Genomic DNA, 71392 nt, shown 5'->3' on the forward strand with positions numbered 1-71392 from the left:
AACTCCTCATCCCACACACCACTGTTACACCATGGGTAGTACTCCTCCTCTGTGATCAAGATTTTCTTAGTGGTCAGAAAAAAACCATCTATTTGAGCAACATCTGTGAAGTCATGCAAACGGATCTACAAAAACACCTACACCACTAGATCCTTTCTTTGATATTTTAATCCAATTCGTGTGCCAGTGTCAGATGAAATCAGCGCATCTCTTCCTCGGCGGGGTTACGGCCCAGCTGACAGATTGCTGTTTGTGCAGCAGTGCCTGAGCCAGCCAACAAGAGCTGCAGCTGAGCGAGGAAGTGGGTAGTGCCATGGAGGTAAACACAAGGTCAAGAAAATGGCTAGAGACAGAGTGCAAAGTGCTAAGCAGAGCAGTGACAGGCATCCAGAAGGGATTTTTCACAAGCATGCTGGCATGCTGCACTGCACAGCTTGCTCTGCTCTGTAGGTTTCAAGCAAAAGCAGACTGTGACAAATATTTTGAGAGTGCTTTGCGGGAATCGAAGCTGCAAGATGTTGAATCTGCACTGGCAGAGCCAAGCAAAAAGTGGCGAGTGAACTTTTTCCTACACAGATTGCACCACAGAATAAGTTCCCTGATTTGCAGAGACTTTTTTACACTTCTTGTCACAGGCAGCCTTGCTGTGAGAAAGTTTCTGGAAACCTCTTCTGAAACACCATGGTGGCATATCTTGTTTGCATCAACTGGGGTGAAAAATAGGTCAAAAATTTTGAATGTGATTTCATATTATCAACCCACAAGAGCTGTTGAGTGCTCACGTTGGGCATCGTCTTGCAGCAGACGAGGAGAGCAGCCTGGCAGCTGCTATGCTCAGCACGGTAGCGGTGCCGTGTTGTTCCCTGGTGGATGATTCACAAGGGCTTGGTAGGGGAAGTAGGCAATTCGTGACAGGAATTTCTTCTAATGCAGTGTGTTTAGCTAGAAACCAAAAGAGCAACCCAGGCCATTGGAAACAATTCAGATGTATGATTTTCCTTTTGAGAAGACAACAGCTTTTGTTAGCCGTATCACTGCAGGCACAGCAAGAACGTGGGAGAAAAGCCCTGTTTCTCAGTATAGTGCATGTGGCTTACACAAAACCTTTGCTCAGCTAAGTTGGGGGGAAAATGGAGGTAACTAACCTTTTATGGCATTAAAATGGGCCTCTGCTGCATTCTAACAATATCTCCAGGCAAAGGGGAAAGTACCTGCAATCTTCCCAGTCATAAGGTGGAAGAGCAGCTTCAAGTCCTCTTTCTGCCGTACAAGGCTTCTGGGGAGATGGGCGTTTAAGAAGCTGCGTGTGGCTTTATTTAGCAGTGGGTAAGACTCATCTGCCAGGACTCAAGCATCTAAAACTTATGGGTTTAGTCCTTGCCAATCACCTTTAACTGAGGAAGGTTAGCTGAGGAAGAAAGACAGGCAGGGAAAATTCACTTATCCAAAGCCTGGCCTGAGAGACATGAGAGCTAAGTGGTCTTCAGTTTTGACTTCACAGAATCATGGCATGGTCTGGGTTGGTCAGAACATTAGGTGTCTTCTAGTTCCAACCACCCTGCCGTGTGCAGGGGCACCTTCCACTAGACCAGATCACCCTAAACCCCATCCAACCTGGCCTTGAACACCTCCAGGGATGGGGCATTCACAGCTTCTCTGGACAACCTGTGCCAGTGCCTCATCACCTTCACAGCAAAAAATTTCTTCCTAAAATCCAATCCAAATCTACCCCCTTTCATTTTAAAGCCATTACCTCTTCTCCTACCACTCCATGCCCTTGTTCAGTGTCCCTCACCAGCTCTCCTGTAGTCCCCTTCAGGTACTGGAAGGTGCTCTAAGGTCTCCTTGAAGCCTTCTCTTCTCCAGGCTGAACAGCCCCCACTCTCAGCCTTCATGGGAGAGGTGTTCCTGCTCTAATCACCTTCACAGCCCCGCTCTAGACTCACTCCAAGAGATCCACACCCTACTTGTGCTGAGAACCCCAGAGCTGGATGCAGCACTCCAGGTAGGGCCTCCTGAGAGTCAAGAGGAGGGGCAGAATCACCTCCCTCGACCTACAATAAAAGACTAATAATAGTATTTTATTAATACCATCGTTACTATTATTACACAGTACTATCAAACACACAAGTTTACATTTAGCTATGAGTTTACAGAATCTTTAAGGTCCCATCCAATCCAAACCATTTTATCATTCTATGATTTAAGACAATCTTTGTGCTTCACTTTGATAAAAGATACAGAAATTAGTAATCTGTTAGTGTTCAAGCTCTGCTACTAAATTTACTTTAAAATGCCATGCCAGTATTGTAGTCCTAATAGCCACTTAAAAATCAGTATGTAGACCTGAAAATGAGCTGGGAAAGGGTGAGGAGATTGACAATGACTTTGAAGTCTGCATGGATTAAAGTCAGAATTACCAATGGCCTTTAGAACACCAGAATATTCTTGTTTGGAGGAGCAGCAGATGGAGTCAGCTCGTACTGGTACTACAAGGAGTAGGTTTCCCCCCTCTCAGATTCCTCCCTTCACCTGCTAACCTGTTACTTTAACAAAGACTTGTTTTCAACAGCCACTCTTCTACAGGGCTCACCTCACCTACCAGCAGAGACTACTTCTGATTTCATATCAGAAATGGAGGCAAGGCAAAGAGCAATGGTGAGGCAGGGCAAGGGGTAGAGAGGGAACCTTGTGGCAGGGACCAGGGATTCCTGGGTGTTGAAGAACCTTGGGAATGTTAGAGGACTTTTTGTCTTTTCGTGAAGGTAGGCAGAACTAATTTAAGGCAATGTGAGCAGAAAGGGGATACAAACTGAGAGCCCAGGGACACACCAGCAAGAAGCACCAAGGATGAACTTACAGAAACAGCATGGAAGTCTGTCAAAGGCTTAGAAAGATGCACACACTATCAGTGTCTGGGTCTCCAAAGATCTGTTCCACTTAGAAGAAACAAAACCTTTTCACGAGAGTCATCAGACCAAGGCTTCTAGTACTTACTGAGAAGCAGAGCATGTACAGCCTGCACAGTAAGAAAGAGAAATAGTACACAGGAGCAGGAGAGACTTTTCAGAAGACAGCTATGTCCAGTGCCACAAACATCACCTTGACTAGGAATGGGACTCTTCACCATTAGAAGTGAGACACTTATTTGGAAAGGGATGCTTCACTGAGAGGCAGCATGAAAGAACTTGAGGAACAGACCTGTGTTTGCTGAACACAGCATCTCATGGTCAGCTGAAAGTTAGGGGATCATTCCAGCAGTGAGTTATTTGGTAGAAAAGCAAAACACAGCCTTGAACATGCAAACCGTGGAAATGGTCACAGGAACAGAGGAGCAGTGCTAGGGTCACATGCCAGGTTCCTCCCATGGAAGGGATATGCTGGGACAACGGCTGATGAAAGTAAGAACAAACCTGAAGCCTCTCTGGCAGCCATCTGGATAACCTGGGATGAAAGCCTGGGATGAGCATCCTCTGCAACTTAATAAGTGCCAGCTGAGGGTAAAAATGGGGGAATACCTACAAAACATATGAAAAACAAAATGAAACAGAAGAGGCTCTGTGATAACCCATGAGCTGCAACTCTGGCACATGCAAAACCTTGTGCACGCTTGTAGGGATGGACTGTAGGCTCCAGAAACATTAAGCACTTTAGGTGCTTGTGGAGGCAGTCCCAAGTGCTTCCAGGGAGCATTAAACCCAAGCAGACCTCCTAGGGAGACATCCCAAAGACTTACAATAGGAGGAAGATGAACAGTCTCCATGGCCAGCTGACCCTTTTGCCCTGTTAAAATCTTCTGGCTCAAATCAGCTGTGGCTCGTATTGGCCTGTCCGTCCAAGTATCCTGATATCATGAGAAATCACCATAAAAAAAGAGGACAGAAATAAAGGAGTTTTTTCTCCCCTCGCTACTTTCTTCCTTCTCAAATGTTTTGCTTAGCTATTGTTCTACAGAAGGCACAAGGATCAGTCCAGACCACCATTGCCTCCTTCACCAGCAAAGAGCGATTTCAGGTGACATTTGGCCACAGCCAGAGCGGTGGTCTTGTAATGCCTGGAGCCACTGGCTGTGTGGAGGAGCAGGGTCAACCCACCCACAGTGCTGGCCCACAGCAGAGCAATCCTCCCACACAGGGACTCAGGATGAAGCTAAAGCCACTCTTCATTAAAGCACACCTCCCTAATTCCTGTCACGAAGGAGCAATTGCATCAAGAAGTGCCTCTTTGCTTTGCAGCAACACCCTTTGGGGAGATACGGTGCACCAGATCTGGGTCACCTCCCCTAGCCTGTGAGGTACGTCCCTGCTCTGCTGGGATGCAGAAACATCCTAAAGCAACTTTTGGCACCTCTTCAGAGTCTCTTTCAGAGGCTACAAACCCCACCCCAGCCGATGGTGCTCTCAGCAGAGCAGAAACCAAGTGGATGCCCTTTACTGTAGCACAGGAGCTGGAGAAGATGACTGCAAAAGGGCATTTAACAGCAGAGCAGCCCAGGGGGAGCAGCTGCTGTGGTGCACAGCTTTCCTTGCAATGGGCATCATCCTCACCATCACCTCTGCCACATGGGGAGAGTCGCACAAAGCCGTGGTGCTACTGGGGTGTTCCAGGGCGAGATAATCTCCCCTCCAAATAGGAAAGAGGGACATGGAGTGGGTGTAGGAGGGGGAAGATTCCAGAACACGACAAACAGGTATTCACCACTCAGCAATTACACCACTGCTCTCCCAGGTGCCGGCGCCGATGTCTGTGGGCACACCTTCTGCCTCCCACCCAGAGCAGGTGGGAGACATTCACATCTGTCTCCCAGGGGGCATGGACAGGTGGGTGATGGCTCATCTGGGACTTCACTGTCTCTCTTTTGGTGGGTTGTGATGAGGGTAAAGCATAGGGACATTACAAAAGGCTTCTCTTGTGCAGGCGAAGTTCACACCAGTGCAGTGAAGGAAGACGTCCTGATCTGGCTTTGAAGTGTTCAATTTCTCTTATACCCCACCAGCCCATCAGCCTTTCTGGGCTACTGAGGAGACAGATTAAGGATTACATTTTAGGGACCTTCCTCAGTGCTGTCAGCATCATTTGTCAGCAACATATCTGGGGACATCCATCACCCTCTGCTCCCAGACAGTGCTGGTGACAGTGGGCTTCTGCCACAGCCACATCTTGTCAGCCCCTCTGCAGTCACAGGAGAGCCATCTCCACCCTCTAGCCAGGAAACATCCTCTGGAGAATGATTCCTTGTTTTCTCCCAACAAAGAGAGCAAATGACCTCTGGAAATGATGCATTTGAGTTATGGCCCTTATAATCAGCATGAGGCAAACATTTGAGTTTGCATTTGAGGAATAAGGAAAATATTGTGGACTGGAAAAAAGAATTACCTTTTGTGAGTATTTTCAGAGGAGGTTATTGACACACTGAACAAACATAGTCCAAGAGACTTCTTAAACTTCAAAATATTTCTGTAATGTATGTAAAAAACCATTAAGCTGGAACTCCCTGTTCACATTTGGGGTGGGAAAGTGTAGCTCCTTGACGTCTGTAGCAACCATAGCCCCAGCAGTTAAGCACAGGAAATGAAGAAGAATACCACAGACATTTTTCTTGTGATAAGTTAACTAGTCTGTATTTTACCTGAGTAAGGGTGTGACTAATCTGTAGGGGCTAAAATCTTTTTAGGGTGTAACACTCTACAGTGTTCCTTCTTTCTCTGGGATAAAGGTCTTCAGTCCTCCCGTGAAAATAACATCCAGGATGGAAAAGTCATTTATCAGGACATTGGTTCAAGGGAAAACCTTGCAATACCATGGGTGAGAGAGGGGGTGAGAGGCACTACTACTGGGAACAGCAGTGCCATTTGCATGCAATTTCACATCCATTAACCCAACTTCGGGAGAGATTCCAGAGCTTTAATCACTCCGATTGATTGTGATTAGCAATGATTCGTTGCGGTGATTTGCAGTGTATTTCCTTATAATCCAGTTTAAGTATAAATCTGCCTTCCCACTTTCTGGATAATTCAGATAGCCTGTAAGAATCGTTCCTGTGGGAGTGAGAGCCTGGATATTGTAACACCAATTTCCATCATAAGATGCTTTTTAAATAAATCAAAACAATTGTTTTCACTCATGTCTCTGCACTGAACTGGCAAATATATCTTGCCCAGATGCTGCAAACTCTGAACCCATTTTTTAGAAAGCCTACTGTGACAATAAAATTGATACATAAGCTTTAAAGGAATGAGTGTCGACCAGCTTGTCATACCACAACATTCATAACACCTTCAGGGAGCAGAAGAAACAGTTAAAAGGAAAGTTAGCTGACTCATTTCGTGAGTAGCTGGTGTTACTCGTAGCAGCTTGGAAGTTAACAGATAAAAATGTTATCACAGCCAGCAGCAATATAGCCCTAACGACAACAGACAGCCTGATGTATGAAATAAGTCCAATTAACTGTCTTAAATATGGATGCAACTTGGATTTGGTATTAATATTCCAGTAGTATGCTGGAGTATGCGATTGACTGCTGTAGTATGCTTTAGAAGAAAAGTCTTGCATTTCCACGTCTTCTGCTGGAGAATAATTTTATTTAAAGACATACAGAGACTTTCAAGTGCTGCTCCTTTCAGGTAACTAGGCCAAATTTTTTATTCAGTCACACGAGTATAACTTCAGTTTACTGAAGTAACTCCATTGACTTCATCAGCACAATTAAGCACTGTAACAATTTACTTAGTCATGCTGTGGACTCTCCATCACTGGAAACCATTAAGTCACAAATTTTTGGCTTGTTTCCTTGGTTTTTTTTCTGAAAGAATGAAAAAGGAAAAAAAAATGCTCTAGTTGAAATTAATAAACCACCCAGCTTGCACTGCACATGTATCAGATTAGAGAGTTACGTTGCCTCCCTTTGACTTCACGATGCATGAATCACTGGTGTTGCTCACCTGGGAGATTCAGGAACTCTGGGGTGGCATGGGATGGCACAGATAGCCTTACTCCCCTGCAAGCACCTTGGTGCAACACAGCTATCTCTGTGCTGACCATTTGATGGGGAGGGACACACATTCATCCCAGAGACAAACCCTTGTCAGGGACCTTTGAACTGACCTAGCCCTGGATGTCCCGGATTCAAATCTTTATCTCCATTCCTGTGAAAAGCCAGAGTATGCACCCTGATAGTCACAGCTCATTTGTCACAACCAAAAACTCAGTATGGCAGTGTCTTCCTGTAAATGTCTCAGCAATTAATCACCTACGTCACCTGGACTATCAGAGACCACGAGTTATTTGTTGATTGGTTGTTTTTGGCTTCTGTGCAGCAAAATCATGTGCCACTGTCTGTGGAGGTGAGCAAGTCTAGCAAATGGTTCAGAAAAGGGTAATGTCTTTCCAAAGCCCAATAAAAAATCAGGGACTGCTGCTAAAAAGGCTGTCTGAGGGAAGCCACAGAAACTACTCAAATTAGTAGCTGCTCTATCTGACCTAGTTATAAGAGTCAAAGCAAGGAGAGGTGCGTTAACAGCTACATTTAATTTTTTATTGCGTTTACTTGACAGCCACCACAGTCATTTACTCCTGGGCAGGGTCATGGTGCCAGGGCAGAGGAGTGTGTTCATCCCACACCACAGTTATACCAGACCACAGCAAAGTAAGGAGATTACACTCTAAATAGGGCAGGGCTTGAGCCCACAGCCCAAGGTGAACACTTGTGGAAGACCCCAAGCCCCTCAACTTCTTGTTTTTAACTATAGAGAGAGCAAAATAAGTAGGGGAAGCTTGCCACAGGATTATAATTTCTTCCCATTTTATGCCTGATTCTGCACCGTTTCACAGCAGTAACAACTCCTCCCAGCTTGAGTACATGATGGTGACAACCTCAAACCACAGACAGGACATAGGTGTGGTGCTCTTTCAGTGCCCCTGACCATTCCCACACACTGCAGAGGAAAGCCATGGCCATAACCCTGGAGACGCTGTCACAAGTGACCCTTTCCAGGACCAGCATGTCCTGTTTGGTGCCCAGACCCATCCCATCTGGAAGGAAGGGCTGATTTTCCTTCTCCAAAAGACTCTCACCCCCCATCACACAAAAACAGGCAGGGGCTGCATTCTCTCTACCAATCTCACCCTTGCTGAGCTGGCTGCCCACTCTGCCCACTACCCTAGCACATGCCCCTGGTGCTTTTCACTAAGAAATTGTTTTAACATTTGGGTTGTTGTTTGCCAAGTATTAACACAGGCTCTCCGCCATATTTCTGTGCTGCTCCACCCTTTCTAGTCTTTTTAAATGCCATGCTCAACTCTTGTTTGTGTGAGGTATGTAGGAGTGCTCACCAAAGTGAGAATGGCAAAATCATGAAAAAAATAAAACAAACAAAAAATAAACCCACAAGATTTTAGCTCTTTTTTAACCAGTTTAACACCATCTTCTTTCCTGAGCAATGGCTGGAGTGACCTTCTCTGCCTGGGAAGAACTGGGACAAGTAAAAAAAAAGTAATAATTAAATGTTATAAATAACATCCAGCAACACCCCTGACACAGCCACAGGTGGGACAGATTTTTCTCTGGGTCGCCTTCCCAGTTTGCCCTGTACTGTTACTGTATGACTCAGGAAAAGCTTTCTCTACGAGCAGGGGTGCCACCACACTGCAGACTGCCCACCCAGTGTGCCCATTTCAGGTTTCAGCAGACTCCAGTGTGGTCACTGAGGGTGATATCCGTGCCCTAAGCCTCTCCTTTCTCCCTTTCCACAATCTCTTTTCTCCTCCTCCTTTCAGCTACAAGGCAGTGGAAGGTAAAGACAGCTTCTCTTTCCCATCATGTCCAGAAGAGGAGGGATTAAGGTTTTTCCTTCCCCATTTCCACCTGGGGAGAGGAGGGAGAAGACCTGATTTACTGGTTTCAGTACTTTTTTCATGGCTGGGTGAGAGGGAAAACTGCAGCACTCACCCCTCAGCTCTGGATGATGGCCAGAGATGATGCTGCTGGGTCTCAAGGCACTGTGTATCCTAGAGAAGAGCAGGGACTTGCCCCTTGGCCTCCTGACCTGATAATGGCTCTGGCTTTGGCCTCCTTGGCCTCACCCTAGTCTGCTCCTGTTAGCAACACGGTGCTTTGGCAACTGAAGGAGATGTGGGGATGGCTCCAGGAGGGATAAAGAATCCCCCCTGTACTGCAGTTTGGTGGTGATTAAATAGTGAAACCTGTCTGCTTCCTACCTTGGATTCTGATTAAACACCCATTTGGAGGATGTGCTGCAAAATAAGAGACAAAGAACAGGCTATTGCCAGTGTCCATGGAGAATTGGGAATGAGCCTTGCATGGCTTCATTCAAACTCCAAATAATACTACTGCCAAGACAGAAACCCAAGTTTCTTTTAAAATTGCAGGAAATTTGGGGCACAAGGAGCTGCAGGAACTTTAGCCCTGAGCCTGTGGGAGTGCAGCAGGACACACCATGGCTCAGGGATGAGGGGGCTGTGGGCCAAGCATCAGCCAACCAAGCCCCCCTCCATGGCTAGCTGATGCCAAACTGTAAGGAGCCCCATCAAAAGCACAGGGCCTGCTCCCTCCCCTCTTATCCATCACTTTTCTGTGATGAAAATGACCCACTGTGCACCATAGAACAGGCCAAGGCTTTGGAAAGCCAGCCATCCCCTTGGCTCACAGAGGCAAAACCTCGGAGGTGGGTGTTTGAGCTACAGTTTTGGTCAGTCTATTATCATCACATTGCAGAAAAACTGCCTGGGGTGTCGGTTAGGTTCACACCAAACCCACAGACTTCACGGTACACACGTACCCAGGGACTCAGTGCAGCCTGGGAGAAGGCACATCCCCTCCAACATCTCTCCTTGTCAGATGCACAGCCACAGAATCTCCTCCAGTGGGGATCTGCCTGCAGGGGGGCCCCAGCCTGGCTTTCCAAACAGGGGAACTGGCCTTGTCTTACATGGGAATTGGTTCTGGAATCAGTAACATCAACAGCAAAGCTCCTGTGGCAGCCAGCACACAGGGTCAGGCCTCTGTGGCTCCTGTGAGGGAGGTATAGCCAGCAGCACTGCGCTCTGGGCAAGCAGGAGAGGCACAGCAGGGATCTAGGGGAACAGCCAAGCTTGTTTCACCAAACTTTAAAAATTATTAGGCAGGGAAGGAGCCTCAGCTTCATTTTTCATGTTTGCAATCACCCATCAGATTAGGATCCTTTTTCCATGGAGGGGGAGAATAGAAGCCGGGAAACTTAACAGTGGCTTTTAAAGCACCTGCAGAAAGCACTTACCAAGGAGCACGAGATGTTCCGGCCTGGAAGAGAGGGAAGAGGACAGCTGGCCACTGCAGAGCAGCGGGAAGTCCCTCTCTTCCCTGCTGGATCCCGGCAGGACCCGTGGCAGCCCCAACAGCCACAGGGGTGCCTTGAGTGGCTTTAGGCAGCCTCCATCCCTCTCTGCCACTCCTTGAGTCCCACAGCTTGCAGTGACAAGGGAGCCAGTTTGACTGCAGCCCCGAGTTCAGGCAAGCAACCTTTCATGCGCCTGGCAGCTGCTCCTGATTTTGAAGCCATCGGAAACTCGGATTTACACCCTCATGACACCGGCACAATCCGTGTGTGGATATTGCAGCTCAGTATCGCTGCCAATCTTTTATAGCTCTGCCACACTGAGGCCTGGATATCTTGTGACTGTCCTAAAACAACCTTTCTCAAAAAAAAAAAAAAAAAAAAAAAAAAAAAAAAAAAAAAAAAAAAAAAAAGCAATATTAAGTTGCTTTCAGGAGAGAGAGGGGGAAAAAGTAACTCCTAATAATTTCATTAGAACAATGTTTCCCAGGGTATTAAGCTTTATGATAACAGTGCCTTTTGAGTGGATCACACTGATAGCAACACTAGAGAAATGTTCATTTTCAACTTAAAAGTAAGCTAAATTTGAAAAATGCCTTATAATTTTCCACCTTTTCCTTTTATTTTCTCACTTTTATTCTTATAATTTATGGGGTTTTAAATCCAGCTTTATAAAACAATTTTGCACCTGCTGCTACCATATGTAATATATGTCATGGAATAAGCCCTGGCCTAAGAGACTGAGAGGTTTTTTAGGAGCAGCTGTTGGGCTGTGTTTCCAGTTCCATCCTTCTCACTGGAAAGCATGAAGCAAATATCTCCTCACCAGATAGGCTTAGGGTGAGTTCAGAGTAAAGCCTTGAGAGGTTTAAAATGGCAGCTAGCTTGAGCAATCCCCTTGATTTCAGGGGGTAATCACCGACCTGAGGAACAAGATCACAGCTTAGCCCTTAAATCTCAGTAGCTGTTTTGTTCACACCTTTTCCATTATCCAGGGTGGCTGCTGTGGTGCTGAGCAACAGGATCCATTCTATTTTAAAAATTCTCTCAAAAGATAAGATTATCCCATCTTTGAAAACTGCCCAGCTTTGCAGAACATCCTGGGCAGCCCAGGAGCCCATCCCAGCCAGGAGCAAGCACTGGGCAGAGTCCAGCACTTGACCAGGCAAAATTCCTTAGCCATCAAGAAAATAAGAATAACGCTCCAGTGAGGCCAAGGGTCAAGTGGAGCCCCACAGGTGCTGTGGCATAGAGGGCAAGAAATCACAAGTGCCTCCTCGGGAATCCCCTGAGCCCAGAAAGTCATCTCAGCTGTCCCCAGGATGAGCTGAGAGGACACACCAAGGAAAGAGAGAGTTTGCATCCCCATCCCTACCTGATCTGCACAGTGCAAATGCTAGCAGGGGCTGGCATCCCCTCAAATTTAGGTGGGCGAATGCTTGCCCACGTGGAAGATGAGGCGCTGCTTTCCCCATCACCTGGCTCCCAGGCAGCCTGGGAACGGGGCTGAGGGCCGCACCGGCCTCCCTCTCTGCCTCCCCCCTTCCCCAATGAAATCTGAACCGTGGCTGTTTGTGCCAGCGCTGACAAACGCCGTCACCTTTCGCTCCCTCCCTGCGGTGACGGTGCAGCGCCGGCCCGCAGTGAATCAGCGCCGGCCACGCCCGCCCCGCGCTCCGGGCCGGGGACCGCAGCCCGGCTGCACGGAGAGGCGGGGGGATGCACTGCTTTGGCTTGTATTGGGAAAATGGGAATAAAATACCAGGCACTGCAAGGGAGAAGGGAGGAGAGGAGAGCTGGCTGGCTCTCAGACACCCCTGTGCCTGGGACCGCTATGTAGAAGAGGTAAAAGGTCAAGGGGAACTCCCTTCGGCAGGACGCTGTGTCCCAGTCTCTGCAGCATCGCAGGTCATTGCAAGTCCACTTTTCATATGGAAAGAAACCAAGTAAGCTCTGGATACCACATAGCCAGCAGTTACACTTCTCCATTACACGACTTGATCAACCATCCTCACATGCCTCCTCCCACCCAGCATGGCCCTTCTAGTTTTCCTTCAGGCTTCCAGCTCTTCGAGTAAAATATAGAGCACCTTATTGCACGAGTGCATCTGCAGTTTGTCCCCAAGGGAATAAGAGCACTCTGATACAAGCAAAGCGTTGCCAGTTTCAGCCAAGAGCTCTGCTCCCATTTCAGGGTGACACTCAGCCTCCTTCCTCAACGCCAGTGTTTGCCACTTCCACAGGCAACACGTTCCAGAGCACAATCAAACCTATTGTACAGCTTTAGAACAGTTTTTGCTTTAATCTACTGGAGGGAACAGCACAAGGATTTTTATATCTAATCCAATAAATCTACACTGACATCTTGTGGAGATCCTGAGACCAAAATGCCACAGCCACTGGGCAGGGTGGGATTTATACCCTCACCACGTCCTGATGGACACTAGCACAGAGGCAGCTGGACTTTCCAAAAAAACTGCAGCTGTGCCTGCGGTGAAAACCAGATCCTGCAGCCTCAGAAGTCATTGTTCTCAGTCCACAAGCGTCATTTTAAATGATCCCCACAAGCCCAACTAAACCAAGACTATTTACCCTTAAATCCTCACTGAAAGCAATACTGTGGCCATTCTTACATAACTGTCGCTTCAGGTTTCTCAAAGCACAAGATTCTGATGAGGACTTACTTTCATGCTGAAATTCTATTATCTCTGTAAGTGCTGAAAAAAAAGTGGACCTAAATAGCACTCAAGGACTCCTTCGATACTCGTCTTCATCTAAAAATACACGGGTTAAGCAAAAACTGCCTGCAGTTTGGGAACCTGTGCAAGATTTTCCTCCATATTCACCCCATTCATTTTAGCCCCTCTTGCTAAGTCCAAAGGGTTAAATTAAGCCACTGCCTACTTTCTTCCAGTGCTCAGGTAAGTGTTCAAGGAGTACAAGCCTCCTGTTAGGCACAGCCCACAGTAACGCTGCAGTGAAATTACTTAGCAGGGGTTTACACCCAGCACAGATAATCTCACAATCCAACCATACAATTGTTCCTCCAGCTTTTTCTTACTACTGTATAGGGAGCAAATGCTCCATCTCCTCCAAGATGGCCAGAGACCCTCTGGAACTGCTGGGATAGCACCAAACAGGTGGAAGATGGAGACTACTTGGACATAACAGAAAGTGGGAAAAAAACCTCTTCACAGTGTAGCATCCAGGCTAGGGAACCCATGACCATCATTCGCAGCACTAACAACAGCCACTGTCTCCAGCAATGAACCTCTTCAGCCTCTGCCTTCCCAGTAACTCAGCCATCTCCACTCAACACAAAATCCTCCTTCTGCTATGCACTCACTGTAGTCACCTCAGAGGAAGAACTGTCACCCCAAAATTGCACATGGATAATGTTCTCCACAATTACGGCTCCGGGCCAGACTGCTCCATCTTCTTGCTCTTCTCAGGGCAATGCCAACCCCAGCCCCCAGGGAGGCACAGCATTAGTAGCACATTACAAGACCTCAGCTTCATGCATAAAGATGGAAATGGAAGAGCGCAGAATGTAACAAATGCTATTTCACCTGGGACAGATGCTAATGCTGAGCACAATAAGTTACCACATAGCACCACCTGACCAGTTACAAGAGGGGGGAAAACCAACCATCCTAAGAAAAGCCCAAACAACTCCAGAGTGGGAATCACTAGCTGCAGCACTGGATCCTCTCTGAACAGCAGACAGCTTTTACCCTTTGGGATTCAAAAGAAATGGGGGAATTTCCATGCTTGAAAGTGACTAATCTGTAAGCAATGCTTGAAAACGTAGCAAAGCCCACTACCAAGCAGTGTACACCCCAAAAATCCCCACACATAAAAGTCCTGCCACTTGGGCTCTTGTGATTTGCCTTGAGCAGTCCCAGAAGCATCCATATATATGTACAGCTACGTCTGATTATTCAAATCCTGTTGCCTAGTATTAACTCCCAAATCTATATTTAAGCACCTAAGTAGGAATTACTACAGCTTTCCAAAGATCCTAAGCATCAAGAGCTCCTGTTAAGAGCTTACCCAAGTGCTGACCTTCTAATGAATCTGTTTAAACAATAACATTCACCTCGTTCCCACTGCGGTGACATTCAGTATTTTAATGCACTCCTGAACCTCTTCTAGCAAGAGCCAAGCTTGTGAGCGTCCTGTCTTTCATATCAAAACACAGACTACAGGCAAATACACAAGAGGAGCTATTTCTAAAATCTTGCACTGACTTCAAAGTCGCTGTAACTTGTTTTAGAAAAGGCTTGAAAACAGCAGGACACAGGCTGTATGCTACAGTTTGGTAGAAATTTGGGAAGAACAGTACTTTTTAAGCAAAACATATCTGGGCATTGAACCAAAAATTAAAACTATCACAGTACCAAATGGAGATATTTTGATATAATTCTCACTCTCTCCATTCCAAAGCCAGGAAGCCTCTAAAAGTTTCTGCAAAACTTGAATCCTGCTGTTCTTACAGTCAGAAAGTCAAAAAGTTGCTGTTCCTTTGCACAGCCCAAGCCTTTCCCTTTGCCAGAAGGGCAAAATCACACTCTGGAGATGAGCAGAACACAGCAACAATACTCCAAGTCATGGAAAAAGGCCAACTCTTCATTTTTCATTCTCTTTCGTGTAACTCTCATTTTAAAAATCAATTTGCATACAAAGCTGGTGTTTTACCCTCAATCTATAACAAATTCTATATTCATCCTCCTTCCTGCTTGAGTTACAAGGAAATGTGAGAAACAGACAGGAATGTATTTATAGGACCAATAGTTGCTAATGTGGCTGGGGAGAACAAGGAAGAACACAATATGCAGGGCTGAAATGCTCTGTGAATTTAGGCAGCAAGATGGTAATTCAGAATTCTGAATTCTGAGTGAGCAGTTCTGGATGAAAATTTAGCAAAAGATAACCAAAGTAAAATACATTGCAATAGTTCAGTAGATACGAAGGACCATACACATTTCATTGGAATAAAGGATTGTCTAGAAAATAGGAAGCTGCTTCAGCAGCATCACAGGACTAGACAGAAAATAGCAGTGGCATCATGTCATCTGTAGGGAACAACTCTCCTTGTCAGGAATGCCAAGTCCTCTTTCTAGCCCTGCAGATGCAAGAGATAAGGTCTCAGCTCCAAGCCAAGTCATCAAAAAACTGTGTGCTCTAGTGAAACAGCACTGCACGGATTACTTAACATTCAAACCCTTTTCTAAACAATACTGATGGGAAGTTAGTCAAAAGCTTCAGAACAGATGTATGGAGGGCAGGAGAGACTTCAGAATCACAGAATGGGTTGGGTTGGAGGGGGCCTTAGAAACTATCTAGTTCCAAGCCCTCTTCCATGGGCAGGGACAACTTTCACCAGACTAGGCTGCTCCAAATCCCTTCCAATGTAGGTCTTGAACATTTCCAGGGATAGGGCATCCACAGCTTCCCTGGGAAACCTGTGCCAGTGCCTCATCATTCTCAAGGCAAAGAATTTCTCCTCAACATCTAATGTCAACCGTTCCCCTTACAGTTCAAACACACTGTTGGTGGCACCAATCCTAAGGAACATCACCCCCTTGTTATTTTCTGTAACTCACCAGTGCTATGCTGTGCATTTATCTCAGGAATATAACAGCCTTTCACTGAGCACATGAACCAAAAAGCATACTATTCAAATCACTTTGTCACTACCAAAAACTTTAAAATGAACCAATAAATATAGTTAGTGAAAGGGGGGAGAAAGGATTAATACTGTTCAAACACCTGTGTGGTTCATGAATTAGCAAAATGAAAGCATTGCAAGTTTTCCAGAATGGGAAAGATGATCCAAACTGTCAAGATACAGTCCAACTGTGAAGGGTGTAGGAAGCGGAATTAGACCTAGGATTTTGTATTGTTGAAAGACTAGTCTCAAATTTAAAAGACAACAGTTCAAATAAACTAAACTTTAAATGCACATTCTACAAAAGCCACACTCTTCAGTTCCTTCTTCTGCTGTCAAAAGTATCTACACGCACACAGACACACATGTAAGAAAAGATGACCTTTCAGTTTATTGTTTCAAATACAACTTTCAGGCCACATGATCACTATGCACTGACAGTATTTCCATCCATAAGAAATCATCCCCCTCGACATAACAATTCTTCATTCAAGGCTATAAGCACTTTCCCAAATTTCAAATCTCTTGAAGAAGTTCCTTCTTTTCCTCAAAATACTTCTGAAACCACTCAATATGTTCAACCTTCTGCTTAACACTGAGGTATGGGTTTTTCGAAAGCCCACAGATGACTAGTTCCATGAAGTGGCGGACAGGTCCTTCCTTGGGAAAGCCTTCGAGGTGTTTCTCCAGAAAGATATGTTCATGAAATTCAGCATCATCCTCCATCCCTAACAGAAAGACAAAGCAAAAAAGAAAAAGTTGCTATTATAATATCATGGCAAGTTTAACAAAATAAAAAATAATATAGTATGAAAATAATCTTAAATTAGTAAAATTAATGGTTCTGCTCACTTTTCTAAGAATATGTAATATTTAAATCTACTTTCTGGCTTGAAATCTTGATAAAAGCCTGACGCTGGGGTGGAAGTAGGAGGAATAATTATAACCATAAGTCAATCTTCTTGCTGAAATCCGGTTTGTTCAATACTTGAAAGTTTTGATTCATCATTGGTACCAACTTTTAGATTGCAGGCACTTTCTTCATAAATTTTTAAAGAGAACACTGATTGCCTAAATTCTGCAGAGTATTAAAGAACACAAACTAGTCTTGAACAAATAAGGCAACCTCATAAAGTATCAAATACTGAATAGCTAACAAACACATGTCCATTCCAAGTCATGCTTTTAACACCCTACTGCTATCAAATGGGCACAGAAACTGGTTTTTCTGACATTTTCTGAATCTGTGAGTGTATGATGATGTAAAAGTATTGTGTATCTCACCAGCTGCTTTTAAGTCATAGCCATCACCAAAGATGATGCATTCAGAAGCCTCCATAGGACATGGGAAAAGGGATTACTGGAGATATGATAAACCTTTGTTTCTCGTCCTATGGGGCTTTTTTGCTGGTGTTCATACTATGATGGTAGAGATAAAGACTCAGAACACAAATTCCTACAAACAGAAAAAAGGCTGCTTTTGCCATTCCTAGTTCTAAGGGAAAAAAAAGACAATTTCGGATTTCTAATGAAAGATTTTTCTTCAGTTAGATATACATGAAAATTTTTATTTAATCCAAATTTGCTTGCACCCTTACATAAAATCTGTTATTAGAGAAAAATATTGCACCACTTCAAGAAGACAAAACTGAGAAGCCTATACCACACTCGTGAGTATGGTGTACATGTTCTTCTAAGCTAGCTAGTTATGTTTTTCTATATTATTTGATAAATTTAAATCAGAAGTATTAAAATTGAGGTAATTAAGCCACATAAGTTCTAGGCTTCCCTCTTAGGTAGAGCTTTTACAGTTTCAGAAGAAATGATGCACATCTCTGGGATGGAGAAAATCATGTTTGTTAAGTTTGCATTTCTTTTTTCCCCCTTTAAACTTAAGGTACTGCAATTTTAAAGGAGCTGAGAAATACCTCTATTTTTCCTAGAAATGTGTGAGTGCAGCAATACCACAGCTGCACACCACATTTATCTCCACTGCTCTTGAAAAAAGAAAGCACATTTCCTTTTTCAGAAGCTCTTTCCTTGTTCCTTTATGTTGAAAGTTTAAAAAAATCTCAGGTAATGTCAGCTTCACAAAGCATGTATGTTTGGAAAACTATGTCCACAGACAGAAGCAGTGATGATCCTTTCACTATGTCACCCATGCTAGCTTTCCCCCACCAAGAGGAGGTAGAATCTTACTGTACCTGCACGCTACTGGTTGCTTTTTCAAATTAACAACCTTTCCAGATTTCCATACTTTTGCTGGTCTCAAAAATCCAAGAGAACTAAACCAAACAAACTCACTACTGAAAGAATCCTGATAATGCTGATAGTAAAATCTGGCCTTCTGGATGCTCTTCTTCTGGGGAAAGATACAGGGTACCTGGAGAGATTGTGTCTAATAAATAAATTCACCAATTTTCATCTTTAACCCAAAATAAGCAATTTAGAGTCTCACAAAAATGCAGGTCAGAAATAAATATTACATTATGTATTCTGCTCTCCCATTTGTCAAAGACTGTACATGGTTTGGGGATGAAGTGTTAAGTCCAAATATTTCAATTAGACCACATATTTCAATCCTCAGAAAAGTAAAGTGTGCATCACAGAAAAGGAGACTGCAACTGTCCAAAGCATCAGAGGCTGAAGCCTCTGGTGGGAACAGATGAGATAATGACTCCCCTCACCCCTAGCAAGCCCTTACTCCTGCTGCAAGCTTGTCCCTCAGCCTCTTTTGCATTGTCCTCAGAAATGTAATTTGAACGCATATGCATGGCAGAAGTCTAAAGTAGAAAATTTTCTTTTTCAACATCAAAACAAGAAGACACCTACTCTCATATCCTATTTCCAACCCCCCCACATGCTACAAAACAGAAAGTCTGGGAAATTTCTCCAGCTAAAACACTAATCCTTCCATGACATGACCAATCTTGTCTTAAAGATGTCAATCCAAACACAGACGTTCATCCTTGATAGTGAGTGTTGCTGACATGCTATTAAGATGGCTGAGTATTCAGATGTAGTGAAAAAATGTTCCTGTCCACGGCAGAGGGTTTGGATTAAATGATCTTTAAAGGTCCCTTTCAACACAAAGTATTCTATCCTTTTAGGATTTTTAGAATTGCATCAATCATGCTCTTCAGTAGGTCTCTAGAACAGACTCAGAGTTAGTAATGAAACCCTAATGCAATGGTTGTGTAACTCTGCAGCTCTCTTGGCAAGATGATCCAATACTTCTCTGCTGGGAACAGCAGCTCAGCTAACCAGCAACTAGAACAGGACTTGGTGAACTTTTGCCTGCAGAAGCAATCAGAGGCAACTGAGGAATCAATTTTCTGAGACCTTCCTATCACTTGTGCAGTAACAATCTCTGTCCCACCAAAAGCATTTTGCTCCTCGTTATGAGGTGCTAAGGCAAATTCACACCTAAAATCTGCTCTGTCCTTTATAGCTTTTTGAGTCATTATGGCATAAATGCACAGAAATAATAAATAAGGCACAAATAAATGTCTTTCCCAGCTTTTTGCCATGGCAATCATGGAGCAGCATTAAAGCTACTTAGAAGAAGGAGAATCAAGCAGAAAGAAGGATGAGTGAAAACAATGTTATGCAAGCTATATTAATGGTTTGCTAAACTGGTAAAAATTAATCAGAGGATGGAGAGATGGAGAGGGAAAAAAAAGGTGATTTTCTGCCTAACAGTGACTTCAACAGCATTGGACAAGGGAAAGGACATGCAGGTAAGAGCAAACAACAGGGCAGTAGGGTGTGGGGGGGGGAAGATTGCTGCTGGTCACTGTAGCAAGCCAGTATGTCTAGCCACATCTTCAGTGTTCTCACCAAAATAATTTCAAAACCCATGACCTCGCTGTGTACCACAAAGCACAGCACATTGCCTTGTTCGTGAAGCACTCTTAACGAGAACACCAGAGATGCTCTGGAGCCAAGAAAAAGAGTTATAAGAGGTTGTCTCTCTTTTTTTGTATTTGGTTTAATACTTTAGAGGCTTTCATAACGCTAGAAGTTGAGTATACATGCTTCCTCAACAGAAAATTTAATTCCACTTACACACATTTCTGGATACAGAACAAGCTGAAGTAATCTCCTCTTATTGAGGGAAATTGCTGTTAGTAAACTGCAAAATTAACAGCAGAAAGAGGCATCTTTCTTTTGCAGAGAAACTGAACTCACAGCATGTTGATACACTCGGAGCGAGGTTCTCGAGCTTTTAACTGTGCTTTGACACACCTGGGGTGACTAACAGCCTGTGGCTGGCAGTCTGATAGGATGGAACTTACTGACTTGGTATTTCAACCTGAGAGGTGACAGGTTTTGGGAGGCTCCACTGGAATTTTCCACATGACTCGTCTTTGTGGACAAATCAATAAAGATTCTTGTTGTAACTATATGTAAAGCCTCTTTGTCCGTTGCCCGTCCCATCCCAGACAGCGCGGTTCCAGCAGCACGGCTGCAACAGGGAAACCATTGCCCGCCAAAGACACTTTGTCAACCGACAGCCCCAGACAGCAGGGTTCCAGCCACATTACAACAACAAAAAAACCATTGGCCACCATGGTTTTAAGCTTGCAAAAACATGACTAGAGTATACTTGGATTTCTGCATGATGGAACAGATCAATTCTGGGAGCAGTGATTAAATTCTGTGAAGAAACTGCCAAATAAGATGAGAATAAACATTAAGAAACAATGAAGCACATTATTCAATTTGCAACTCAGTACAGGACAGATTTTCAAAGACTCCCAGCTTCAGATACTAACCTGTTTTGCTCCCAGTGACTGAATCATTACAAAGCAGTTCTGTTTGATGTCTTTAAAAACTTTAAAAAAACCCCAAAACCCACAGCCAAGCTCTCCCTGAAGTTATGAAGTCCCCTTTCCTATACTACACACTTTGTGTAGTTGTTCTTCACTTCCTTGACATTCACTCTCTTTCTGCTGGCATAACTTCATACGGAGCTTTTCTTTTTTTTTTATGGCAATAAAAGAAAATACTGTGCAACAAAGATGCCTAATTAACATAGATGCCCAGGGTGAGTGAATATTGTGACTGTTTATTCTTATGAAACAGACAGAACAAAGGCAGCAAACAACTGTTGAACATTTGGCCTGCCCAGATACAGAACTGGCAGATAGCTGGTTGGGATCGGAGGAGCCACTTGCTCCAAGAGCCACACCAAAGAACAGAATCAGCATTATAAAACATGCACGGCAGTTTTAAGATGCCCCGGCTTCTGCTAGGAGCTTGATTTAAAGAAGTTGCAGAGTAAAAGGTGTTATATAAGAGATTTGAACAGCCTTTTGGTGTTAAACACATCAAGGGGGGGGAGAGAGGGAGTTGTCCCCTTTTGGCAGCAGCAAGTCCTCAGATCAGCCAAACCACCTGCAAGGCTTTACCTGAAGAGTGCCAGAATGAGCTCATCTCAAGCATCTCTGATCTGGGACAGTCGAGAAGTTATGTTTGTTTACTATCAAAAGCATGACTCACAGCTGAAATACTATGTTAAAACAGTCAAAGGTCAAACATGCTCTAATTTTCAGAAAAGATAAACTGAGACAGATAATAAAAGCTCCCTGTGCACATACCAACTTCATTGTCGATTGGGTACTCCCACAGTATTCCTTCTTTTGTCCACTGGATCATCTCCTCAAAACCGTTTCGGGGAGGCTGTGCAGTTACTGCTGCAACCTCCTTTGCAAACTCCAGATCCCAAATTGTTGGTGAAGATACTAAAAAAGAAATTTTGTAAAGATCTGTCAGCAACCAAAGTCTTCTCACTAGCTAAGACAAAGTCCTTTACCATCAATCTTTACAGAGACTAATTCTTTCAGCTGCGCACATTTTTCTGCCTTATATACCAGCACCACTGCACCCAAATGAGAATTCTCTGTTGACATGAAAGTTCATTAAGTTCTCAAATGTCTGATGAAAAGCTATTCTGAACTCCTAAGGGAATATTTATTTTTATGTCTTTCACACAAAGCAATAATCTAATTTTTCCACAATCGTTCTTCGGTTTTGTCTTTCAAAAAAGGTGGATTCAACAAATTCTGAACTTGACTGGTGCACTGTGCTAAAGGAACCTTACTTCTACAGGAGTTTTCAGGTTCTTCACAACTACATTCTCCTTCAGGAAAGCAAGTCAAATCTACAAGGGATGGCAATTCTTCCCCAATGCTCCTAAAGTGTCCCAGTTTTTGTCTCTCGGGCTGAGAAACTATGATTTCTTACTCTTTTCACAAAGCTAAACAGTTCCTTTAGGGATGTATCTTTCCTGATGCTTTTCTTTTTCTTTTTTAAAATCAAAGTGCACTCATATTGCAGCAGTTTCTCTTCTTAAGGAGTTCCTGTCCCTCCACCCAGGAGAACTGGTCACGAGCCCAGACCGAGCCGCTTCGCTGAACTGAAGGGAACAAGCTGTTACCACAGGACAGGGAGGGACCTCTGGGAGTGCCCTGGGCTGCTGTCGAGTGAGCTGGCCTAAGCTGCATTCCCCTTTGTTTTCCTGCCTCCCTCTGTTATCAATTCAACCTAAGCTCTTCAGAACACAGATAGATCTTCATGTGAATTTAAATATTACAGTCCACTTGGAGTGGATCATAGCCAACAACCCATTATTTTACTACCCCTGAGTGTAAGTACTTGAGGCCAAGATATAATTCTCATCTTTGGCTCAATGGCTTACAACTGAACTGAATTTAAAAAAAGAAAAATCTCCCTCGCCTCCTTTAAGAGAAAAGGCAAGGAAAGGGCAAACACACAGAACAGTGTTTTCAGGGGTTTTTTTCGTGTTAAATCAGAATATAATTATTCAAATTATTTCTTTAGAGGAAATTTCCAGAACTACATTACCAGGCTGACTACTTTGATTTGAGGGCTAGAGGCAGGAATAAAATAGAGCTACAGGACAACATGAGAAACCAAATCATACCAGAATGAAATTATTGCCCACATCATAAAGAAACTAATAAATCCTCTAACAGAGGAAAGCAGAACCTCATTTGTCAAGCTTGCAGTAGAGGTGATGAAGATTATAATTTCACCTCATGAAACAGAAAATAATACTGACATTTTACATTAACAGTTATGAAGAGTATTTTCAGGATGGCAATTACCTTTCCAGTTAACATTGAAGTTTTCAAAGTCAATACTCAATACTTAAAACAAAACTTGCTTTTCTATTATATACTAACATATTTTAACCCATTATCTCCTTTAATATGAACCAAGACAGTGAAAACAAATGAATCAAAGTATCAAAGTATCACTGGTATTGTCTGAGATTAACACCCAAAAAAATGTTTGTCATCAGGCTTAGTCAGTATGCCAAGTAATCAGCTTCCTGGTCTAGAATATACTGTAGATTTCCTCAAGGCTACCTGGAATCAAACAAGGAAACACCACACAAAAAGCCAAAAGAAGCTTACTTCTTAGCATCTGATTACAAATAGAATGAAGTCCACTTGCTCTCTCAAACAATTTGTACACATTTCAATTTTGTGTTTAAAAAAAACAAAGCGCATCTCAGCTTTTACCTGGGGTGACTACTATGAGCCATTGTGTCTTCGTTCTGTTACTGCAAAAAAGAAATCTTATATTCTTACTGTTTTACCTGAGTAAATTTGATTCAACTCTAAATCCATTTTCTTGAACACTGCTTCAGTTAAGACAGCTAAAAACAAACACTACATCATTCATTATGGTTTTTACATGTAAAATGGACCAATTTTAAGGATATTAGCAGTCTTAAAAAACAGCAACCTGAATCCCATTCTAATAAACAACTTTCATAGAGGTGGCTGCATTCAGAAAGTTCACAGCTGCTTGAAAATCTGCAAATGCCAGTATTTGACATTTTACTAAAAAAATTAGGTAATCAAATTAATATCTCCCTGCAGTTTCAAGCGTAAAAAAAAGATTAAAAACTACTCAGCTACTATCTGGCAAAAACTTACAGTTCTACTCTTGAAACAGAAACAAATACTCATTTTATAAGATTTTAGAGAGGAGTACTATTTCTTCTGCTGCTGCTAGCTTTACATAAAGTTCTAAGTCAATATACTGGAATAAAGTCTGTTCTTAAAAAGGGCCTCAAAATAGCTGACGGAAAACAGCATAATAGAGATCAATGCTAACAATGCAGCCTCACTGTTCACAAAGGAAAGTGAGGGACAGAGTTCTTCACATGACTTGCCCATATTCGCACTCTCTTGGCCAAACCCAGCCTGTACTAAGGCCAAGTCCTCATGAGTGAAAGCAATCCCTGTTAGGCAGCACTAGGACTGTTCCTGCAGAGCTGTGCCATCCAATGAATATGAAGGTGGGTCATACCTGGTTTGACTTCAGTTTAGGTATCTTTTATCTCACATGAATTTTGGCATGTATATTTAGTGGATAAGGAATTGGTTGGCTGGTCATATCCACATGGTCCAGGGCTCACAGACCACTACAGGGCTCTATCCAGACCATGCATTCAATGGTCAAGAGCTCAGTGCCTGGATGGAGATCAGTGACAAAGAGGTGTTGCTCAGGAATCCGTTTCAGACCAGTATTGCTCAGTGTCTTCAGCAACACCACAGACAGTGGGGTTGAGTGCACCCTCAGTACATTTGCAGGTGACACCAAGCTGAGTGGTGCAGCTGACACACGTGAAGGACAGGATGCCATCCAGAGGGATCTGGATAAACTCCAGGAAGTGGCCTCATGGGAACCTCATGAGGTTCAACAAGGCCAAGTGCAAGGGGATGCACCTGGCTTGGGGCAACCTCCAGCATCGACACAGGCTGGGGGATGAACGGACAGAGACCAGTCCCGCCAAGAAGGATTTAGGGATACTGGTGGATAAAAAAAACGGACACAAGCCAGCAATGTGCATTCACAGCCCAGAAAGCCAACTAGAATCATAACATGAAGTGTGGCCAACAGGTTGAGAGAGGAGATTCTTCCCCTCTGCTCTCGTGAGACCCCACCTGAAATGCTGCAAGCAGCCCTGGGGTCCTAAGCACAGGAGGGACATGGGCCTCTTGGAGCAGGCCCAGAGGAAGGCCATGAAGATTAGAGGATGGAACAGTCTCCCTAAGAGAGAGTTGGGGTTGTTCTTGTGGAGAACAGAAGGCTCCAGGCTGACTTTATTCAATCTTTACAATACTTAAGGAGAGCTTGTAAGAAAGATGAAGACCGAATTTTTTGTAGGGCCCACTGCAAGGGGACAAGTGGTTTCAAACCAGGAGAGGGCAGATTCGGACTAGACAAAAGAAATAATTTTTTTCAAATGAGGGTGGCAACATACTGGCACAGGTTGTCCAGAGGAGTGGTAGATGCCCCCATCTCAGGAAACATTCAAGGTCAAGTTGGATGGGGCTCTGAGCAACCTGATCTAGTGGAAGAGGTATCTGTTCATCGCAGGGGGGTTGGAACCAGATAACCTCTAAAGATCCCTTACAACCCAAATTTTCCACAATTCTAAACATATATAAAGAACTTCACAATAGGTGAAGCAAGGTGTCATTTGTCAGCTGCCAGTGGGATCTTTCCAGCTCCATCTGGAACACCAAAAAGGCCCCACAGCAATCCAGTGTGTAGTCTTGGGTTCCTACTACCCTGCTTATGCTTAGCCACCAGCAGGGTAGGATTGTTTCCTTGGAATCACAGCCTCACATTTCCTTGCAATTTGACCAAGTAAGCTGGAGCCAACACACCCATCCTCCAGGCTGGCTTTACACTCACAGAAATAAAACTGACCTTTGTGACAAAAAGCCAATTACAGCCTTCAAGTTCACTAACAGTGCCCTGATTAGCACAGAAAACATTTCAATACACTGTGTCTCACTTGGTAAAAATCAGAGCTACATCAAAGTAGTCATTTTTTTTACCAGGCTGAATGCAGAAAGTGAGCAGGTCATGTCTCCTCACAAAGACAAATCTCTTGATATTCTAAAAATGTGGAACTTAGCCTTACTATGTTTTTCATTACTGAATTGCCACTAACCTGTTTTCAGTGCGTGCTCTGGTTCTGTAGAAGCCTTAGTGAATATATTAAGCCTGTTTCCCACTTTGAGACTTCTATAAACAAGAAAAGAAAACTGATATTTAGTATTTCACAACACCTTACAAGACTGCCAGATAAAAAAATCAAAAAGCACAAAATATTTTCATGAACTAACAGATCTCTGGAGACAAAAAAAAAAAAAAAAAGATAGTGACTCTCACTAAATCTTCAGGCTTCTAATCAGAGAGCGTTTATGGCTTTACTATTTGTCAGTAACAGATATTCTCAAAACATTTCCATGTGAAAGAATGAGCATAAATCAAGCACTATATTTGCAGTCAATTTTAACTGGAATATGAGGGACTCTGAACAAAGGTAAACAGTATCAAACCACAGTACTTAAGTGATTTTACAAAGTTTGAGACTATGTGAAGACTTGGGGTTTTTCCCTGTAAAAAATATTGCACAATTCAGGAACAGAAAAGGCAACAGCTAAATCAAATAATTCCTGCTGTATGACATAAATAGCCCTTTTGGAGGATTACACAGCCATCTTCTCTGCCATACAGCAAATAGTCAGAGTATATCCATATGATATATTTTCAATAGCATCACCCTGATGCTCGCTTTTCTGAACATAAAAATATTTCACTCTGACCATGTATTTTCAATCACATTTGTCATCACTGTATGCTTATATTAAAAAAATACAAGAGCTCAATGAGTAATCAAATTCTTATAAATGAAAACAAAAAAAACCCAATGTCTTTAGAATCAATTATGCTTTTAATCGTATAATCTTCCAGGTTTCCACTGAAATTCTAACAGTTCCTTTATTTTATTATTACATATCCACGGTTACCCTGTCAAGATTTACCCGTTCTGACCTTAAAATTCTGCCCTTCTGGGGAGATTTCTAATGGACTCTACTACTTCTGCAAACCTGCTCTTATCATATTACTTTTCAGTGATGAAACTACCCTGGATCTATTTCAGCACAGAACAATCTAGTTACAGAGCCTTAAAAGAATGTTGACTTAGGATTATATTTTCCTATCTCTGTGTAACTCCCAACGACATTGGCCAGATACATGCATGTCTTGGAAGAACGTTTGTTTTAAAACTACAAGTTTAAACTACTATAAAGCAACATCATTCATTTCATTGCAATGTCCTAACTCGACTTAAATTTACATATTCTTCCTAACCCATTCTTTTCCTACTATCAATTGATAAGCAAATAATTAGATTTTCAGGTATGCAGGAGGGACTAGGCCTGAGACTGGAGACAGTTTACTCACTACAGGGATTTTAAAAACTATTTTAACGTGCTGTTTCTGAAGTTATATACTAAGCACAGTTTCACCACACACAGAATACTGTACATGTACTCACCCATGAACTCATGCTTTTCCTTTCCTTTGTTACCCAAATTCTGTCTTCACCATGATCTATCTAAACACAAATGATTCCCTCAATTTTCAGGCCCTAACCCCCAAAAACGGGGATTAATTTGCAAAGTAAATTAATTACAAGAGAAGTTAATCTTACTAAAAACTGCTAGGGAAAGAATTTATTGAGCGAGAATGCAATCAGGAGGTGCCATGGGAAAATCCAAAGACTACAGGCAAGAAAAGCACAGCTTACAGGAGTAAACCAAAAATGTAAGAGGACTCCTTAATCCACTAAAAATAGAGTGGCTCCAAAATACAGCAGCAAAATAAACTTAAGGAATACTCTGAAATCCCATGTAAATTATAAAGTTATTTTCACAGGCAATTATAACATCACAGATAATAAAGAAATCAATTTGAGAATGAGGTGATAATAAATAACTAAATAAATAAACCAACTTTAATATCTCTTTAAAATCCCAACAGAATGGATGAAACTTTTCTAAATATAGAATGTTATCAAGTTTTATAGAGAAGGAAAGCAAGCTTTCAAAACCTCCATTTCCCAAGAAGTTAAGAAAGTCACATAAAATTGTAATATGCACAAGTGAAAATAATTTAAACTAGTTAAAACAAGCACAATTACATTTCAGCGCCAAGTATGTTTAATTATCTAAAATGTAATATTAAAAAATGCACATTATTTGATTAGCTGGTTGCCATGAACGACCTTGTTCACACAATTTATTTCAATGCTAACAGTATTTTTCTTGAAAAATATTGAAGTAATTTCGTTAAGCTCTGAAGTACTGCAACATTAATACGTACAAGTAAATTTAAAATATTTTCCATTACTAACTGCATACTCCTTGGGTTGGAAGTGAACACAGCAAGAATACCTTCTGGAGTCCATAGACTGAGCCGATGATCTCTCACGCCTTGTCCTTTGACCATCCTCATCCAACTGTAAGGAAATGCGACCGGACAGCCTCGACCCCAGACCCCTCTGGGCTGGGGACTGCCTTTTAATTGTCATTTCTGAAATAACATTGCTGAAATGAAAAACATGAAATGTAAAAACTCAACACACTGACAAAGCAAGGAAGTTTGTCATATGTATTAACTAGAAACTCTACTCTCAGCTGGTTTCCTAAGCTTCCATAGGACAGAATTATGCATTCCTCAGAAAAGAACACCCATCTTTAATCCATTCAAGGCTGTTGTTTTAAACCATTTGTTACATTCTATGTATGAAAAGTGCCACTTTAGCCTATTAAATCTACAATTAATGCTTTCTTTTAAATTACTTAGTTTTCAACTAAAAAAAAGAAAATCATATCTCTGTATACCAATATTCACAGATTGTACCAGGCACGTTTTGCTTAAGCAAATGGGCAATTTCTCTGGATACAAGAAATAGGTTGAAATAGGGAGGTAAAAATCACCATTTTTTTGGACAGTGCCCAGGGACAGAGCTGTGCTGCTGCAGACCAAAAGGAAGCTTGCCTTCACACATCAGCTGACACGGGCCAATCATGCCACCCTAATAAGTAGGTCACCTTTCCTGATCCACTGCAATCTGTTGCATTGCATAATCATATTACAGCATTAACAGACCACATCTTCCTTCGTAATTCTGGAGTGAAAATCATACGTGAAGAGCAAATGCTCTGATCTCCTCCAGCACCGTACGCAGCTCGTTCTGATCGCAAAGGGCAAATCACAGCCCCGTTCTGGCCCTGCCCGCGAGCTCCCTTCACTGGCAGCTCCACGGGCTTGGAAAGGCCAAGCTGGTAACCCTTCCTCACAGCCTCCTCTCCACTCAACTACTTCCAGCCACAGTCATCCCAAATTACAGCACCCAAGGTTTATAAAAGACCGAAGATGGTCTCAAAAAATAAAAATAGGCCAAGTCACAAACACTGCGTTATCCATTTTATAAAAACTGGAATGAAATTCAAACTATGCTTTTGGCAGCTTAAGTCAAAAGAGATTTTACTGACAAGAAAGAAATACTTCTGGAAAATTGTAAAAGCTAATTGCCACAGAAACACAGCATGATTTCTCCTCAGTCTTAGATGTGGTTTCAAATGGCAGAACAAGAATAGCACAGCTCTTCCAGTACCTACTCTGAAATAAATGCATCTGAAAACAAGTTTGAAATAATTTCATTTTTATTTTAAATAAAAAGCAATCTCAGATTAGCTGCGTATCTCACATTAGAAATTACTCTGTGAAGTGGCTACTGGCATTAGTGAGCTGGTGCTGGGCCAGAGGCTTGACACACTTATAAGGGTCAAAGGGACATAATTCCTAAGGTCAGCCACACACAGCTCAGCGCAACAGCTTGACTCAGCTGTGACCTAAAAGGCTGGTGTTTTCCCGTGCTTCAAGGGACTTAGGATTGCTCAGAGAAGCTCTCTTCCCTGACTTACTTGAGGTTTTGTTCTGTGGGTGTGGGAAGACTACACCACCAAGCTATCAGAACACACAGTCAATGGTACCAGTTCCTCGCTAAGAAATCCTAATGTCATCCCACCACCCCACCACAAATATGAACATTGTGGCAGCAACATTCACCACTCCATCAAGAAAAGTGCACCTGTACTAACAAAAGTAGAACTACAGACTCTTTTAATGCCTTCTGAAACAAAAAAAATATTGGTTTAAAAAGTCACACTCCATCCCCAGTGTACCCATAGCACTTAGATATTACCTCATATTCCAACACAACATTAAAAAACCAAAGTTCCTACATACACCTGCCTTCCAGAGATGGGAAGTGCTAGGACTTTTGTAACAACCACAGACTCTCTCTCTTTCCTGATTATCAGTCAATAATTATAATACTAAAAAGGGAAACCCCAAGGAGCTTTGGATATATTCCAGCCCAAGTTCTGAACTACTTTTCTTGTTCACTCAAAACAGGAGCTGAAATCGTAGGGCTGCAGATTTTATTTTGGTGCAGTGCTATTGTGATTTCCATTGAGTGATTTCAGCTCACACTGAGGAAAATAAATTCCTGTATTGTTAATATTTTCTCCTCCTAGTGAATGTCCTTGTGCTTTCTACAAGGCGATGAGATGACTGCATACAACAGTGACCTCTGGAGGTCTTGCCACAATCCTGGTAAAAAAAAATTTGTACAAAAGATCTGGACAATATACAACTCATTACACCTTATAAATCAATGGCAGCATTCAGTTTTTTGCAGTTCAGAATCATGTGATTCTACTTCTTGTGAAAGTATCTTGATTTTAAACATTGTACATAACTGAGGAATACATATCGGCTTTCAAAATGTCAGTGTCAGAATACTGAAAGCAAAACCTTTACAGAAAAAAAGGGGAAGTTAAATTGCATGCATTCTCTTACTGTCAAATAAAACTCAACACAAAATAATCATGCATGAACAAAAGTGAATGCTTTCTAATATATTAAAAACATTTTCACACATTGTGTGGATTGAGGTATCATGGAGCATAAATCATGCAAAATCAAGGGTGAGGGCTGCTGGGCTTTGTAAAATCAACATTTTTAAACACTGATCAGAAACCTGAATATACTGTATTTATCTCAAAGAACTAAGAGGTCAGTACTGATTCTAAAAGGCTACTATAACCAATTTTTTGCCATGAAAATAATCATAAATTGCTGGTCCTTCTTGAAAACTCACCTACTGATAAAGAGTTTCTGTTACCTCACTCTTAAAGAAGAAAACTAAAACTTTTCAGCATATCAGGCAGCAGGAGGAGGAGTGTATTTGCTGGGAGAAACAAGCTAGGTCACAAAGCTGCCTCAGGGAATAGAACTTGCCAATTCAGAGCACAGCAAGCCAGCCATGACATTCCAAAAAGGCTGGCTCTGGTTGAGGAAAATACATTTTTCTAATGATAGTGCTTCATCCACAAGCACATCGTAAAACATTGTAACATCACATTTTAACCCAAAAACCAAAAATATAGAGGGACTATATAGCTGTGGCTTTTAAATTTCTAAACAACTTTAACTCTCTTTCAAGAGGAAAAAAAACATTTTTGCTCTGACTACAACTTCCTTAGTCACCGTCTTTCTTCCACTGCAGCCAGAGCTGGGTCAGTGCTTCAGGGAAAGCACCACAGGCAATGAGAGAGAGAGCCTGTGATGCCAACAGGCAGAGAAACCACACCTAGACACCAGCATGTGCACCCCAAGGAAGGGAGACTGGCACATTCCAGGCTGGGCACTGCACGTGTTAGCCCACTCAGTATCTCTGTGGTCCTCCAACATCTTGGGTACCCAAGAGGTTTGAATCACATTTAACTTGGTCACCCACAGCCCATGCCACTATTGAGACATTCGTGTACTCTGCCCTTCTAAAGAACCCAGTGACAGAGAGTGAACAAGCTCCCTGGTAAATAACAGTTTAATGAACATATGCTCTATATAAACAGTCCTTATATCTGAAGAACAGATACTTTGCTTAACTTCATTACTCACTCAGCATTGTACACCCCAGTCTGTGCAATCATCTAACTCAGCCTGTTTGCAAGCATTGGCTCTTCCTTAATGTCCACTCAGGCAGACAACAGCCACAGACAGCACTAGCTATGTTTGCAGAACACTGATAATCATTCCAGCAGATCCTTTACTGATATCTACAAGTAGAAATACATGTAACCTACAAATGATAATAGATGGCTCAAGCTTAGATCCTCAAATCACTGTCACAGAATAAAACTAAGATAAGCAGCTTGCAGTTCGCACTGCACACAGACATGAAGAAAAGTTTTACACTTCTATTTTGGTAAAGATCCAATTTTCTGTTTGGTTCAGCATTTCACCTGGATTTAATGCCTTATTTTCTGCACAGTTATTTAAATCCTAGCTGAAAAAAAAATAGAAAAAAAATTGTCTTTAACCATGATCCAAAAGAGCCGTATGCACAACTGTTTGAGTTTCCAAACAAATGTTTCTCATCTGTTTGAAAGCCACACTGGAAACAGAGTCAAGCCAAGAGATGAGTTTCATGCGTTGACTGGAAAGTTTTGAAAGGAAGGGTGGGGCTATAAACAGAGCTGCTCTAGTTCAGTTCTGCAGAGCTGTCATGAAAATTCACCAGTCCAGACAGAACGTCTGAAACATCTACAAATCCATCCATTGTGTGAGGATTTTGGAAGCTTGTGGCAAAAAAAGAAAAAAACCAAACTCACAAAAAAGCTGTTGTTTTGCTAGCATGTCCAAGAAAGCAATCATCCTGAGCATGAAAGCCATTCTGTTTCTGCAAAACCACTTTAGAAAGATGATGGCAAAATTTAGAGAGTTTGGTACAACCAGATCAATAATGTTACTAATATTCATTAATCCTAAGGATAAACTGTCCAAAGGTATCTTTTAGGGCCACCTTTCCAACAGAAGGCAGTGATGACATCGCAAAATCAGAATTTCCAACATAATTGAGAAAAACCATCAATACACAGACCGTAGGTTAATAGTTCCCCCCTTCTTCTGTTTATCTGTGGTTTCTTCATGCCTTCTTAGTTGTGCAAGGAGTTCTGATTCTATCTGCTTCTTGTCGCGTGGAAGGGAAGATGCAACTGCAGAAGCAGCCTTCACCAGTTCTGGATTTAGAGGTTTGCCCCTGTAAACAGAGACACAACAGATACAGAAACAAACAAACAACAAAAAGCCATTAATATATTTAAATTGTCATTTCTGTACTGCCATTTTATATCTTAATAACTCAGAAGCTAGTCAGATATTTTCCCAAATGGGGGCGGCCAGTGGGACAGGCAGGTTTGCCCTATATTGCCCTAATTATCAAATGCTGAAGAACTCTGACAAGTTCTTGTTTCCCGCCCTGGGGAAATGGCAGCCCTGTGCCACTGCAGAGCCCCTCGGACACACAGCTTGGAGACCACTGGCAGCACAGTCCTGTGAGGTGATAAATATGATATAACACACTGTGGAGAGGAGCAACTCCAAAGACTCAGCAGTCACAATGCCATTCTTAATTTTTTTTTCTTTTTCCTCAGTTTTGCTGCATTTTATCTGACCAGTATTTCCCCCCTTCCATTAAAATAATTTTTCCACAGGCAGGTGCTAATGCTACCTTTCCACAATCTCTGTAGAAATGCCTTTCCACAGTGCCAGTAGAAAAAGGCAGCATATGGTTGACAGCACACAGCACCTTTTGCCCAGATTCTCTCCTGTGATTTACTCCAGTCTACAACTGTGCACCACACTCCCTTACAAGATTCTTTTCCACAGCTGGAAATTGTTTATTTTGTCCTAAATTACGAAAAATAAAGTTGAAATAAGGATAAAACAGGCAAAGAAAAGTTTGCTTTTACTTTACCGTTGGGCATCTTGTGTAGTTCCCTGAGGCACAGAACCTTCACTGTCCAGGCCTTGCAGCTTGTTCACGGCTTGCTTCTTGTTCTCACTGGTTTTTAATTGTTGGAGTTTCTTCCTGTAGCTCACTTCCACTTTCATATTACCAATAATGTCTAACAGCTGCTGCTTTGGTGTTTCTGCTCCATCCTCCTGTCTCTTTGCTGCCCCTTCAGGTGTGCTGTCTTTGGAAGCAGCAGATTTATCTTTGTCTTTAGAAAGCACACTGCTTGTGCTGAAGAGTTCCTGTTTGCTAGATGATACACAAAGTGAGGAAACAGTTAAAAATAGGGTCCAAAGCTGTATTTTGTAAACTTACCAAAAATCCCCAAACAACAGCTACAACTTTCTAGGCCCAACTGAATGCAGCCTGAGTATGTCAAGTACATGTCAAACATGGACCTTATGGTTTCCTCATCACAAATACAAAGTAAACAACTTTACGCATCACTTATTTGTGAGGAAATAATACAAAAACTTAGAACTTTAAAAGTATTTCTGCATTAGGTAACAGTTTGAGTTTACTGGTACCTGATAGCTAAATTCATTGGTACTATAGAAAACCATTGGAACTCTTAATATGAGTCAATAAAGAGATTGCTCCCAGCCATCTGAAAAGAGACTGTACACGCACACTTTACTTCACATGTTTTCACACTTATGGCACTGCTACAGATCACATTCCCCTTCTCTGGAACATGGATTCAGCTGCAAGTTAACCCAGTAACAAACAGGAAAGTTATCTGGGTTACAGCTCCTCTGCTTAGTTTAGCACATCACTGGAAAGAAGCTGAAATGGACACAGTGCAGCTGAGGATGTGACGCTGGAGACAGCAAGGAGCTGCTCAGGAGATTCTGCAGCACAGACACAGCCCCATTCTCTACAGTAACTATCATAAAATTCAAAGAGGTGCTCTCTATAACATCCTAAAATGCAGTGTTTACACCTTTACATTCACACCTACTTACTTTGTTTAAAAATCACCCTCAAGTTATAGAAATAAATCTTTAAAAATGATTCAAAATAAAAAACATCAACAGATCTTAAAACACTTCCACATATCTCAAGGAATCGTTGTGGCATACCTCTCCTCCTCACACACATCTCTCCTTGGCTAAAAAAGGAAAATCTCCCAGTTTCAGCAGGCACTGCATCACACTTTGGTCACTCTGCACTTGATAAATTGTCAGCATTAAACCCTAAATTTCAATGCTGAGAAACAATAGGAAAATTTAAGGAAAGCTTCAGAACCTCATTACTGGGAAGATGGTTGGAGCCTGGCTGTTTCACACTGCACTGTTCTCCACAGGTCTTTGACAATTTATTGAGGCTGCGTGCTCATAAAACTATGTAGCCATTCAGAAATCAGAGAATCATGGAATGTTGAAGGGTTGGAAGGTCCTTAAAGGTCACTTAGCCCTAACATTCCCTGTCATAGGCAAGGACACCTCCATTAACTGGGTCACTCCAAGCCTTGAACACTGCCAGGGCAGCAGCATCCACAACCTCCCTGGGCAACCTGTTTCAGCATCTCACAACCCCCAAGAAACGCACTTCTTTGTAATACCGAACCTAAGTTTCTCCTTTCCATTTGTACCCATTACTCCTGATGTAATTTGTACTCATATTCCTGATGGAGAGTCTCTTTCCAGCTTTCCTGTAAGCCCCCTTCAGACGCTGGAAGGTTGCTGTGAGGTCTCCATGCCACCTCCTCTTCTCCAGGCTGAATAGCTCCAACCCTCTCAGCCTGGGCTTTGCCTACAGCATCAGAAAAGCACGGCAAGGCTGAAAGCCCCAGGCACTCAGCCAGCAGCACACTGCAGTTTGCATCCCTGTATTTCACCTACCATGCAGTTGGCCTTGTGCTGGGGAGCTTGGCCTTGGAAAGCAAACACAGCTACCAAAGAACCCGAGCTGCTTTGCACACGGGGCCACCGCTGCTTGTTCAAAAACATCGAGGAGTTTTGAAATAAAAAAACAAATGAACGCACAACTGAGCTGTCATTAAACTAGTTTAAAATCTTCTGGTAAAAACGGAAAAGAACTCCCAAATAGTGCTCTTAGCCCGTACCTTGGGCAGGTACAGCAATGCCCAGCAGGCCGCGCCGCTCTGCTGGTGCAGGGTGCAAAACCACGCTCAGGTCACACACGCGGATCATGCACACCGCTCCCAGACGGGAAGGACAAGGACAGCAATCCAAGAACACGGCCCACGCCACTCCCCTCCACCCCACTCCATTCCCCGCTGCCTGCTGCCCACCGCCGTCACCGCCACCCAGCCCCGGTAGCCCAGGCGAGCCCCGTCCCTCTGAAGGCCGCACCCCGGGGCACGGCTCGGCTCATGGTAATGCCCGGCCGGCGCCAGCCCCGTCCCCCGGGTGAAGGTGCAGGGGAGGCCGGTACCTGCGGGTCCCGCCGTGTGCCCCGCCGTGGGGCCGCGCCGCCCCGAGCAGCCGCGCCGCCAGGCCGCCGCCGCCCCGCACGCCGCCCCACATCGCGGCACCGCCGCCGCCGCCCGCGGCCCGCGCTCCCCGGAGCCGCCGGCCGGCAACGCGAGCCGCGCACGGGCGTTCCGCGCAGCAGCGTTCCGCCCGGCTCCGCCCCGCAGGCCCCCGGCAAAGCCCTCCCGGGCAGGCCGCTCCGGGGCAGGCCGCTCCCGGACAGCTTGGGGCTCGGCGCCAGGAGTTAGGTGCTAGGAGAGCACTGTCAGCAGGTCGAGGGAGGTGATCCTGCTCTGCTCAGCCCTGCTTCGGTCACATCTGGAGTAACGTGTCCAGCTCCGGGCTCCTCTGTGCAAGAGAGACATTTGGTTAAGGCTCACATCTTTCTGAAACATGCTTCAAAAATGTCCCCAGACCTTCACTGCATTAGTGCGATCTACCCTGGAGAGGACAGCACTATCCCATCTCTTGCAGTGACTACTTACTACTACTCACTTCTCCTCCGTGTGGTACTGTCCTGCTTGACCCACCTCTCCCAGCAGTCGGAACTACACCCACTGCTAGGTGCTGGGGCAGCTTTGATGATCCGGCAGCTCTGGCTGCTAGCCTACTTGGCAAGAACTGCCATTCATCCTCCTAGACAATGAGGATTTCCATATGAATTAGGAAATGCAAACTGCCCTACAGGGAGCAAATGGTTTGTCTGTGGTTGGCTGGAGATGGTGTAGGGCCCAAGAGATAGCCTTGGACTGCGGTACCCTGCAGAATGGACAGAACACACCCTGCAAGGGAACTCTTTCCCACATCAGGCAAGTTTCCATGGCATCCCCCGTCAGCTTTCTGTCTCACAAAGGTTACACATCCCTCCAGTGCCAAAATACTCTGTTGAGGACGAGTTGTGCCACTCTGTCACACAGAGGACCATCAGTCCCAAAGCAAACGACACATACCCCGAGGCAGACCCCTTGAGTGCCAGAAAGCACTTCCACATTCCTGCAAAGCTCTTATGAATTAAGGTCTCTGCACACATGTCCCATTTCTGTCATGCCTAAAATCCCATGAGGGGAAGCTTGAGGTTAAACCCCAAAAAAATCGATACCTCATCTTAGGAGAGTCTCTCGGGAGTTCCAGCATTTCTTCCGTGGTCTCCCTACACACACCAAGAGTTGTTACTTCAGGGTATGCAATTCCTACATAAATTCTTCTTTGAAACAAACAAACAAAGTGCTCCACGACAGCGCAGTGCACCGACATTAAGTCCGGTTCGAGCAGCCAGGGGCGCAGGCAGCACAAAGAGCCACGTGGTGGCGATGTGCTCGTGGGAGTGCCGCCTGCCAGGGCCGCAAAAGCGCCCAGGCAACATTTCAAAAGCTGCCGCCGTCTCCATCTTTTCTGCAGGGAAGATAAGAGCAGATCAAGCCGGGTGGTCGGCCCGAGGAACGCGGCTAGGAAGGAGCACCCTGAAATGCTCCAGGCCCGGTGTTTCAGCTGGCAAACAGTTGTGGCAGGCAGCAGGTGGTGTAATGGCATCCTAATGGCAAACTTCACTGCATGAGGAGTTCAGATGGCTTTCACCAACTGGATCTTCCAACAGTGCTGCAGCCCTGCTAAACAAGAAGTCAGCATACAGGTCAAAATTCTTTACAAAGAAACAGTAATCTCTAATTATTGTGGGTTATTTGGGATGCACAATTAACTTAAAATCACTACAATAGACTCAGAATTTATTTATTTTATTTTATTTTTACATTAAAATTCAACTTCTAACACCATTTATAACCTAGGCTATTCTTTCTTAACAATTGCCACACCTGGAGTACTGCATCACAAGGGTGCAGCACAGAAAGGACACTGACCTCTTGGAGCAAGTCCAGAGGAGAAACACCAAGTTGATTAAAGGACTGAAGCGTCTCACCTACAAGGAAAGGCTGAGAGAATTGGGATTGTTCAGCCTGGAAAAGAGAAGGCTTCAGGGTATTCAAAATGCACTCTTCCAGTACCTGAAGGGAGCCAACAAGAGAGTTGCAGAGTGGTTTCAAAGTGAGAGTAGGTTTAGATTAGTTGTTAGAAAGAAATTTGTCACTGTGAGGGTGGTGAGACACTGAAAGAGGTGGCCCAGAGAAGCTGTGGATGCCCCATCCCTAGAAGTATTCAAGGGTGAGTTGGATGAATCTGAGCAACTCAGTCTAGTGAAAGGTGTCCCTGCCCCTGGCAGGGGGTTCGGAATTAGATTATCTTTAAGATCCCTTCTAACCAATATGTTATGTAAATATGTAAGAAAATAAAACCTGAAGCCTGCAATTAATTAAAAGTGATGGGGAAAAAAGAGATAAAGATTGTAATTTTGTGTATGCTGTTTTTTCCTTGGTTTGAGCTGTGAAAGTAGGAGCCATTTGTTTTATTTGGTGGAAAATACCATGGATCTAAGATGAAATACATAGGTCTGCATGTCTCAACCCACACAAACACATGTGCAGCTCATCAGGGATTACAGGGCACACAGTGCTTCCCAGAAACACTGCCTGGTCTGGCAGAGTATCTCAAATATGACTGATCACTGATACACATTTATGGCTGCTGTTCTTTTAGCTTGCCACACACTGTACACTCTCCTCCTACTGCTTTCAACCAGACATTGTTTCTGTTGAGCCTTATTGCAAGCACTTCAGGTAACTGCAAATCAAAAACAAAACAAAACAAAACAAAACAAAATGTTGTTTAGTTTCAGCTGAGAAAAGCACTGTTAGCCCTCGCCATAGTGGCTTAGGTCACTATATGCCATCTCTAAGTCCCGAAGAGCCAGGATCACGAAAGTGAGAGCTTAGGAGAGTGTCTCGGGACTCATGGCAGTTCCTCTGTATACACAAACTTGCTATTTCAAGGTACACAATTCCTAAACAAATCCTTTAAAACAAAAGAAAACAAAAAAATACCCCAACAACAAAACTACCCAACTAGAAGAAAAATAAACAAATAAACATACATCTAAAAAAAAAAAAACCCACAAGATTTTATTTAAGTGGTTCTAATGAATAAATTCGGTTGCATCCTGCTCAGTAGGCTGAAACACAGCCCAGCCCCAGCTTAAACAGAGCCCAGCCCGCCGCCCCCCCGCCGCCTGCCCGGCCCGCGCCTTCCCGGCCGCGGCGGGGCCGCGCCGCCTCCATCGCCGCCTATTTCGGGGCAGAGGCGGCGGGGCCGCTCGGGCGGGCCGCGGCTCCGGTGAGCGGGGGCTCCGGGCAGTGGGGGCTCCGGGCTCGCCTCTCGGCCGGCGGGCGGGAGCGGTGCGGCCGGCCCGGAGCGTTCCCGCGGCTCGGCACCGCGCGGGCCCGGGATGCGCGGCGGGCGCGGGCTCGGCGATGCGCGGCCGCTCGGGAAGCTGCGGCTGCGTGTGCGGCCGCCCGGGAGAGGCACCGGGCCGGGGTCGGGTGGGCCCGGCCACCGCGGGCCCCCGCTGAACGCAGGCCGGGGCTTCCTGCTCCAAACGGGCGGGAGCCCTGAGCCTTTCTCCCGAAGGAAGGCTAGAGCTGGCGGTGTGGCCCGGGAGCGCTCCGTGCGCTGCCGCCGCCAGCACGTGTGGCAGCCCCGGTGAGCCCCGCCGCTGCCCCGCCGCCGGGGTGCCGGCCTGCTGTGACCTTGGGAAGCGGAGCTACGGCCTGCCCACGCGGGCTGTGGCAAGGAGCAGCGCTGCCTTCTGAGTGTACCTCAGTCTTTGGAGAGTGTATCGGCAGAGAGACACATCTGGGGCTGGAATAACATCTGCTTGCAGAGGACTGTGCAGGACCTGTTACACTAATGCTTCTGTATTTCCAGGCTGGAGGTTTGGATTTGCTTTGGAAGTCACAGAGCAGTCGCTGCCTCGTTCTACCTACATGCAACCTTTAATATAGTATTATTACAAACAGGAAAAAAAGGTATGTACCGATATAATACTAATTTAGTTTTGACTAAGACTTAAATCTTCTGGCAGTGGCCCTGTGCTAATATGGATCAGGCAATTAAACTTCCTTGTCTCTTAAAAGGTCCATATTTTTATAAGCATATACTTTTTTCCTTCTGCTGCCAGCTTTTCTGTGGGTGATCTGGCATGTGCTCCCTTTAGGGACTGGCACAGGTCGATAAGCACAGTGCGGTGGAAGCAGTGTACATTTTACTGAACACAGGCAATTGTTGCTTTCTAGTAATTCCTTTCATTCAAAGTCTGTCTCAATGATTTGTTTTCTTCTACCCTAAATGAGGAGCAAAACTCGGAGTGCAGTGTGAACACTAATGAGATCTACAGGACAACAAAGAATAATTTGGCCTTGGAGCCTCTGTTTTGAAGTAACACCTAGTGTGCTGTCAGTAACAAAACAGTTCAAATCTGAAGCCACAATTTTGAAATTACATGTGTTAGTGCCATTTATTGCAAGAGCAATGTTTTGTTTTGTTTTAAACTCGTTTAGATTTATGTAACAGACTGGATGAGTAAAGTCACTGAGTGACAGTATTTGGCCTACTGGTGTATTTTTTAATGTTCAAGAATAATAAATCTGTTTAGAGACAGGCTTTCTTAAAGCTGTGGTTGTATTCAAGTGTCTGTGTTTCTTGTACAAAGGATGTGGTTTATATAATGTGTCTTTTTATGGTTCTTTCAAGGTAGCCTACTGGGAATTATGTTTCCCATTCATATTATGCCAAAATATATTTTGGGAGGTAACAGGCTTAAAAAGAAGCATTACAGTAGGTAGAGGAGTGAAAATTGTTCTGTTTACTGCTGTACTGTGCTTGAAGACATGCTTAAAAGCCAGTGAGGCACTAATTCACACGTGTATTTATGCGGGTTTTAAGATTCATACAGCTTTTTGACAGCACTGTCAGAGAAATGTTTCACTCAGCAGCATGGTTCTGAAACAGTGGGAGCTCTTTGGCTGAGTTATTTTACTCCAGATAAATAAGCTTGTTTTAACTGTTTTCCCAGTGAAAGTATCTTCTGCAAACTTGAGAACTGAATTAATTTGAATGTTTTATTTCAAAGTGTCACATTTGTATTTCTGCTTTCCAGCTGCCTTCCTGAGAGATGAGGTGTAACTCTTATTTATTATACTCTGGTGTGGGGGGGACTTGCACTGGGAACATGACAGCCAGACACAATTCAAAGATGTTCGTGTTCACTCCCTTTCTACACTTCTTCTGAAAGCCATCCAATGTGCCTGTATCATCATGGGTAGACTTTTCTTAGCTGCTCTTCACCATGAGAACAGATTCTGTTTTGCTTTATAGGTGAGGAACTGAGACAAACATGAAATATTTTAACCTTAGACACCTGAGGGAAGACTATGCCTCTATAATCAATATAAAAGTAACCCTCAGCACTGTTCCCTGGATGTACTCTTTTGCTTTCATTTGAGAGATCCAGGGAGATAAGAAGCTCTAAAGCTCAAGTCAGCTGAAGCTAGGTAGTGATACTCCAGGAGACCTGCCAAATGCAGCAAAATTGGTCAAAGTACAAGTATGCTAAGTCTCAATCCTCAGCACAACCATTCTGTCTCTAAATGGAAGAATGAATCTGAAAACATTCCTGTAATGCTTTTGCCTGTAGAGTTATTGTAAATTGTGTATGTTTCATCTTTCTCTTCCCTCAGGAGACAAGTTATCTCCATTCCTACCAGCAAACAGGAGACTTTGCTCTGAAATAACTGATAACCAAGTGTGAAGCATGAGGATCAACTCTGCTGTTCAGGCTGCTATTGACCTCACAGCAGGTGCTGCAGGTAATGCTTAATTGCACAAAACTTCCAAGAGACGGTTTTAATGCCTTTGACAAATATAAAAACAGTTGCCAGTTGCCATAAAAAGCCTCACCCTCTGTGTTTCAAGGGTATGAGGAGAAGCAGTGACCCCAGCCAGTGTTGTAACTGTATCACTCTTGCTCCTCCCTGGTGAAACCCCTGCCACACAGTGAAGACATAACACCTTACTCAGACTAATCATTTTCTATAAGGAGGCTTAAGTTCTGCTTATACAAGTTCAAGAATCAGTCAGAGTTATCAGTAGGGTTTTACAAGGAAGACAATATGAAAGTGATTGAGGTGCTGCTTTTGTCACAGAACTGTCTCTAACTGAAAGGGACAAGAGGCTATCTGAAGGGTTTCTGGCTCAGACAACATCTTGATGTGAATCTCTTAAACCTGTGGAGCTCAGTAGTAGAACTGATGATGAATTTATGTTAATGACTTCCACTTCAGTCTACTCTGTGCTGTAAAATTTTGCTGGACCAGTTGTGTGGAAATGGTCTGTCACTGTCACTGATATTGTCATGTTGGTAATGTCTGTGGCTCAGGGATGCAATTTTGAACTCTGCCAGGGAAAAGGGGTCTTTTTGACACTTCTAAGCTAACAGTGGTTATATTGAAAAGGTGGAAGATTTGTCTAATTTACTTTTGTAACTAGTTTAGACAATTTTACTGGTCTATTTTCTTTCCCACACAATAAATATTACAGTCAGTTCTTTTATGACACTATTAATGTTGTTAAAATATGACAGTATTAATGGTATTAAGGGCATTCAGTGGTAGTTATTTGAGGTCATTTGTCAGAGTGGAGGTTAACAGTGCAGTGAGAAACAAGGGGTAAAAGCGCAAGTCTGGTGTGGCAATCTCTGCACTCTTTAGAAAATGTAATTAAGTAAGCAAACAGCTTGTTCCTCCAGAAAATGCATAACCTGGTTTTATCTTCCTCCCCAGATACAGTCTTGACTACCTGATAAGTAATGACATATTGAAGCAAGCAAATTCTGGACAAGAATAAATAAGTCATTTGGCTGTCTGTGGTTATAGTCCTTTGCCTAGGATCTAAGCAACCTCTAATCCCTTCTTTGATTCAGTAGAAAAGAGTAGGACTCTTTTCCCTGCCACTGCTGTGTTATTATTAGGACCACACTTGTCTGGATGTTCAAACAGATTTGACTTTTTGGCTTTCTGATTTGTTTTAGTTTTGTAGTTGGGTTGGGTTTTTAATGACTCTCTACTGCTGGCTGGAAGAATTTTTTTTTTTTCTTAATATTTCAGATAATAACTAGGACTCCTGGTCTTTATCTTGAGGCTTACAAAGTTCATTGCTGCAGTTTACTAGGCTTTTTGAGCCAACTCCAATAATAGCCTTTTTAGAAAAGTCATTTTTGTCAGCTCCCAATTTTTCAGCTTTACGTTTCCAAGACCATTCCTCGTTTCCCTGTACATCTTGCAACAGCCATTATTTTATTACAGGAATCTAGCATTTGTCCTGTTGATTAATATCTACCTCACTTCCCTGCAAAAACATTGGCTAAGCCTTCCCAGCTTTGCTTTTCATTTGAAGCTTACATGGGTGCTACTGGTCTAAGCCAGCTACTTTTCTCCTTGGTTATCCTTCCAGAGCAGGAAACTCTTCGTGCTTCCTTGCATGATTTGCTCTGAAGCTTTTAATGATCCATCTGGTTGGGAATGATGTTTTACAGCAGCTAGATCCTGAGTTTCAAAGGCCCGAAGTACCTCTTTGCAGAGAAGCAAGAACAATGTTACACAAATGTGTTTGCAAAGAGTAAAATGGATTGCAAATAACACTAGTTAAACAAATACTTCCTCTTCTCCCCACTTAAAAGAAAAACAACTAATCTTAATTGGATGCACACACTTGTTTCCATATCTGCATAGTTACTCTGCTGTCTGCATTTACAGATAATTTAAGGTATGTGCATGTCAATTGTGCTTTGGTTAAAGATCAGCTTCTGTTTTAGTACAGGTCTCTCTTGCTAAAAAACAAAACCATGAACCCTGTATAAGGTACATGTATCATGTGCTTCCTGTCAGGTAACTGCTACTGCACTACACTGTTTCTTACTGAAAAAGTGTACCATCAGCTCTTCTGCAGACTACAGAATTGAGTTAGATCTTGCAGAACACTGTGCTGTGAGCAAAATGGTTATTGGTGACATTGATGGAAATATCACACAAATTTTCAGGGTATTGACCTTGCAGTTCAGTTTGGAAAAGTTAACATGTTGAGAAACTTTGCCCTTTTGCCCTTTTTCAGCTAATACTTGACACTTTCTTCCAGTCTCTGGAAAGAAATGTGCTTAAGAGCCATCTACAATTTTGAAGTAAAGGGTTTGAGTCTTTGGTTATCAATTTATTATGTATGATAAGTTCAGCACTCTCAGCAGTGTTCCTCTTGTCCTGGAGGAATCACTTGATTACTAATCTTTCAGGGTTGGGATTTTGTTATTATTGGAATGTAAAATCAGAGATGTCTTCTGAACCACTGCATTAATGGGCAAAGGAAAATGTTATTTAATTCATTGACACAAGTGATTTGATGGCAGAACAATACCTTTAATTCAGTACAAGTTTATAAAAGTGAGCTGATTCATTTAGATGCTTGCTTTTCATGAGATAAAGAAATGTTTAATGAGAATCGTGATATTACTGCTCCTTCGCCTGATTTTTTTTTTTTCTTAAGGTAACTAAATTCACCAGTGACAATTGATGCCATTGTGCTAAAATCAGTGCACTTGTCTTTTCCTACAGGGAATTAATTAATCTTTGTTTCCTGTGTGATTTTCCTAATACTGGTGCTCGAACATAGGTGTTGCAGTCATGATAACCTTCAGCCACTGTTAACTTCCACTGCTTGCCTAGGTGGGACAGCCTGCGTGGTGACCGGCCAGCCCTTTGACACTGCAAAGGTGAAGATGCAGACGTTCCCCAACATGTACAAAGGACTTGTTGACTGTTTTGTCCAAACCTATAAGCAAGTGGGATTTCGAGGTTTCTACAAGGGAACCACACCAGCACTTGTAGCCAACATTGCAGAGAACTCTGTTCTGTTCATGTGCTACGGATTTTGCCAACAAATTGTGAGACGAATTCTTGGAGTAGACAGGAAGACAAAGCTCAGGTTAGTAATAAATGTCTGGTTTGTATTTTAAAATAAATAATATATAAAATTTCATGCAATTGCAATTTGCCAATATTGTACCGTCGGGGTGCAAGTGAGGTCCCAGGCTCTCCTCTGACAGTGTACAGTGTAGTAAATTTTGGAATATAAGCCTTAGGGTGACAATATAGTGTCTAATATAACAGTCATCTACTAACCAGTCACTGCAGCTGCCTGGTTTAATGATCACAGCTTAACTGGAGTATTCAAGACGTGGAACATTTTTACCAATAGGATTGAGCATTTCAACACCTGAAAGTTAGTATTCCCTTAATATCTAGGTTGTTCTGACTTTGCAGGAAAGGTGATGGCTCTTCTTGCAAGGAGGCATACTAAGGGGGAAGGGCCCTTTTCTAATACTGTCTTGCTTTTAAAAATGTCTTTATTTAAGGTTCAAAAGCTTGCTATCCCTACAAATCCCTTACCTTTCTCTACCCATTAAAATGTAGGAGGTAGGCCTACCAGCCATACGTTTCACTTCTTCACTGTCTTTTGTGATCATACTGGGAGGTAGACCACAGATGTGCAGAGGTCCTAGGATCATCTCATGTGACTGAGGCACCATGGTCATGCTGGATGTAGGGAAGGTAGTGCAGGAAACTTTAAAACAGTACATTGGTGTACTACTCTGTCTTTGGAGTTGTTTACAGAATGGGAATGTGAGTATGCAGCAATAGAAAGCACCTCTGGCATCTGAGAGTTCTTTCCTTGATCAGGTAATGGTGCTTTTCAGATCCAAGATGGCTCTTTAATGCCTTGATGATTCAAGCTCAAATAGTGTGACTGCAGAGCTCCTTCTAGGACAAAACATTAAAGAATTTAAGTGTACTTGAAAGATTGTACCCTTGTTGTGGTGTTGTTTCCTTATTCTCTTCATCTGGATCATTGTGGGAGCACCTTATGAGGTAGATGTAAGAGAGAATTGTATTGACACAGTCTTCAGCAAGGCCCTCATAAGAACATGTGGTCTGTCCAGGACACCCCCACCCATTGTTACTGTTCTGTTACACCTCCAGAAAAGGACAAACTATAAAACAGTTCCTTTTCAGTTAAAGGAATACATGTCACTGATGCATAATTCAAAGAAAGGAAATGAAGAGAAAAATGCTAAATTCTGTTTATCTTTTAACATATGCTTAGTTCAACCAACAGATTTCATTTCATGCTAAAGTGAGACAACAAAATGGAAAGAGAAGTGCTAAATTCTAGTTGCTGCTCTGCAGGCAGTTACTGATTTCTTCCACTTTCAAAGTTCTCATTACCACCATATCTAAATGTCATGAGCTTTGCTTCATATCACAACTTGAGTTTTGTAATGCTTCAAGGTGAAAACTTGTAGCTTTAATCTCTGATACTATAAGATGTATGAAACTGCTGGGCACAAGGCAAACAACTCTCTTGGATGGAAAGAGTTTCTGTGCTGCAGTGATATCAGTCTCAGCTGTGCTGACTCCCCAGGTTCTGAGAGAGAATCTCTACTTCTATGCTATTATGCAGCTCCTGTCCAAAAGACCAGTATCTGTAGGAGCTTGTTTAAAATGCATCATAAAGCAGTGTTGCCCTTGAGTACCAGCCTTTTGAGTCCTGACAGTTTAGCAATCCAGAATCTGTGGTTTGTGTAACATCACCACAAAATAAGTCCCAGTTTTGGAACACTGAGTCACTGCAGATGACAGTGCTGTCTTGTTTGGTTGTGTGTTTTACGTTTGTGCTGTCTCTGATTCACAGGGTTGCACTCACAGCAGCACATTCATACAAAGATTACAGTGATCCATTGTGCCTGCTTTCAGTTTTCTAGCATCTTCCACTGAAAGCCTTTATTGGTATTGGTAAGGTGAATTTGAAAATACCAACATCTATCTATATGAGGTGATTATTGCTCCTATTCTTTTTGAGGAAGTAATTAGTAACCTACAGTTGCCCAGTAAAACAAGCTTATGGAAATCTTCATAGACACTATCAAATCTCCCTTCCTGGCTTTTATTCGGCTGCAATCACTGAAGTATAGCAAAAAGGGTAGAGGCTGCAATATAGTTCTGTGGTGTCAAAAGGTTGTCTTTCAGTTGTATAAGAAAATGGGATGAGGTCGGTTTTTCCTCCCTCTGGTTCAGGTTCAGGCCTGTTGCCCTTGGAAATCTTTCCCCCAAGACTGTCAGTTTTTCTTGGTGCTATTTAGGATACAGGTCCAGGAGGTCAATTGCTGGGGTGGTGGCTCCACTGCACTCAAGGTCAGTGCCCAAATACCTTCTGCAGTTTCTTTCTTGCAGTGATCTACAGAATGCTGCTGCAGGCTCCTTCGCCTCTGCCTTTGCCACCCTTGTCCTCTGTCCCACAGAGCTGGTGAAGTGCCGGCTACAGGCCATGCATGAAATGCAGTTGTCAGGAAAGATAATCCAGGGACACAAGTAAGTATACACCCTGCTCAATATCTCTGAAACCCTTTCTTGTGTATTATTTCTTCAAATCCTTTCTTGTGTATTATTTCTTCAAATTCAGTGTCACATTCATAGTGCACTGCTAACCAGAGAAGAAGTGTAGTAGGGAAAGTCTCAGCCTGCAGACCTTCTGGTGATTGTAAAGCTGGATGCCAGTGAAGGGCTCCCAGCAGGATCTTGCTCTAAGTCTTATATGAATTCGTTTGCACAAAAGTCTTAGCACTAATTGTTGTTGCAGTTGCCTATTGTTCTGTAACCTCTCATTATCTGGCTAGTGAGTATCACTAACTAGATCAACCTCTCTCAGTACAGTTTGGTCGGTAGTGAAGGGTGTTATCCAGAAGGATGGTCCCCTTGGATTTTATCGTGGCCTGTCAAGCACTTTGCTGCGGGAAGTCCCAGGCTATTTCTTCTTCTTTGGAGGGTATGAACTGAGCCGGACATTCTTTGCCTCTGGGAGATCAAAAGATGAATTAGGTACGGTACCTTGTTTTACAGGTGGGTTTCAGCATGCTGGCAGGGGGGACATAAAGGGGGCATATCTTCCCTGAAGGTATGCTAATGTTGTTGTAAAATACATGCAAAATGAAGGGAATGAGGCATACCTGAATATGGAGAGCTGCATCTTGTGTATACATAGAAATAAATTACTGAAGTGACCATTTTCCAAGGAAGGAGGTTGTATAATAAATAGAGAATACAGTGAGCAAACATTACAAAACTGCTGAACTATCTGACCCCACTGAGTAACAAAACTCTGAACTTTTATTTCAGCTGCTGTTCAGAGTGATTTTGAAGTATTTAGCTGCATTCTCCTGAACAGTGTGTTCAAGTACATGCTGAACTGTATGCTGACCATTAGATGTATTTACAATGATCATAAGAGAACACTGAGATTGAAAATTAGAAATGAAAAAACATGCTGATGTCAAAATAATGATTGCCTGTCTCCTGTTAAAAGACTGAACCAGTAATACTTTGTCTTGCTTGGAGTCAGGATTTCAGCTGCATGGATTTTGGACTTGTAACAAAACAGTTACAAACATCTGATCTGACATTAAAAAAAATCAGGGTACATCATGAAAGAAATGACTGATCACAAAATTACTGCAGCAAATAAATCTCTGTATATGTGATTAGTAACATTATATGATGTTACTCTAAACCATTTCACAATTAACCTTGGAAAGTGATTACAAGTGTTAAAAATGTGAAGTTAGTTAATACAGTCAAAATTGAATTCTGACTTACAGGTTTTTAGCACAGCCAATAATCTAAGAGGTACTCTTTATAATCTTTGAGTTTCTAGTTAAGACTTTCAATTTACAACTGGCTTGAAATTAACATAAAGGTTAGTGAAAGAAGAGAAACTGTTCTTTTGTCATAAGCAGGTTCCTCTGTTCCCTTTGAATCCTGTGGATGAAATAATGTTATGTTTGTGTTGGGAAATACTGTGGTCTATAAAAGCATATTTCTTAACTTTTAGGTCCCATTCCTTTGTTACTAAGCGGAGGTTTCGGAGGCAGCTGTCTGTGGATTGCTGTGTATCCTGTGGACTGTGTGAAGTCCAGAATTCAGGTTCTTTCAATGGCTGGAAAACAGGCAGGCTTCATGGGAACATTTGCAACTGTTGTGAGAACTGAAGGTGAGTGTGCAAGCAGATCAACTGAATCTATAGGGCTGCAGACTGAAATCTGTACTTTCCAACATCCAAAATCACTTAAGAGACCTAGTCCAGTAATAATGTGTTAGAGACAGACAATAACTGTTCTAGCAAACAAATATCTACCTCATATAGTGCAGAAAGCTTGGAATCTAGAAATTGAGACCTACTTCATCTTCCCTGCCTCTTGGTTCAGGACATGATTCACTTAAACCTAACAGAAGCTTACTATGCATTAAAACCAGATAAAGAAATAGGCTCTATTACCTGTGACCACACCTATAGATGAAAACTGAAGGAACTAGTTAAGTTCCATGCAGAAGTTTTCTTTACCTCTAGAAGTTTATATATGGCTGAGGATTGATTTATCAAACAGCCCTATGCAGCCTGGCAACTTGAGGCATCTACTATGTGGAAAAGGCCTGTGTCAGGTGCTTTGGAAAAGGGTCTGAGAATAGATATGGCAGCAGATATGAATCCTGGCCCCATTGGTAGGTAAGATATTCATCAGAACTGGAGTCTGACTTGGGGCATAATTCTAAAATAGTCCTGCTATCCCCTTGCCAGCTGTGGTACAGCCACTGTCAAGTTATCTCAGCTTGTCATACCTGAAATAAGTATCTAGCATAAGCCCTTACATGGCTAAACTCCTATTACAACATTAGATACTCCCGTATCAATATCCAGTACCACTGCAATCAGTAGATACAACAGCAAGTTTAGCTCTCTGTGTTCATGCTCCTCTAAGCAGAAGCATTGCTTCAGTGTCCTTCACAGGTAAGAGCACAGTGGTTGATGCAGACAGCCACTTTAATACATTGCTAACTGGCTCTGGTTTCATTTCCAGGCGTGCTTGCCTTGTATTCTGGACTAACACCAACTATGATCCGTGCATTCGTGGCCAACGGGGCACTGTTCCTTGCCTACGAGTACAGCCGGAAACTCATGATGAAACAAATCGATTCTTACTGAAAGCGTCTAGCAGACAAAGAATAAGAGATTTTTTAAGGGTCATTTAAATAAATGATGAAAAACACATAGATCACATGATGGTCTGAGCAGAACTAAATCAGTGACCTAATTTTAGGAAGTGAACTCCAGTTTAAGATTTGTAATCTTTTAAAATCAGGTGATTTTATGGAGGTGTGTACGTGTTGCTTGAATTGCACAAGCACAACTATCTCCCTCTTACAGATTCTGCACTAGGTACACTGCATGTCATAAATGTCTTTCCTGACCTGTAGTGGTGCTAAAAATATTTACATTGACCTGTGGAGTTTAATGTAACATGCAAGAGTAGGTTGTGATTTGTCTACAGCAAAGCACTGGTTTTAAAACTGTGCTGCAGTTGTGACCTTTTGCAGTTGTTGCTGATGTCTGACTCAAAATAATGTATTTCATGTCTAATCTTGCTGAGTATAGATGACTTGGATATACCTCTCACCTAGGGAGATCTTTCCTTCTCCAGCTCCACCCCTGTCCTTCTCCAGCTCCCTGTTGCTCTATGACTTGCTAAGGTCACAGCAGAGGGTGTCAGACTTACATACTCTGTCCTAGTGAATGGGTTTATAAAAGTAGGAAACATTCACCCCCTATTTTATAGGAGACTTAGAGCCCAAGATATGCCTGCATTTTTGATAAAAGAAGCACAGTAACAACATTAAGGAGGCTATGCTGCAATATATTGTTTTCTAAATCCTTTCAAGCATTGCTGGAATATGCTAAGCACCACTTAACGTAAGGGACACTGCTGGAAATAGCTGCTGCCTCTGAGCACAGAATTGTATCTTTGTGCAGGCTCCAGTTTAGCTCACCTTGGAATGAATGAAGCCACATGCTGGAAGGACAGGAAGCTGAAGAGGAACAGAAAGCAAGAACTGAGTTAACTGACACCATGATCTCTGACCTAGTAGTCTTACTGGGGCTGGAGTCTTGCCACTTGCTGCTCCTCTTCAGCTGAGTGGAAAAAGCTCATATGACTGGATAGCTTGTATCACCTTCAGGCCTGGAGAGCATGGCCTGCTACTTGATCAAATATGCAGTTAGTCAGTATTACCCAAAATGATGCACTGACACCCCTTTCCAGATGCCACTTTTCTTCATGTAGAATGCTCCTTGTACAAGCATGCTCTGCTTTGTAAGAAACAGCTACTGCCTCATCCTGGCATAAGTCAAGCAGGTCCTAGAACAGCACAAACGTCCTGGAGTTGTACAGAGATGCTGGTGGGTGCTGTAAGTGCAGCCCACCAGTGTAGGGGCAGTGGGGGCCACAGACAGAGCCCTTTAACTTGCTGAGATCATCACAGCTATATTGAGAGTAGCACCTTGTCACAGCAACCACATTTGTCAGTGACAGACAACAGGCAGAGGTGGAACAACCTTGTTTGGAATGTTACAGCTTCCCTTTTAGATCCCAGAAATAGGAACAAGCTTTAGGCATAGATGAAATCACCTCAATACCTGCTGCCTCTTGCAGTGGAGCCAGGGTGCACTTAAACAGTCACATTCCTTGCATTGTTGCAGCCTCTCTGATGGAAGGTGGTTGCTGCAGTTGAACAAAATCTTTTTGCTCCCCCAGCCTCCAAGTGCAGAAATAATAATTCATCTCCCTTTCATACACCATGAGAAAAGGAAGTTAAGGCAGGGCATGGCTGAAGAATCTTCAGTGTCTCTTGCACCAATACCCCTTGACCCCTTGGTACACTAAGGGCACTACTACTCTGAATTGCCAGTGCTTTGAAAGGAATTTATACCAAATGTTTAAATGATTCAGGTAGGAAGATGAGGCTCTAAGAGTTGTTAGACTTCTCCTTCTTTTCAAAGTTGTCTAGCTAAGAGAAATAGTACATTTACACATGTTTCTAATAGTTATGAAAAGGTGAGGACAGACTCCACCTCAGTGGAATACTTCAATCTATTTCTTAGATTTATCTTTGCTTTCATTTTTTAAAGCTCATGATTGCAGTTTTTAATACAAAAGTTGAAGCTTCAAGAGAAGCAAGGTATTTAAAACAACCTACAGCAAGAAGCTGGTGGCATTTTTGAGAGTTTACCTTGTGAAGTTGATGTAAGCAGTAATTTTTCCATGCAGAGCTGCTTAAGCTGTACACATGTATGAGTTGTTCAGCTAAAAACTTCATAATGTTGGTACAGGAATTCACAGAAATAAAGTTTCATTTGATTAACTGAGTACTTGATGATTGTTTATGCCATTTAGCAAGCTCATCTAGCTGAGAAACAAAAAGGTTGAATTCAGCATCACCATCTCTCTGGAATTAAAGAAAAAGACTTTATATAATCAAACATATAAAGCCCTCAAAATTGAGGGAAAGGGGGGAGCTACAGTAAGGTGCTGTGAAATAATTGCTGATTTTACCTCTATGGAAAATGAAACCCATAGTTCAACACTCAGCCTGTTGCTTTATTAGTACCAAAGTCAGTTCTAGTATTAGAGTTCACCTCAAATTCCAAGTTTCTAGATTACTATGATACAGGCTATAAGGTTTTCTGTCTGAAGAATGCCAGGAGTCCAGCACAGGTTACCTAAATTCCACATATATAAGGGATGAATGTCCACTACTCTGTGAAGGTCAGTGTAGCAGGGAGGCAGGGCCTATTGTTACCCTATTCTGAGCAGTGGTGCCTGGATCTCTGAGCAGAAACATAGTATATCCCTTGTACAGCTATTTTGTTCCTCGTTCCTGCTTATGCCTTAGTTTTTACTTAACTGCATGTGCTTCAACTAGAAAATTCTGACTTGCTGTTACAGCTTTGCTGCTGCTATCTGAGGAAACTGGCTTACTCCCTAAGCAGGAAAATGGGTGACCTTAGGTGCCCTGCCAACTACACAGAAGGGCATCCTAGGACAGTGATATCCAATTGCCTGAGCTAAGCCAAAATGAACTTGGGCATCAGCCACTTGTGGCTGCCATAAAAGGGCATCCTTTTTTAGACCCTAGCCACTTGCACGTGGACAACTGAGGTGAATATACAGCAATAGCAGAAGTGATCCCACACATTGCATCCTCCATAGCACATAACTACCTTCAAGCAAGCACAGGGAAGGTATATGACCTCTCAGCTTACTCCATTGACTAGAAAGCTATGTCACTTCCCTTCTACTTTTTGGTTCCCAACACCAAAAAGACTAAAGAAGCAGCAGAACCAAGAAGCTAACACCTCAACACATTTCACACAAATGAAGGCACAGTCTACAAGAAGAGCTGCACTACTGAGAATAGCTGGAAGTAGAATAAGCATCCTGGAAGTTTGTGCATTACAAACTTAGTACAACTCAAGAGGTCTTAGTACAACTCAAGAGGAGCCAGTGAGCATTTACACTATTTGCTCAAATGAGCAGGTGCACAGATCAGATCCCTCATATGCAGGTATTAAGGCAGCCACACCAACTGATCCTAGGCAGCTGGAACGCTCAGGAGCTGATGAGAGCCAGACTTAAATCTTAGGGCAAGTGGCCATTGAACCCTTTGTGGGGATGTTCAGCAGTACAAAAGCAGCTCCAACCTGCACAGGCAGCTCCCAGATCAGGTGTTGCTCAAAGCCCTACACCACTGATTACTGATGAAGAGCAGTTCAATACCAAGGCTTCTGCTCAAGAAGCAACAGTTCAACAGAGGGAGATGAGTATTTCTCCCCCAAAATCACCATATCCTACTGATCTGTGGAAAACCTCAATGTTGAGGGAGTCATGTCAGGTTTTCCCAGTCTCATGCAGACTGCTGGTCTTCGTCCACCATCATCATGCTCTTGCTTAAAGACACATAATTGTCTTAGATTACTCAAACAGGAATTAGCTTTTTGCAGAGATATCTAAGGTCCAAGGATCCAACAGCCCATGATGTGACAGCCAACTGACATTAAGTAACTCTTCAGAGTATTTTTGCCCTGCACAACAGAACTTCATGTACTTTATTTGAAAAGTTGTATCTACACAGAAATACATTAAGTACATGGCAAATGGCCAAATGGCACTGCTTCACTTGATACTGAAACAGCAAGACATTCTCCAGGAAAGAGATGAATTTTAGATGCTTCCCTTCTTTCACATTTTCTTTATGGATCAATAAAGTTGACCTCCACAGCAAATGTCTCACTATAGACTTTCCATGTTTTAGACTTGTGAGGGTTATCCAGCTCATTCCTGGGAAGGTAGAGTCTGAAAGAGAAAATCCAGTAGGATATCTTACAGCCTAAGACATGCTTTTCCTTTCAGCCAACTGAAAGATCTTCTGGCTCAGCCCTAGAACATTAAATACAGCCCCAGACCTTGCATTTAAACAGACATCAGCCATGCCTGTAGTGTTTTGCGTCTTACGTAGTCTCAGAAACAAAGTCAACTGGATGGGTTTGTGGGTTGGCTCCCCACCACCCTCCCAGAGCCCCACAGTGCAAGACAGAGAGAAATTAGTATTGCTTTCAACTAAAGGCCTCTTAATGTGATGCAAGTGCCAGGAATTTAATAACAAACTTTCCTAAAGGCAAGGATTTGATTCAGTACTCAATCTCATCAGGCATGTTCTCCAATTTTAATGTTTACCAAATTCACATCTAGTTATCACTTAAAAGCACTTGCATATCAGCCATGTCTGAATTTGAGATCCAAAGACAGGAGCACTACCTTAACAGCTGTTTCACTTCTGATCACACCTAGTCCACTTCAGGTCTACTAGAAGGTCTGGGCAGAAAGAGAGAAGGGGGCACCCTCCATAGTTCTGGAGGAAACAAAGCACTTCAGCAAAACCCTCAAGAGGGCAAAGTTGCAAGGCCATGAGGCCGTACATTTCTTCTGGCACTGGTCTAATTGGTCTGCATCAAGACTGCAAGGTGCATTGCTGGCTGAGCATGTTAACTGTTACAAACAGACTCATGGCTACCTCTCCTCAGGCTCTAACAGGATCAGTTAAGTAAAAACTGTTCTCTTTCTATTCCAGTCATGGAGAACACAGCAATTATATCTCATATGCCAAGTTCACTGTTCCTCTACCTAAATCTGTCAAGCAAGGCAGACCAAAGATAAGGCTCTCTTGTCTCTGCATTTCTACATCACTCCCAAAGCAAGGTAGACAAGCCCAACTTTCACCAGCTTCTGCTTCTCCAGGAGTTCCAGTCTCAGCAAGCAAGATGACAGCAATTTCTAACTTTATCAAAAGCATGAGAAGCCATAAGAAGGCCTTTCTTTGTGATCCCAAGACCTCTAACTGTGGTCTTAGTGTCTGCCTGCTAAGCTGAGTTCCTGCTTCTCAGGCAGCCATACTGTAGAGGATGGCAGATTTGAATAGTTAGCATTACATTTTTTAATTCAAGTTCATTAACAATGATTAGAGAGCACCATTGAAATAATCCAGTGGTTTAAGAGAAGATAAATAGCTCCCATATGTTTAAAATATTTGTCACAGCACAAGCAACGGCCTGCTCACAAGTTACAGTTGAGGATCAAAAACCAGTACCCACATGGAAGTCAGCTGTCTTATCTCAGCTTTCAGCACTATGTTTATGATCTTTCAGCTCTGTGCAGACACCAGAAGTTAGGATCTGAAGGCATTCACTATGATCACTTACCTGTTATTTTCAATGAAGGATGTGTTGAACCAGAAAAAGAATGGGCAATCATCATAGCCTTTTGGGAGAGCCTAAACACAAACACCTTGTTTAAGGACTGTGTTACACAATAGGACTTTAATTTGTAGAATAAAGATACCCACTTTTCTTCACTAATTTGGTTTATAAAGCTACAGTGGCAAAATCAGTACACTTGAAGAGCCCCATATCATACACAGATCACTATTTTCTCTGCAAATATTTCAGTGCCGAGTCACTCAATACAATTGGGTGAGACCCCCCATGGTTAGGTACCCAACTAAGATGCCTTGGTTGTACTGCTGTTTGAACAGCCAGGGGATTCCCTGCCTGCCTAGGCTGATGTTACACCACTTGCTGTGTTTGCACTGCACAGTGAGACACAGCAGGAGTCACTGGGGAGGAACAGATCCTGCCCCATGCTGCCCAGCCACGCAGGACCCACAGCAGTTTGCACTGCAGTCTCTCCCCATACCCAGCTGAAGGTCATCACACTGGTATACTTACAGAATTGCATTCAAATCTGACTTTCACATCACCACTCAGAACAGGGCAGTCTTCCAAGCCAATGACTACAGAGTCACTTTCAGAATCAAAGAAAAGCTGGATAACAGAATAAAAAATTTGTTTTATGAAAGTTTCTGCAGCAAGACAAGGGACCAATTCATGACAAGACCTAACTACACATTCATGGTACACAAACATAACAGCAGTGCTAGAATAACAGACAACAGTTTAAGCTGCTCAGAACAGAGTAAACTATTTGCATTTAAGTGACTCCCAGGGAAATCTTTCACTATCTTACCACTCCATCTCCAAGGATTTGGCAAACTTTAGCTTTTTCATCCTCTTTGAATTTACATCATCCATTGAGTTGGACTATGTATAAATTAAATATTGGACATAAAACTAAGACACTTAACCTATAAATCAGCTTTTGGCTTCTGTGACTCGTGTGTCTTCATAGTACTCACCCTGCAGTTTTTTTGATTGGCACATACACATTGTAGTACAACTTGCTTCCTTATAATTATCTGCACCTTCATATCAGTTCCATTGCCTTTCCCAATTCCTAGGAACAAAGTGTTGCGTTATACCAGAGGCATAGACATCAGCTGGAAACATAAGTAGTCATGAAAACCAAGTGCAATCCCATTTGAAAGTGCTTTCTTTCCAGAATGCCTTGCTCAAGACTCTAGAGAACTCAAATGCTAAAGGTAAGTCAGGATTCAGCAGCTGAAACTTGGATTTTGAAGTTCCCTCCATTAGGAGAACAGGCTAATGTAAAATTTAGTTCCATTTACCAAACAATAACAGCAGTGTGAACTCCCCTGGAACAAGGAGTGATGAACTTTCAGCCTTTGATCAAGTTTACCTGTACACATGTACTGTAACAGGCATGTATCTAAAGCTCAGAAATATAAGTGGATCCAGTTCCACAGGGGGAGTTGGTCTCACTTAAAAAGTGATTCCCCTTCCAAAAAAAGAGCAGGTTGTATGTGAGCCATCATTTGGTCAGACATCTAGAAAGTGACACAACATAGAGCAACTGATTACACAACACTCTTTGTTGTGTCCTGTGTTATTTAAAATCTCAAATCCCAGTAAGTCTACATTCCTGTCATGGGCTTAGCCAGAGAGACAGTTATCAGCTACCTGTAATAGGAAACCATTACCAGATAGAGGAATGCCCAAATACAAGAGTTCTTACCGTGCATAGTGTGGATTTTAAGGTTTTTTATTTTGAGTTGTCTCTCTGGTGGGAGTTTCAAGTTATACTTGTTTTTCAGGATCTCATAATACCCAACATACCTACTCTGTAATGCAAAAAACCCAGACACATTATGCAGTTTCTGTACCCAACATAGATTAATTCTAGGCAAAAGTAGGATTTAAATAGATCTTTTACTCCAAGTTTTTAGCTCTTCAAAGTCCAAAGCTAAGAAGAAAGACAATTGTTCTCCTTCCCTTTCCCAGCTGAAATAATCTTCTAGACAAATCCAACATCAACATTCTTAATCGCCATTTAAATTTCATGTTTTAGGAGGAATTCTGTACTTTTTAGTTCAGTAAGAACTGTGAGGAACTTTTATATTGTAGCCTTAAGAGGCTGAATGTGTTTAAACATACAAGTATTTTCATTTTACTGAAGGACAGCTATACTTCTATTTTATACCAGCAATTTTAAGTACCCATCACCAGATTCACTTCCCAACTCTGCATCACACAGAACAGTAAATCAAGATGTGCAAAACTGTGGTCTGAGGCAAAAACTTGTGTAGTATTTCCCAGTGAATGCAGTCTGCAGAAGATGCATTTCTCCACCCAAGCCAAATCGGTGCCATGGCCCCATCTCGGGCTGGGCTGCAGAGTTCTGTGCATCCTTGTTAAACAGTCCAATTGCCTTACAGTATCATGCCCCTGGGAGGGTGCCCAGACATGCTGTGGAATCTGCATCTCTGCAGATATTCTAGACCTGACCAGACACATCTGTCCAGGCCACCCTGCTTGAACAGTGGGGTTGGACTGAAAGCTTTCCAAATTCAAGAATTCTGTTGTTACCCTAGATACTGTATTACAGATCTGACATTATTAAGCAGAGAAAGGTACAAGGAGAAGGCGAAAGATGCAGGGCAATCCTGTCAGCTGTTTGTCTTCCAACTCTCACAGAAAGACGAGTACAGAAAGTTCAGGAGTTAAATAAGTAATAGGAACCTACATATCTGAGACAAGGCAGGGGAGGTGGGGTAGCATAAGCACTCACTACTGTCCCTGAACCTGCTCGAGCTTACCTGTGAGGGAGTTTCAACTCCTTGAAACTTGGTACTTGTGCTTCTATCAGTTCTTCTCTCCCCAAAGTAGTCCAAACTTTCCTACACAGGATGATAATTTCAAGGGTTAAGCTACCCATCCCACCAACGTTCCCAATCTTGAGAAGTGGATAGGAAACTAGAACTACACTATTCAAGTCCAGTAAAGGAATGCAGTGGAAATATGCAATAGTTGTTCTGGTACCTTCTAAAGGAGACTTTTAGCTACAAGAAGAAAGTACTAACTAGGAAGTCAGACACATAAATCTGTCATTCATGAAAGAGTGAAGGAGAACAATATGACTTAAGTAATTGCTTCAGAACCAGCTATATTTCTCAAGTGGTCTGTGGCAGACCAAGCTGAACATTAGTTCATATCTTTACAAAGCAAACTCAGAGCAAAATAAGTGATTAAATGGATATACAGTCTGCCCAGACTACCTTGAGTGTCCTGGGCCTTCTGCACCCCCAGTCTCCAGCTGATGTATCAGATCTGGGTTACTAAAGCAGCATCAGCACCTGTCCTGGTTGGGACTTGATCTTTCTCCCTTTCCCTAGAAGGGCTTCCTTTTATAATGCTGGCTATCAAGACAAGACAATTCTTGATGCCTCACACTACTTCGAGGGAGACTGGGCAAAAAAAAATGCTTACAACCACTTAAAACCAGCAATACTATCTTTAGGAGAGTTTGCTCAGAAGTCACTTTCAGCTTAAGCTGTTGCTTAAGACCCCAGACACATTATTCCTCCAAAAAGAATCTTTCAAGTTGAAAACTGTCAAACGCTATTTTCTCACTTCTGTCAGACCACAAATAGTCTCCATCAGAATTCATACTGTAGTAAGACTCGCATGAACTTTTTTAAAACTAAAATTTTCAGATAATCTTTTTTCTAATATAGAATTTTTGCAGAGCATTAGTACGTTTCACCAATTCAGTAAACTCCTAAAGGATATTTTGAATACTAAACAAATCAAAAAATACACAGCGGTTTTTACCTTTGCGCTCTCAAACTGGTCACTGTCTATGAGCCAGGTACAGACCATTGTTCCAGTCCTGCCTGTATTAGACATACAATACAAGTTGAATTACAGTGATTCAAAGATATTTGGGATTATTTTTGTGAAGGTGAAGTCATCTGTAATCTCAACAGCTTCAAGAGTTGTGACAGTAAGTAGTCAAGTATTTCTAAGAAGAATGAGTTAAAGACAAGATATTACAGTTTGTCAACTTGTTCCTTGTCCCTACATTTTCATTACTAGAGACACTCAGGCAGCTGGTCAGTATCTGCATACTTCATTCAGCAGGAAATACAGTCAAGCACTCTACTAGATGAGGCTATAAACTCAAACTTCCCAACACTATAAGTGTCAAGAATTGTTTCTCTGCCCCAACTGTTTTCCCTGCAACCCTACTACAAAGCATTAAGTCTGCTAGCATGAAGATGCCTATATACTTTCAGTTTTTAATTTAAAATCTCAGAGGTCAAGTCATCCTCCTTACACTTTTTCTTCAAGCTAGTTTTGATCTGCAGGTAGTTTCAACATTCAGTTTTGCAAAACCTTTTAAGACAGAGCTCCACCTGGGGGCAACTATTTAATGTTAAGTAACCACCTAATTTAAGCCAAGTATTTGCAGTAGTATCAGTAGGCAGCTAAAGATGTGACAGATAGTTGCAGGGAAGTTTGGCTTACTTGCAGTTATTTATGCATTTCAACAGCTCCCACACCACTGCTGGTTCAGATAGCACCTCAGGTTAGCTCATATGTTTGATAGCTTTCACTGTTCTTGTTTCCATAAGACTTCATTGTACTCTGTCACCTAATATCATGTGTATCTTGATTTAAGCAGTACGTGGAACACTCTAGAGGGGTAAAATTATGGAGCAGATCATCTTGAGTGGTATCACACAACAAATACAGCACAACCAGGGATCAGGCCCAGCCAACATGGATTTATCAAGGGCAGCTCCAGCTTGATCAACTTGTGAGATGTGACCCACTTAATGGATGAGGGAAAGGCTGTGGATGTGGTCTACTTGGGCTTTAGTAAAGCCTTTGACACCATTTCCCACAGCATTCTTCTGGGGAAACTGCCTGCTCGTGGCTTGGACAGGTGCACTCTTCACTGGGTAAAAACCTGTCTGGATGGCCAGGCCCAGAGAATCGTGGTGAGCGGAGTTACTTCCAGCTGGCAGCTGGTCACTAGGGGTGATCCCAGGGAACTGAACTGAGGCCAGTTCTGTTTAGTGTCTTTACCAGCAATCCAGACAAGGGGGTTGAGTGCAGCCTCAGTCAGTCTGAAGAGGACACCAAGTTGGTTGATTTGCTAGAGGGGCAGGAAGGCTCTGCAGAAGGATCTGGACAGGCTGGATCGATGGGCCAAGGCCAAAGTGTGAAGTTCAGTAACGTGAAGGGCTGGGACCAGCACTTGGGTCACAACAACCCCACAGAGTGCTACAGGCTCAGGGAAAATTGGCTGAAAAGCAGCCCCCTAGAATAAGACTTGAGGGTGCTGGCTGGCAGCAGCTGAACATGAGTCAGAGTGGGCCCAGGTGACCAGAAAAGCCAATGGCATCCTGGCCTGTACCAGCAATATTCTGGCCAGCAGGACCAGGGCAGTGATTGTCCCTCTCTGCTTGTCACTGGAGAGACTGCACCTTGAATCCTGCATTAAGTTTTGGGCCCCTCACCTCAAGAAAGACCTTGAGATGTTAGAATGTGTCCAGAGAAGAGCAACAGAGCTGGGGAAGGGTCTGGAGCACAAGTCTTCAAGGAACAGCTAACAGTGTTTAGCCTAGAGAAAAGGAGACTCAGAGGAGACCTTTTAGCTGTAAAGGTCATACTGAGGTGGGGTTGGTTTCTTTCATCAAGTAAAAAGCAACAGCAAGAGGGGAAATGGCCTCAGGTTGCCCCAGGGAAGATTTAGATTGGATATTAAGAAAAAAATTCTTCTCCAACAGGGTTATCAAGCACTGGAACAGGTTGCCCTGGAAAGTGACTGAATCACCATTCCTGGAGGTGTGCAGATGTGGCACTGAGAGACATAGTTTAGTGGTGGATCTGGTAGTACTGGATTAATAGTTGGACTTGATCTCATAGGTCTTTTTCCAACCTAAACAATTGATAGTTAGAGCTATATTACAATGCAAAATATTCAGCATGGGTGACTGGCTACCAGAAGCCAAAGCAGTAGCCTAACACTTAGCAGCAGTTTCAGTAGCCCCTCTATCCCCAGCCTCTCCTGGGAGACTGCTGTCCCAGCTGCAAGAAAGTTACTGAAGAACATTTTAAGAGACATAATGACAGCTTAGACTAAGAATCAATTTAGACTACCTGAAAATGGGGTGGTTTAATACTAAACACAAAGTACTATACTCAGTCATCACAGAATGTGTGTCTGCAGAATTTGTCAAGTTACACTGCAAACCCATATCATAGTATGGTTTAAGGCCACACTTTAATCAAAGAAGCTACAATAACAAATAAGTGTGGTTTGTAGCATACATAGATGGCACATAAGAAATCCTACCTTTGCCTCCTTTACAGTGAATTGCTATGACATTCTTCTCATCTTGACTCATCCACTCACGGACACTGGCAGTGAATTTCAGCATGTCCCTAAATAAGAGGAAAGTTAGTGGATCAAAGTTAGCAGATGTCTACATAGAACTATTTCAATGTATGTATTTCTTGACAAGACTCACTGTAGTGCTGGGACATTGTGGTCATCAATGAAGATCCTTTCCACCCTGTAGTGAAAGTACTTGGGGTCATAGCCTTTTTCACCTATAGGAAAAAAATCTAAAGTTATGCCAGGCAGACAGAAGGAAGTAACAAAGAAAAGTGGCTTGTAACACACAACAGCTGGTCTGAGCATGTACTAGTGTCTAAAACACAGCAGTGTTATTAGACAGATAAAAATGGAAAAAACAGAAGTAACTTGGCTAAAGCCATACATGCTTAGCTTCTGGTTTCATACTTTTCACTTGTACATTAAATTTTATCTCAAATATAGTCAGCAGATAAACATACTTACTGCAGAGATTGTAGACTTTATAGTGGTCTGGATGTTTGGTGTCCAAAAATCTTGCAACTTCCTAAGCAATAACGAGTTCAGACTAGTTAGTGTTCTACTTGTTATTTCCATTGCCACCTCCACGCCCCATACCCCAGGTGGGATCAACAACTGCATTCATGAACAGCCCCTGGAAAGCAGGCCTTTCCAACCTCACAGCTAAGGTTCTCATCTGGAATAAAAGTACTACTGCAGCTATCTCCCTGGCCCTACATATGTTTCTGCAATATCAGGAAGCAGAGCTATGAAAAGGACATTATGTATACAGGCCTTTAAAGCAACTTTACTTAGGTGAATAGATCTTATCACAAATCCTAGCCTGGGACAGAACTGCCTTGATTCTTCAAAACATTCCCAAAGAACAGGAGCATCAAAGCACTGGTGTGTCCACACTGTGAGATACAAACCACTAGGTTCAGCTGAGACACTACAACATAAGCAGTGCAGCACAGTGGAGATCATCAGTTGATCATTCCAACCAGCAAAGGCAGCAGAACTAGGACTAACATGATCTAGGCCACATGTAAATTAGTGGGAACCTATAAAAGAAGCGGGTTTCAGTAACAAAGACTTTGGTAGGTAAGATTTTTACCTTTATGGGATTCCTGTAGAAAGACTGCTTCCCAGAAGATGGAAATGACATTGCAATAATCCGATCTGTTGAGAAGACAGCAATCACAAGTAACAGCAGGAAGCCCCCTGCACACATGAACTACATGAGAAACATCCTTGTGAAAGGTCTTATTCTTACCCTAATTATAAGAACAATCTACCCATTTCTGGTAGGCTTTTCTCTACATTTAGCATGGCTAGAGCAAGACAAATCACCCACCATCAAGTGTCAGTCTCCACAGAATCAGAAGCAAAAATACTGTAAGTAAATAGTTTCAGGCCTCAGATAAATTTCTATCATTACATACAACATGCACAACTCTCCTAGAAGGCTAATTCTGGAGAACAGTGTCAGTCAGGAATCCATATTTCAAAATCCCACAGAAAAGGAGTAAGCCTGGTTTGACTTCATACTTAAATTTCATGAGTCTAAAACATTGTCTGTATTTCATCACAAGCTCTTATTAACTGAAAAACAAGTCTTCACAGGACATAACATGCTGCAAAGTGACATTTGTTTCCACAAACCAGTAATATAAGTGAGATCCAGATCAAATCCATCTTTCATATAGCGTCTTTTGTTTTCAGAGACCTGACCAAAAAAAAAAAAGTAAGAGTTAATCTTCCACAAGAATGCCAACAATCACCAAGTGTTCCCTGTTACTAGGAAATTTCAGCCACCTAGACTCTCCAGTTCAGCTTGAGTAACAGAGCCTCATTTCATTATAGCATTATCCAAGAGCAAATCCCTTGTATTAACTTCTAGGTAGAAGCTCTGTATAGAATTTTTGCCCCTAAATATCAAAATTTATTATAGTGGAAAGAATACTGCAGATTCTATGAATACTGCAGCATGAATCTGTCATTCTTATTTGAGTATTTAGAGACTGAGGGAAAAAAGAACAAAGTTAAGGATACTATAACCAAGACTGCTTATTCCTAAACAATAGGACATAGTTGAAGCTTAAAGTACCACTTAATGCCCCTGATGAAAATAAGAGGCATTGTCAGTGGATAGGGCTTCAACAGTTGGATTGCTTTGTTTGAACCCAAAATAAAGCACCAGACACATTAAAACTCCTACCTTCCCCCATGTGAGGGAGAGCAGCCTATGTACCACACAAGCTAGAAACTGTCAGTTGAGACACAGGGGTGTTGCAATCACTTTGATACGCCGGCCTTGCAGGTCAAGTTGCTGCTTACTTGAGCAAAGCTCGGAATGTCGAGGCTTTACTGAAGGTGGAGGCAAAGCTCCAGAGCCCTGTCAGGGACATCGAGCAGAGGTGCTGCCTGGGCAACACTATCAATTGCAGTAGGCTGTGGTCAGTCTCGCTGCTTACCACCGATTTTGCCCAAAGAAAGAGCTGGAAACAGTAGAAGTAGTCTAGATATGCTAAGAGGCCAACTTACCATTCTCCTGGTCACTATTTCAAGTTGCTGCTTTTGTGAAGCTAGACGAAATATTCTTATCAAGATGACAATTCTCAGAACTCGGAGGAAAATAACCATTCTAGATGGCAGATTCACCATGAAAGAAAATGGACACCAATAAACTTACAGGCAAAGATTAAAGCTGTTTAAAAGCTGTTTCAGGGCAAGTTTAAAACTTTGTTTCATATGTTGAACTCTGATATCTCAGGCTGATTTTGGAACAAATACAATATCATGGATTTCTTGTTAAGGGTTTTTTTGAGTACATGTTCTCAACAGCTAACAGAACTAAGAAATCCCCTACTTGCTCAAACAGACTTCCACAGGCACATCTGGCTAGAAAACAAATTCCATTAACATTACCCATGTTATTATCACCAAGTGTTTGTTCCTTGAAGCTTATTCTCAACTATACATTTAAGTGTATGTAGCCACCTTAAAAATAACTAAAAAGAAGCTAGACAGGCTAAGTACATCATGACTTGGTTAAGAAACCTGAGAACAGATCAGTACATATCCTATGTTTAATCATTCAGCAACCTGAACACTTGGTTTGGTTTGAGGAACTTTGAACTATTGTTGAACTTTGAAGCAGGAAAGAAGCTTAGGTGAGTGGTTCTATCAAAACAACTGAACAGGAGCAGCTGCTTTCCCACACTCACAGGGACAAGGACAAACTATTATTCTATCCATTCCTTAAGGAGGTAAGTGAGCATACATTTTAAGCAGCACACACAGATTCTAGGTTTTGATACGTTTGTGTAAAAATGCTGGTGAATACCAACAGTAAGGGACAAAACTCCAGTTGAACACAGTCTGCTCCCCACTGATATGGAGCTTAAAGTCAGCAAGGTAAAGTTGTCCTGGATACCTGGAGGAATGTTTCAGTTTTTCCCTGAGCTTCTTCCACATTCAGTATCAGCCTCCTGTTTTCAAAACAGGATTTCCATGGAGCTAGCAGCAAATTAGATGAACCAAAACCGGGGTGAAAACTCCATAAACCCTGTCCCCACAACTGAGAGGAAACTCTTCAAGATAAAAACTGTTTGCATTCTGCCCTTAAGGAAGTCAGCCTGTTAAGCATTACCTCCCGGACAGATACCCAGCTCTCATTCCTCAAAGTCCTTTTATAGGTCAGACTGCAAAGAAAGAGTTAACTCATGCCTGCACACACCCAGCTAGACCAGATTTGAAAGAGAAACCATACTCCCCTATCAGGGCATGTTACCTCTATGGTCTGTCACTGAAATTTTACTTGTCATATATAAGCTCTCATCCACATAAGAGCTGCTCAAATTCTAATTATTCTGAGATGTATCAGATGCTTTAAGATTACTGTTTGCTTCTTGAGGAAGGACTCAGGAAAGAAAAGTGATAAACCCCAGTAAGGCTGCTGGGGTAACTAATTAATTGGGTTTTGTGGACATTACTGCTGTGTTAGGTACGAAGACCACCACGTCAAGATTTGGGATTTAGTCAAGTCTGTGGTATCCTCTACTGTTAGGTAGCAATATTTTGGTCAGAACACAATTTTAGAGCCTTTAAGAAGAAAAGCCTTACAGAGGGCCTCAAAAATTGAATGGGTAAGATGGTAGGCCCCAGCTGAGTGTTTCCTGAGAGCAGCAGTGTGAAGTTCTCTTTATGTGAGCCAAAAACCTTTTCTAGATTCCCATCAACTTCAGCAAGTCAGAATACAAAGAACCTGGACACACAGATCTACAGCCAAATGGGTCAGTGTAGGACCAGGCCTACTATGGGCATAGCATAATAGGGATAAAAGTGCAGATTACCCTGTCACACTGCTCTTTTACCCTCCTTTATCTGGGTGCTGCTATAAGATGAAAGCTGCTTTATAAAAATGTGGCCATAGAAATGAAAAGTAATAATTTAAAACTCCAATGAATGTTTAAGAAAACCTAGGAGGAAGCTAGGCTGCAAAAGCTATTCCTTTGACTGTTTTACTTCTTGATACCAAACTTTAGCAAGCACTTCAAGAGAAAACTAGCACTTACAGATATTTGTCCAACTCTGGATTCTTCAATAACTAAACTTTTTGTTTTCTTCTGGAATAATGTTCCCCTCTTATGCTCATTAGTCAGCTCAATTTGGGGCAGGTGGTGACTTTTTCATTTTTTTTAAAGAGCTAGACTTTTCCCTGGCTGATGCAAGAAAATCAAACCTAGTGCAGAAAAATTGATCTTAACGTTGTAGTTCTGGCTTCACCAGGAATGCATTCATCTCACAGGTTATCATCTAATCAAGATACAGAAATCAGAAGGAAATAGGATTTGAAGCAGCTTATACACATAAACAGCATGTTTCCTCTCCCCAGAGCATGGCTGAAAAATCCAGCATATATTACTGTGAGGCTTCTGGGAAAGCAAAACAAAGGAAGCAAGACAGCTTGGCAATTCTTTCTATTGCAAGCTCCTTTAGACAGAGATCCTCCCTTCATTGTCTGCTCCATTTGCTATGATAATCCAACTCTTCTTTCTGACCTTCTTCAGACTCTCCTCTCAATTAGGGCTACTGCACACCTTTCCCCAAAAAGTGCTTGAGTCAGAGCATTTGCTGGCCTCACTTTTAGTTACCCCAACTAGTATGTTCAGATCCCCTCTGCCTTTGAGGCAGGGACAGCCTGTGGCATAACCACAGACCAAAGCTGTGTGTCTGTCCTTCACTGGTCTGTACCATGACACACTTCCACAGTCCATTTGTGATCTCACATGCACACACCTGGCTTAGAGTGCCCAAGAAAATTCTTAGAAGATTATCAAGAAAAGAGCTCACACTTCCCAGCTGCCATACCACTCTTACCTTGGTATCTCCTTTGCTGCATCGACGTCTATGAAGGAGTATGTCAAATTAATTAACAGGGTGCCCACCACTATACACGCATCCAAAATATTCAGTTTGGACTGGAAGTAGTTCCTGAAGCTGAAACCATGGAGAGTTTTAGACAGATGCCAATATAGGTAGCAAAGAATGAAATCTATCTTCAGGAAGACAACCATCTATACAGAGCTACTGCTGGAGACAAGCTCTCCTGCAATTGTTCTTAGTACTAAGCACTGAAGCATCACTAAGAAACCAATCTTACCCCTGATTTACACAAAAGTTATGGCAATGCTGATGTAGTTTCCAAGAACTCACTTATACTGAAAACACTTACAGGCTGTTCTATAGAAGTAACCACCAACATACACAGCCAAGAAAAGTCATGGCTATTATCTATGGCCAGAAAATTAATCTATAGGACACCACATTCATATCTCAAGCTTGAAGTTTTCTTCCTTCCCAGCTTGAGGACTTGTACATGGACTTAATTTTTGCCCATGTCTTACCCTTCAACAAACACCCTCAGGAGAACATCGATGAGAAAGAAGAGTGCTATTGCCAGGGAAACACCTTCAGGAATCTCTGTACCCTTCTTTCTCTCACTGATAGCCAGATCCAGAATCACAACTATAATGTCCACAAAGATAAGTACAACTCCAAATACTCTGCAGAGAAAAATACAAGTTAAGTTTGAGAGGCAGGAATGAACACTCAACTGAACAGCACAAACGCTGATTTCTCAGCTGTTCCAGTAAGTGTGTTCTCTTACATAGACTGAAGCCTGCTTAACTAGAAGCTGAAGGTTTCCAATTGCATTTTAAGCGATATGCAGAGACCACCATCTATGTGGGACCATACATTTACCTCAGACACAGCTGTAGTTATTAATTTATGATTTCACAGCTATCTAGAAGCAGTGCAAATCTGAATGCTTTAAGGCATACAAGTATCATTGCTGCTTTCACCTTACTCAGTTTCCCTCCCTCTCATGACTTAACACAGTCCCTTAAAAACAACTGTCTCTAATGGTTTGCCTTGTTCCAGCACCTAGACTATACACAACTGGCCAACTGTTTGTTCAAAGGCTGCCAGCCAAGAATAAGCCATTAAAGAGGTTTTATCCAAGTCAATGACACTTGCAGTTCTGACTTTCAACTCTTCTTGGAGAATGCAGTAGTATCTCTGTTTAAGTCTTATTTTTCAATTCTAATACTTTTCTCAAGTTACCTTTCCTGGGAGTGACAAGGGATTCAGTACTTTCAGACAAAGCAAGCTGGAGCTACTGAGGTTTAAGGAACTTTCCAAGTTCTTACACCAGAAATGAGGACTACTTTTACCTTTCCCACATCACTACAAGCTCAAGCTTTTACCTGAATCCAAATGACATCACAAACGGGGCAATTTTTCTCCTAGTTGCACTGCAAGAGAAGAGAACTGACATCAAGACAAGTGACATTTTGCTACAGGTATGAGCCACAAGTGTTATATTCCTTTTTTCACAATCCTTTGGTTTCAGTATTCTGTATAGTAGTGATTTCTCTAAAATGAGATTACTGAATGAGAGAGAACTTGAAAACAGTGCTTTGATCACTTTTTAGAAAAAGTCTTAATCAACTTCCAGACCCTAGAAATACAGCAGTATGTACTTATCCGTAACATTATTCCATGTCACAATTCCAGTGACGCTTGAACTCTGGCTTAGTAAGCTATAAGGAGAGAGTTTATTTAACAGCTATTGGTCAAGAGAAGATCAACATCTCTTAATATATTTCATTCCATATATTAGCTTATTGTATCAGACCATTTTTTTCCCCAGGCCTGAAAAGAGTTGCACTTGTTAACAGCTCTTGTGCCTTTGGAATAGAGGAATATAAATTCCTCTTCTACTTTAAAAAGGAAACATCAGTTTCCTTTTTAAAACATCAGTTTTCAGATTGAAAATACAAATATCTTTTAAGAAAAAGTGTTTCTGAAGCCAAGTTCTTCAAGTTGTGAGAATTATCTTCAGTCCTGGCAGGGTCACAGCTCTTGTTTCCAATTACAGTGGATTTTGTTGCCTCTTTGGTATGCTTTAAGCCCTTTGGTTTAGAACAAAGCTTTTATGTAGCTCTCATTCTGGCTGGAAGTCTCTTGATTACACCAAGAACTAAGGTAGAAATTCTTGGTGTAGAACCTGCAAACCTCAAGTGCTGACAGTTTGAAAAACAGACTGCCAGTCTGTTTAGTAATTCCAAGATTACTTAACTACTGTAAGCATCAACACTTAGTGTTTTCTTCTAAGTATCTTCTTAGACCCTTACATGAAAACACTTTTTTCCAAGCATATCACTAACAGCAGGACTTACCATTAGTCCTAGTATACTGACAAAAACTACTGATAGATTTATTTTGCACTATTACAAGTTTTTGCCAGCTCAGTAATGCACATTGCACCCCAGTGATCCTGTCCAAAATACTTGTTTCCTCTGGGACAACTTAAGCATTGCATTTCACTTGGTGCACTCCAATAACCCAGTTTAAGAGAAGCCTAGATACCTTTGAAGTGCTGAGGCAGCATCTTGCTGGGGTTACTGAATTAACTCACACTTTTCATTATTAGGTTCTTACTCTAAACTAAGGTACAAGGTCTAACCAGCAAATATTTGCATTCTTAAGCTGGAGGAATATATGTGGGTTGTAGTACTCACTCTTCCTATAGAAGTCAAGGATGTAATACCATGTCTTGTCCTGCAGGCAGCTTAACGTATAAGTTTTCCTGGTATTTATGAATGCCAAATATCTAAGGAAACACTGCAGTAGTGACACTAATGGTTTGCTAGTCTATGTCTGTCCAGTCAATCCTACAATTGTAGCAGGAACACCAAGACTTCAGCTTCCACAGTCTACAGACAAGTATCTCTTAACTAGGTACACTCCAGACCAAACAGATACACAGCACTCCAGTTTGGCCTGCCAACATCTTAAATCAGTTGAAGGAAACACAGCACATTTGATAACATAATTAGCTTAGAGTTTTTGTGAAATACATTTGTAAATTCTGACTCCTGAAATCTAGAAAAACCTTGTCATATAGAATAACTGAAATAACAGGCTTAAGCTTATTGTTCTTGAGCTGTAGGACTTGCCACTGACTTGACTAAGTTTGCTGTAAGAGTAACATGAGGTAAACACTGTCAGGAAATAACTGCTTCAAGAATAAACTACTAGCAAGTTCAGACAATTTAGTCTTGATGAGTGCCATGATGCTTATTGTTATGCCCAGATACTCATTTACCTCACTTTCTCACCAGCACTTGTTCTTCTGTGCTCTCACAAATTCATTCCTTTGGGAAAATTTAATCAATGTGTTTTGGCCTACCCATTCTCCATAATATGATGGATCTGTGTTCTTGGGTCAGGCTTTTATCTCTAGAGGGATGAAGACATACTGCAAGAAATGTCAATATCAAGCATTTTACTGGGCTTATCTCTACTTCAACAAGCCGCCTGCCTTCTTATTTTGGCTCATTAGATTTCACTTCTGGGGGTAAGCAAAGAAATTTAGTATATCATTAGCTTACTTGGAACAGCTGTCTGGTCCATTACCCTCATCACGACCATTATCAATCCTTACTGTGGCCTCTTCAGCTGTTGGAGAGCTGGCAAAGAAATAATACAAGTCACACACTGATAGAGATGTCAAATCTGTATATTGCTATGCTTTGTTGTTCCAAAAAAAAAAAAAAAAAAAAAAAAAAAAAAAAAAAAAAAAAAAAAATG

General features: G+C 42.4%; 3 protein-coding genes across 5 annotated transcripts in view; 1 reads left to right on the top strand and 2 right to left on the bottom strand.

Moving 5' to 3' along the window:
* Positions 1-16370: 16370 nt before the first annotated feature.
* On the bottom strand, positions 16371-36358 carry MRPS31 (mitochondrial ribosomal protein S31). The gene is made up of 7 exons (XM_063392004.1): positions 36179-36358; positions 33740-34027; positions 32864-33022; positions 28302-28454; positions 26009-26082; positions 21606-21749; positions 16371-16730 (listed from the first exon to the last, which is right to left on the bottom strand). The coding sequence occupies exons 1-7, from the start codon at positions 36268-36270 to the stop codon at positions 16519-16521; spliced, it is 1122 nt and encodes a 373-aa protein (XP_063248074.1). The 5' UTR covers positions 36271-36358; the 3' UTR covers positions 16371-16518.
* A 2960-nt stretch (positions 36359-39318) lies between these two features.
* On the top strand, positions 39319-50309 carry SLC25A15 (solute carrier family 25 member 15). Its single transcript, XM_063392009.1, has 8 exons — positions 39319-39438; positions 40030-40130; positions 41841-41969; positions 44874-45132; positions 47439-47576; positions 47914-48083; positions 49093-49251; positions 50117-50309. Exons 3-8 carry the CDS (start codon positions 41915-41917, stop codon positions 50239-50241), a joined length of 906 nt encoding a protein of 301 aa, XP_063248079.1. The 5' UTR covers positions 39319-39438; positions 40030-40130; positions 41841-41914; the 3' UTR covers positions 50242-50309.
* Positions 50310-50464: 155 nt separating this feature from the next.
* The window catches only part of LOC134547886 (phosphatidylinositol 3,4,5-trisphosphate 3-phosphatase TPTE2-like), a 23728-nt gene continuing 2800 nt past the window's right edge, over positions 50465-71392 (bottom strand). For 2 of the 3 annotated variants that reach the window (XM_063392005.1, XM_063392008.1), the window contains exons 3-19: positions 71194-71271; positions 69004-69051; positions 68140-68298; positions 67613-67732; positions 64775-64874; positions 63893-63956; positions 63345-63409; positions 62714-62774; positions 62382-62463; positions 62207-62295; positions 59674-59735; positions 58659-58739; positions 57578-57683; positions 56841-56938; positions 56374-56469; positions 55849-55919; positions 54167-54445 (exon numbers count right to left, since the gene is read on the bottom strand). In XM_063392005.1, coding sequence (XP_063248075.1) covers positions 54343-54445; positions 55849-55919; positions 56374-56469; positions 56841-56938; positions 57578-57683; positions 58659-58739; positions 59674-59735; positions 62207-62295; positions 62382-62463; positions 62714-62774; positions 63345-63409; positions 63893-63956; positions 64775-64874; positions 67613-67732; positions 68140-68298; positions 69004-69051; positions 71194-71271 — 1483 coding nt within the window. In that variant the 3' untranslated portion in view covers positions 54167-54342. Of the gene's footprint in view, positions 51123-54166; positions 54446-55848; positions 55920-56373; positions 56470-56840; positions 56939-57577; positions 57684-58658; positions 58740-59673; positions 59736-62206; positions 62296-62381; positions 62464-62713; positions 62775-63344; positions 63410-63892; positions 63957-64774; positions 64875-67612; positions 67733-68139; positions 68299-69003; positions 69052-71193; positions 71272-71392 lie in introns of those variants that run through there. The other variant, XM_063392007.1, reaches the window with a different exon arrangement.

The sequence above is a fragment of the Prinia subflava genome, chromosome 3, assembly GCF_021018805.1.
Source record: "Prinia subflava isolate CZ2003 ecotype Zambia chromosome 3, Cam_Psub_1.2, whole genome shotgun sequence".
In the NCBI taxonomy this organism is placed as follows: Eukaryota; Metazoa; Chordata; class Aves; order Passeriformes; family Cisticolidae; genus Prinia; species Prinia subflava.

Bases quoted from the DNA above. Each gene is read 5' to 3' on its own strand.
- MRPS31 (XM_063392004.1), bottom strand. From the start codon at position 36,270: ATGTGGGGCGGCGTGCGGGGCGGCGGCGGCCTGGCGGCGCGGCTGCTC. The intron at 26,083-28,301 runs GTATTCTTGCTG...TCTTGTTTATAG, and splicing joins CAGTCTATGGACTCCAGAAG to AAGTCTCAAAGTGGGAAACA. The intron at 21,750-26,008 runs GTTAGTGGCAAT...TTTCTTTTTTAG, and splicing joins AGAGCACGCACTGAAAACAG to TATCTTCACCAACAATTTGG.
- SLC25A15 (XM_063392009.1), top strand. From the start codon at position 41,915: ATGAGGATCAACTCTGCTGTTCAGGCTGCTATTGACCTCACAGCAGGT. The intron at 45,133-47,438 runs GTTAGTAATAAA...TCTTTCTTGCAG, and splicing joins GACAGGAAGACAAAGCTCAG to TGATCTACAGAATGCTGCTG. The intron at 47,577-47,913 runs GTAAGTATACAC...AACCTCTCTCAG, and splicing joins AAGATAATCCAGGGACACAA to TACAGTTTGGTCGGTAGTGA.